The 71390-nt window shown below is 42.1% G+C and overlaps 1 protein-coding gene across 1 annotated transcript; it reads right to left on the bottom strand.

Annotated features, from left to right (window-relative positions):
* Positions 1-31478: 31478 nt before the first annotated feature.
* UPF3A (UPF3A regulator of nonsense mediated mRNA decay) lies at positions 31479-56562 on the bottom strand (the record flags this gene model as incomplete). Its single annotated transcript, XM_079903160.1, has 10 exons — positions 31479-32678; positions 41620-41914; positions 43629-43789; positions 48735-48893; positions 48983-49038; positions 52309-52419; positions 52536-52634; positions 53815-53921; positions 55551-55657; positions 56356-56562. 10 exons carry the CDS (start codon positions 56560-56562, stop codon positions 32526-32528), a joined length of 1455 nt encoding a protein of 484 aa, XP_079759286.1. The 3' UTR covers positions 31479-32525.
* Between the last annotated feature and the right edge of the window lie 14828 nt (positions 56563-71390).

Raw genomic sequence — 71390 nt, 5'->3', positions numbered from 1 at the left:
CAACCATGCCTGAGCATATGCAACAACATGCAACAGGTTCTTGGGACCTCACCTTCCGGTGCAGACTTCTCACAGAGTCCTTCCTATGCCTTTGCTCGAGGGGGCGCTAACTAGATCCTACGACTTGGCATCTCATGGTGGGTTTTTAATAATATTTTTATAAGATAGAGGATATTAACGCTAGGGTAAGCAGCGGTGATGCATGTGTAGTCTGGGCATTAAGGCCTTAATTTTAGACCAAAGCACGATGTTCTCGGCTCACCTCAGTTGTGGCTTCCCACTTTTTTCTCCTTTTACCTCTAAGGTCAAGGGTTAGTTAGCTGTGCCCTTAGTTTAGAACCTGTTTACGTTCTTTTTAATCGTTGGTAACTTTGCCTTCTATACAATAGCATCCCTCACTAATCAATATGACCCACTCTATCTTTTCATTTTCTTATTTACCTATGAAATTACAACCTTCTAATGACTCCCCAGTGATTTTACATAACATGAAAGGGAATAAAAATTACCGTACCATTTTTACACAACATTCATGGCCTTGATGCCGTTATGTTCTAGGGAGCCAATGTCGTTTTCATTAATTTGACTCTGAGTACGTGAATTGTAATGTGTCTGTGTGGCAGATGCTGGTTTTGTTTTTAATATTGGTGTAGATTCCATAGCTTTGTCTTGGATGAAGACAGACTGATGCTTAATCAGATCTGATCTGCAAGCATCACAAGATGAAGGGTGCCTCTTTAAGATGAATTACACCCTTAGATTAAAAAAAAAAACACAGAAATTGTCTCCTTTCTCAATCTAGCTCTTTCTGTTCACATGTAATTTTGATCATTCACTTCCTATTGCTGCTATACATTGCATGAAATTTTGTGGCTTGAAACAATGCAGATCTGTTAAAGTTACGAAGTTCACTGGGCTGAAGTCAAGGTGAGAGCAGGGCTGCATTCTTTCCCGGAGGCTCTAAAAGGGAATTCATCCCCTTCACTTCTCCAGCTTCTAGAGGCCACCTGCACTCTCCGCATGATTCCCTTCCTGCATCTGTGAGCTAGCACATGGCATCTCTGACCCTGCTTCTGTTATCACGTGTTTCTCTGACTCTTTCCCTCATACACTTAAAGACCATGTTATTACATTGGGCCCCTAGACAATCTAGGATGATCTGTATTTTAAAGTCAGCTAATTAGCAACCTTAAATCTCTGACATAAAGACTACCACACTCACAGATTCTGGCAATCTTGTACTTTGGGGGTCATTCTGCCTTCCACACCTGGGCTTGAAAATTGGGGTTTTGATTCCTCTGCTTAGCCTATAGCAAGCCAGGTTGGGTTTCTTTGGCAACATGTCTGTTGCTACCGCCTCACTGGTCTAGGCCCTCATCGTTGGTGCAGTAGACTGCCCCATGGCCGGGGGCCTCCAGTATCAACCCCAGCCCACCCTTTACACACCAAAATAAGGTCTCCACAATACTGATTGTATGTTGCATTCTTTATACAAAATTACCCCTTAAGGTACAGTTACTTAAGGCCTTCCATTGGCAAACCACACCTTACTCAATAACCTTCTCACCCCACCTCATAATACTTGGTCAGTCCTTCCTATTAAAGTCCTACCCTTACTAAGCCTGGCACGGTTCTCTCCACCTTCCAAGTCTACTATTGCAAGACTACTTTTTTCATTTTATGAATTGAGGAAAAAAAAACCCTATAGGACTGATTTGGACCTAATTTAGTGTTAATGCAACACGGGAATGCTATTTGTTATTACAAATACCCCACACTGGATGCTACATTCAACCCTAAAACTGAAAATGCTGTTGGAATAAAATATGACATTTCAACCCCTTTGATCCTGATCAACTACCAGCTTAGTTGGATTGAGCATACTTTCAATTAACTTTGCTTCTAACACCCACTGATCTCTTGTAAATGTTTGCCATGGGCCACACGGAGGATTAGATGAAGTGGATGGGAAGCCTACTAAATTCTTACTAGATTTGTATAAATGGAAGAGTTCTAGGTCAAGTGAACAAAATTCCAACTTGAATCATAAAAACAGTCATGGCCCCTCAGTCATTTCCCAGACTTGAGCCAGTTTACAGACCTTGAATGAAGGGGAGGCTGGGTCCCCTTGAGCAAGGATCCCAGTACACTGCCAAAAATGTATACTGTTAACCTTTTTCCCAGCCTTCCCCAAAGGTACAGATGGCCATTTACCAGGGTGGCTGCACTGGGCAAAAGGAACTAATCAGACCCTTCAGGAATGCCTGGACACTGGTTCTGAACTGACACTGATTCCAGGAGACACCAAGCATAACTGTGGCCCTCCAGTCAGAGTAGGGGCTTATGGAGGTCAGATAATCAATGGAGTTTCAGCTCAGGTTCATCTCACAGTGGGTCCAGTATCCTCAAACCATCCTGTGGTCATTTCTCCAGTCCTAGGATGCATAATTAACAGTAGACATACTCAGGAACTGGCGGTATCCCCACATTGGTTCCCTGACCTGTGAGGTGAGGGCTATTATTGTTGGAAAGGCCAGTAGGAAGCCTCTAAAATTGCCTCAACCTAGGAAGCATGTAAATCCAAAGCAATCGGGCAGAAAGGATTCTGGGAAGATGGTGGAGTAGGAAGCCCAAGGAATCTGTCTCCCCACCTAGACAGCAACTGTACTGGCAGAATTCATCTGACATAACTATTTTGGAACTCTGGAGTCTGTTGAAGGCTTGCAACTTCCAGGGGAAGGACTGGACAGTAAATTGTGGTTAACTTTGGTCAATTTTGGCTTTTCACAGAGTAGCAGCTACTTGTTCCCTACCCACAGCCATGCAAGCATCTTGCACACAACTTGCAGGATCTAGTGTGGGTAAGAAGATCCCTGTCTTGCAAATACCGAGCATCTGTGCTTTGATTTCTAGTTGCTGCTTTTGCTCACAGAGGTGCAGACAAAGAGGCAGGCAGCCATTCCTTCTGTAAATACTTCCACCTCTAGCTGAAGTGGCTTTCAGGTGATTTAAAGGGCCAGCACCCTCCCCAACCCCCACCCCCACCCCCTGCCCCTGACACACTTCATTTTTTGCTTTTCTCCTTTTGGGAGCCAGACGTTAAATACTACTGCATATACAGGGAAAATTAGAAAGTGACTGCACCTGCCCAAGGGAAGGCTCAGAAGAGACATAAAAAAAGACATTATTTGCACTTCAGGCTGATCCTTGGCACAGAGACAGCCTACAACAGTAAAACAAATAAGTACATAAATAATAAACATGGCAAACCCTGGGGAAGGGGAAGAATCTGATTTCCAGAGTTACACATTATTATATTCAAATGTCCAGTGTTCAACAACAACAACAAAATCACAAGGCATACAAAGAAAAAGGAAAGTATGGCCTGTTCAAAGGGAAAAAACTCAACAGACTGTACCTAAAAAAGATGTAATGGCAGACATACTAGACAAAGACTTTAAAACCACAGTCTTAAAGATGCTCAAAGAACTAAGGAAGATGGGGAGAAAGTCAAGAAACTGGTGTGTGAACAAAATGTGAATATCCATAAAGAGATAGAAAACCTAAAAAGGTACCAAAAAGAAATTATGGAGCTGAAAAGTACAACTGAAATAAAATTTCACTAGAGGGATTCAAGGCAGACTAGAGCAGGAGGAAGAAGGAATCAGTGAATTGAAGACAGATCAATGGAAGTTATTGAGGCTGAGGAACAGAATGAAAAATGATCGAAGAGAAGTGAGCAGAGCCTAAGGGACTTGTGGGACATGATCAAGTTGACCAACACAAGCATTGAGGGGGAAGAGAGAAAGGGCAGCAAGAATATCTGAAGAGATAATGGCTGAAAACTCCCCAAATTTGATGAAATACATGACCATAAACCTCCAAGAAGCTCAACAAACTCCAAATAAGATGAACTCAAAGAGAACCACACTGAGACATTATAATCAAACTTTCAAAGATAAAGAGCAAATCTTGGAAGCAGTAAAAGAGGAGAGATTCATCACCTGCAAGGGATCCTCAATAAGATTATCTGAAGATTTATTATCAGAAGTTTTGAAGGCCAGAAGACACTGGGTTGATATATTCTCTGTGCTAAAAGAAAACTACTGTCAACCAAGAATCCTGTATTCAGCAGAACTGTCCTTCAAATGTGAAGGAGAAATTAAGACATTCCCAGTTAAACAAAAGCTGAGGGAGTTTGTGGCCACTACACCTGCCCTGCAAGAAATGCTCAGGGAGTGTTGCAGGTGAAATGAAAGGACACTAGACAGCACCTTGAAGCCGTGTAGAGAAATAAAAATCTTAGTAAAGGTCAAATAGGGCAATTATGAGGCTAGTATTTTTATGACATTGGTTTGTAACTGTACTTTTTGTTTTCTGCATAATTTAAGAGACTAATACATTTAAAGAAAAAAGTATTAGTGTATAACTAGTATTAATGTATATTACTGTAACTTGGTAACTCCAAATTTTGTTTCCTGCATAATTTAGGAGACTAGTGCATTTAAAAGAATTATTAATGTTTGGGGCACACAATGTATAAAGATGTAATCTTGTGACATCAATAGCCTAAAGGGCTGGGGATAGAGCTGTAAAGGAGCAGAGTTTTTGTGTTATTGAAGTTAAGCTGCTGTAAATTCAAATTAGAGGAATAATTTCAGGATGTAAATCCTCATGGTACCACAAAGAAAATTGCTATAGAATATAAACAAAAGCAAATTAAGAACGAATTTAAACATTTCATTACAGAAAAAGTCAACTAAATTCAAAAGAAGACAGAAATGCAGGAAATGAGGAACAAAAATATAGACAAACATTGTATACGCTCTACGTGCTATAGGGCATACAGAAAACAAATAGCACAATGTCTCACCTAGTGAATGGGGCAGATGCTTTCCACGTCAGCAAGAAAGAACTGGATGGCCAATCATGAGTCCCCTTATAGGAGGGACCAGCAGGGTGAACCTGGGCCCCCAGAATCCTTTGCTCTTTCTCTGCTGCCAGGCAGAACTGGCTCTGCTGAATGACCATCTAAGGGTCACACAGCCAACCAGGGTGAGGCAGGTGAAACTGACAGGATCAACTGATTCCCCGGTGCCTGGCACATGGTAGGCACTTAATAAATACTAATTGAATAAATGAATGAATAGGTTTTTCACACACCTGCCGATGAAAGGTTACCAGGAACCTGACACTGGTCTGCTGAGTTCTTTTATGCATGGCCAACGAATCGTCACAGTGCGAAGCCAACCTCTTCCAAACGGTCTTCTTTGCACCAATGAAGGGAGTGGCAGAGGGTACTTTTTGATTCAAGCAGGCTGCCCCAAGTGTGAAGGTCACCTGCTCTTGCTGGTGAAAAAAAATAAATAAGGAGCAGCATAGAAACCGACCTGGCCTTGGACACTGTGCTTGTGGAGCTGCCGAAGGAGCCCATGACTTCTCTCCTGCCCAGCGTTCTGTATGAGGCTGGAAGCCGAGCTCCCACTCCAAGCAAGGACTTCCATCACCTGGCCATCGCCAACACTGAGGTAAGGCACCAGTAAAGCTAAGGAGCTGCCTTCCTGGGTGTTACAGCTTCAATGCTTGCCAAGCACACACTTCCTCTCCTGCTGGGAATAAAGGGCACACTCTTTGAGACCTTGAGCTATGAAGTCAGACAAACCTATGTTTGAACGTGCCTCCATCACTCTGTGTGTGTGTGTGTGTGTGTGTGTGTGTGTGTGTGTGTGAGAACTTGGGCGACCTAGTATCTTCACACGCACAATGGGGCAGAGTCTCGTAAGACCTGCCTCAAGGTGGTTTTGGCACAAGACAGAATGAATTGCACAGAGCGCTTGATAAATGTTAGATGCCATCGTTACTTACTGCTCTGACTGAATTATACTAACAAGGACTTGGCCACTGGCAGGGAAACTGAGTCAGGATTGAAAGCTAGGATTTTATGGCTTGCCTCGTCCTGGCAGTGAGTTAGGTCCTTTGGGGATTTCATTCTATCGAACATCTGAGTTATGCGTAGCCAACTCGTCACCACCCTGAAAATGTCTACAGTGGACCCCCATCTGGTCTGGGGCTCCAGTGATCAAGAAGTTGTTCCTGACTCCCTGTGCACCCTTCCTGCTGTCACCACAGAAGTGAGGCCTCAGGTCCTGATGAAAACAGCCCAGGCACCGCCTCCTCAGCTAAGAAGGCTTTCCTGCCACCCGGGCTGGGCAAGTCACGCCTTCTCTGACTCACAGACGCCTAGTCCTCTATTGTTACTGGCTTTTATCGGACTGTCTCCCCCACCCTGAGGGCCTTATTCCTGGAATATAGTACTTTCTCAAATAATTGTTGAAAGAGCAGAGGAGGGGGCATTCTTTGCTACCCAGCGTTTTCCCATAGATACAATATTACCTTCCCATTGATACAATATTACCTTCCCATAGATACAATATTACCTTCCCATAGATACAATATTACCTACCAGCTGTTTTCAAATCTGGCTGCACATTTGAATCACCTGCAGAGCTTTAAGAACGACTGGTTCCTGGGCCGCACCCAGACTACTGAAGTCTTTTGGGTGTGGAGCACAGGACTGGGTGTTTTGTAGAGTCTCACATGCTTCTAATACAACCAAGGTTGAGAACCACGGTTATGAGCCATGACTGTTAGGCCCACAGGCTTGCCCACGCTCTGAGAAACTACTTGTGTGGGAAGAAGAAGACCAGCCTCCAAGTAAGGGGGCAACTTACATCTTTCCACCTCGGGTTCTTTTGTCTTTAAGATGGTGATGTGACATCTACTGCATGGAGCAGTTAGGAAGAAAGTGACTGAGAGGAAGTGTCTGCTCGCATCGCGAGTCACATTTGTGATGAAGCAGGAACGTCCTAGCTCACACTGTGGTTTTAGTTATAAAATACAGTATCTAAACAAGCAGAGAAGATGCCAAAGGAGTTCAGCTCTTTAACTGTGGTCTGTCTACCTTCAGGGACGGAAGGGGGTTGAAACAAAGCCAGATTGAGCCACGTGGGTGCCCAATGTGGTTAATAGGTTGGTTCCCCTTCAAGCTGATTGTTTTAAAATATTTGCTCAACATTCATTCAGAGGAGGCTGAGGGCCAGGTGGGGAGAACACAGGTTCTCCCTGCTGCCCTGAGCAATTCGGCTCTAGCCTCAGAAAAGACCCTCAGAAGGCAGTTGAGGGCCCAATCACTGCTCCTTCAGGAAACCCATCCACAACGATCATTTCTCCTAAGTATTTCTTTCTGCCACATGGACTTCTCTCCCTGAGAGGAGTTCTGAGGAACAGAATTCTCACCATCTGGGTGCATCTCAAGTCCAGACTGTCCTTGTCTTCATCCAGCTCTGAAAAGGGGAGGCCTGGTCTCCCTGGGGGTTAAGTGGGGCTTGCACGTTAAAAGATCACATGACTGTTCCCAGCAGGGAAACTCGACGGCCCACATTTCACCTGTGGAGCTTCCCATCATCCGTGAATCCATGTTCCTTCACCGGAAGAGAAGCACCAAGGTGGGAGCAGGCCTGCCCAGGGCTCCTGGCTCGGTGGGAAGACAGCAGCGTCGCTCTCCTTCACCAGCTTCTTCCACTCCAGCGGTGGGATTCGCTCTGGACAGAGTTAAGGCAAGCAGAAAGGATCAGGAGACTACATGTCTATCCAAATGATGAATCGAGCTTTCCTGTTATGAAGTCTAAATTTTCCTGTATTATTCCTTTAAGTAGTAGGCTGGAGGAGGGATGGCATTTGAGGCTTTGGGATAAGTGAACAAATGGCAAAGAGAATCAGTGATTTGGTACAACAAGACCTGGGCTAAGACCCCGCTCACTCACGGGTCTGCTGATCTTTGGCACATTAAATGGTTTGTCGTTTAACACACCTGAGGTGATGATGCCTGCTTCGCAGGATGGGTTCCGGGACGTGATGGGATAAAAGAGTTGAAAATTTAGAAAAACTGGTAAGGGTGTGTGGGCTTGAGGTCCAAGTACGATTTCCAGAAAGTGACACCAGAATGAATACATTTCAGGGTTTAATCAGCTTGTGAGCTTGTGAGTGTGGAATGAGCGAATGAGCTAGTTCAGAGGAGAATTTAGGGAACAGCAGTTTAAATAGTAAAGGCAGGCTGAAATAAGCTTGCTAAGTTAGAGAAAACTGGTTAACGGGACGATGTCCAAAATACATTCCATAAAGTCTATGGGTAAAATTTTATGTGATTTCTTCCTGATAAGATGTGTAGTAATCATTAAGATAGTTTTAAGAAACTCTTTTGATCAAGTATATTTACCAATTACAATCATTCTTCATCCAATTAAATATTTTATCATTCATGCCTCCCATTGATTAAAAAGTGAATTTATATGCTAGTTGCCAGGCAGGGTAGCTTCTAGCAGTATATTTTACTGTTTTTTAAAATGGTATAAAACAAAATCAAAGGATTTATTTGTGAGTTTTAAAATAAATCTTATTTAAGTTTTCCCAAAAGCTCAATGCTAGAGTTTGATATATTCATGTACACATATTTACTGAAGAAATATAACTTCCATTATCACATTCTTTGCTTCATCAATAACCCATTGGTTTAGCTACACATTATTCTAAGTTAGCTAATAAGAAAGACTATTAACTCCATTTAATTTTAATCTTGACATTACTGCATTTACTTACAAGATGTTTCTAACTTTTGTATAAATAGGTCCTCATTTTGAGACATCAATTTCATGTTTATTTGAATTGAAAAATGAAGTTTTTCTGAATAAATAAGGCTGATTTGGCTGACTGGCTTGATAGTAAGAACTAACTGGCAAAGGTTATTACATGGTGACTATTTTCCATAAATTGGATTCATTACATTTGCAACCCAAGGCTTTAGAAAACTCTCTATGAAAATATACTGGCAACGATGTTCTGAAAGGACTGCCTTGATTATTTTTCCCCAAGCCTTTTTGAGTAGATCAGATTAAACTGTTCACTTCCAAGAATGAAAGACTAGGGACTTCCCCGGTGGTCCAGTGGTTAGGACTCCGCACGTCCACTGCAGGGGGTGTGTGTTCGATCCCTGGTCGGAGAACTAAGATCCCACATGCCGTGTGGTGCAGTCAAAAAATAAATAAATAAACCAAGAATGAAAGACTAGCAGGTACAATTAATAATTTTTTGAGATGTTGGAAAAGACTTTTGTATACTTCCCAGGAACCGAGAAACTGAACGACTCCAATCATTGAATTGCAAAGCCTTTCAAAAGTCAGATGATTTCTAATTCTTTGCTTTCAATTAAATTAGAAGAATTATCAAATGGTAGACATTAGAAGTAATTTTTGATTATAGATAACTATGAACAGTTGGTATATAACTTGAAAGAATTTTAAAGGGTTAAGTGGTATTTTATAACAAAACTCCTCTGCTCCATTCAGTGTCACCAAGGTTTCTCAGCAGTTAGATCAATAAAAATGGAAACCTGGAATAGAATTGTCCAACATTGTCTTATTCTACTAGCAAAAGGTATTCATTAAATTCATCTGTCAATATATGAACCCATTGGGGAAAATATCCCCATCTTTCTGAGAGGAATTTTCTTTTTAACACTTTATTGTTGACTATTTTAAACACGCACATAAGTAGAGAGAGTAGAGAGAGAAACTGGGCTCTCACCAGTTTCGAGAATTATAAACATCCTGCTGTTTTTAATTCAAGGAAGGTTATTTCTAGCCATCAGACTTTTACGTTTATGTCTCAGTTGGTTTGGACTGCTCTGGGAAACTGCCTTCGACTGGGTAGCTTATAAGCAGCAGAAATGTATTCCTCACAGTACTTGACACGGGACGTCCAAGGTCAAGGGGCTGGCAGATTCAGTGTTTGGGGAGAGCCTGCTTCCTTGTCCAGATGTGGCCATCTTCTCACTGTGTCCTCACATGGCAGAATGCGTGAGGGATGCTCTGGGGTCTCTTCTGTAAGACCCTAATCCCATTCCTGAGGGCTCCACCCTCATGATTTAATGACCTCCCAAAGGTCCCACATTCAAATGCCCTCACACTGGGGATTAGATTTCAACAGGTGAGTTTGGGGGGAGGGGCACAAACATTCAGGCTATAGCAGTTTATACCTCTATTTTAATATTTGTTTTGATTAGTTATGTACTATTGTAATAGAGATATTTCTTAGTACTTAAGACCTGTGATAGGAAGTCCAAAATTTTAATTAACATGCACATTTTTATTGCTGGGAATTTTGTCCTTCTCATTAAGATAAAAGTATGTGAAATTAAATTATGAAAATTCTTTTGGAAGGTACAGGAGCAAAAGTTTTGCGGACCACTTGTTAAGGAAACAATAGTAGGCTAAGTGTAAAGCTTTACTAGTTTCAAACTGGGCCAAGTCTTCCCCGGTTCCTCAGCACGTTTTGTGATTTTCTGGTGCACGCAAACCCGACACATTGTTTATCAGCCAGTCCCGTAGAGACTGGAGAAGGTGAAAAAGTCTGACATAGCTTGTAAGTACCGCTTGGGGGTTTAATAAATGCAGACTGTGATCCAGTGGGCCTGGAGAAGGGCCCAGCAGCTTTCCTTCATGGTACATCTCAATGAAAAGGTTTCAATGTAGATGACACATCCACATGCATGAGCCCTTCCCACACTGGAGCTTCAGGACCATGTCACGTCAACACTCACAGACCAGCCAAAGGAGTTGGCTAGCGGCTTCCCTGGTGGCGCGGTGGTTGACAGTCCGCCTGCTGATGCAGGGGACATGGGTTCGTGCCCCGGTCCGGGAAGATCCCGCGTGCCGCGGAGCGGCTGGGCCCGTGAGCCATGGCCGCTGAGCCTGCTCGTCAAAAAAAAAAAACAAAAAAAAAACAACAAAGGAGTTGGCTAGATCCTGTCTTTATTAAAAACGTTTAGGGGGATTGGTGGTGGTGGGATGAATTGGGAGATTGGGATTGACATATATACAGTAATATGCATAAAATAGATAACTAATAAGAACCTGCTGTATAAATAAATAATAAATAAATAAATAAATAAAATTTAGGAAGTAAAAAAAGAAATTACCCAGCCCATAAAAACTAACCACCCTGTACCCTGGGGCCTCTTGACCTCTGAGATGGCCCATACTCTGTCTGTGGAGTGTGTTTCTCTGTAAATAAATCCACTTCTTACTTTAAAAAAAAAAAAAAAAAGTTTATATTTTGCTATTCATAGATTCCTTAGCATTAATTTAGATTTTTAAAAATACCGCATGGAAATAGTATTTACATCAACTACTGAGTTTCTGTGCCAGTGCCTCACTCACCCTGCCCATATCCAGAATGCTTTGGGAGCTCTGCTCTCTGGCCTCCGTGGTGGGCAACTTCTGGGCCAGACTGTGTGTGTTTGGTTTTGGGGGCTGGTTATCTGGAAGTCGTGGATGTTTTCTCTCCACCTAGAAGAAACAACCCTCCCTAGAGCCGCGAGGGCGCCCCCTGCAGGCTTCCTGCTTAACGAGCAGCAGCACAGCAAGTACTGGGCTTTGGCGGGTGTGGCAGTTTCAAAGTGTCCCAGGCACCCGTGGCTGTCCCTTCCTCCCTCTTTAAAGAAAGCCTTTTGTTGCTGGCCCTAGAAGCCTGTCTGGGAGCTGTGAGGGAGCCCAGGGGCAGCCCCGCTCGGCTGAACTCCCACAGGGCATCCACGGTGTGCAGCAGCCCAGGGCAGAGCTGCAGTGCCGCCCGTGTCTAGTGGCTGCCAGGAGTCCTGCACGGGCCACATGGTCAGCTGCTCTTCTTATATTCCATCCAAGGAGTGGGGACATGCGTTAGACCAGCGAAGGGTGCATTGATTTATTCCCTTGGTGGGCGATTTTAGGTGCCTACTATGTCAGATGCGAAAAGGCTGAAGCAGCCCTGCTCCGAGACGGAGGGGCGGGGCCACAGGTAACCAGCGCTGTGAGGGGCAAGCGGACACTGTGCTGAGTCTAGGGGGAGAGTGAGCTTCCCAGCAAGGCCCAGGCATGTGGGAGCCTTGATTGGTCAGGAGGTCTGGGCGGGGCCTGAGATTCTGCACCTCAAGCAAGTTCCTGTGTGAGGAGGTGAGAGAGAGGCCTCCCAGCAGCTGTGGGGACGGCCAGATGAGGACGACACAAAGCCACAAAGACGTGGAGGTCGAGGCAGCATGGCATGTCGGACACAGGGATGCGCGGGGGCACCAGGAAGTACCAGCTGTCCCTGAGGCTCACCACGTCAGGGCACCCAGGTTTGCAGCAGTGCTGTCCCCAGGCTGGCCCCGTCGGGTGCACCCATGCTTGTCCCCTGCGTCCCCTACTTGAGACAGTCGACTCCACAGTTGCTCACAAGATGCCAGGAGCTGAGGTCCTGCTGGCATCCTTGCCCTGCATCTTTGTGGCAGAGGCCCTGCGAACAGAATGCAGTGTGAAGCTCGTGGATTTGGGTCAATCTAAGGTAAATGCCTATAGGAAGAAGAGTCACGTAAGTTCTCACAAGGCTCTTCAAACGTAGCCGTCTTTCCGAATAGTCGAAGGTCTCTGGGTCTGTGAACTGACTCTTATCTAGAAATTGGTTGAAGGGCCATGTCTCACTTTCATGGTGAATCAAGTCACACCTGCGCTCACAAGACCCAAAACGGGCTTTAGCTCTGCAGACCAAGCAGGAATCTAGTGGGTGGTTCGTCCATTTCAGCCCCAGAGCGACTGGGGGCGGGGCTATTCTGATTACCGTACAGGCCCTTCTGACTGTTAGGGTCACCTTCCTGACCTTGACTCTAAAACGCCTGTATTTTCCCTTTAAGTCAGGGAGCCTGTGAGTTTCCTACTGCTGCTGTAACAATTACCATGAGTTTTGTGGCTTCAAAGGACAGAATGTATTCTCTTACAGTTCTGGAGATCAGAGGTCTGAAATCAGTGTCAGCGGGGCCCCTCCCTCTGGAGGCTCTGGGGGAGAGTCTGTTCCCTGCCTCCTCCGGCTTCTGATGGCAACCCTAGGCTGGCGACAGCAGCTCCCCGGTCCCCAAGGCCACATCTTCCCATGTCTCTCCTGCTCGGCCTTCATGTCACCTTCTCTTCTGCATGTCTGCGAGGAAAATCTTTTCCTGATTCCCTCTTAAAAGGACACGATTGAATTTAGGGCTCACACGGACAATCCAGGAGAAGCTCCCCATCTCAAGACCCTTAACTTAGTTGCATCTGCAAAGATCCCCCCTTTCTCCCACATACGGCAATAGTCACAGGTTCCGGAGATGAGAATGTAGCTATCAGTCTACTACAGAGCCCACTTTAATTGCAGTCACTAAAGTCTTTTCAGAGATTCTGGTGTTTCCTCATCAGTGCATTCTCAATGTTTTGTAGAAAAGAGTATTATTGGCCCCTTGGGGGCCATAGTTCAGAGGAAGAGGGTGGGTTGCCCATAACCAGTTCATTCCAGCCTTACTATCCTGGGAAGTCTCTGAATTCTGATGGAAGTTTTTGGCATCTCGACTTTACTTGGCTGCCACTCAGTTTAGGCTGCTATTAATCAGCTGAGTAAACAACTAGAACTGATGTTTAAACCACCACACTGTCCATAAATTCAGTCCAACCTGTATTCTTTTCTTTCTTGTTCAGAACCCTACACTCGGAATCCATTCCTACATTTGTTCCCCTCACGTTTGCTGACGTGAAGTAATAAAGTGCTTGTTCTTTTGGTTGGAAGCTGCCTCCTCCAGACATTGACTTTGTTATTGGCTGCTTCAGATCTGGAAAAGGCTGTGGCATGGGGGGAGCTTAAGGAAGTCAGCTTCCTTGGTGGGGGGATGGCATGGAGAATCAGCTGGGTATCTGTGGGTCTGACGTATTCTGCGTCTGCTGAGGCCTGCGGCATACCTTCATTCTGAGGCATAGAGTCTCATTCTTTCCAGATTGTTGAACCAACTTTCACACAGACACTTTGTGGCTATTTCAACCCTCTGACTGTAAGGCACCCATTATTTTAGCATGTGCATAGCAAGTCCCAATTCTTACGTTTGACGACTTCAGACATTTTGTTTGCCATTTGACAATGTTCAGTGCTGTTAGGAATTGCTTCTCTTCCCTACAGTCTTGAATCCCTCTTACCTTTCACACTGTTCTGTGGCAGCACCAATGCAGTTTCCCCAAACCTGACCCATAATGAACAGTTTATTTCAGGGGACCACAGGTAATTGGCCATTTTCCACCATAGGACATAGGCTGCCAGATTCTCATTCCTCAATATTAGTGGGATTTTTTACTCAGGGCAGTGTAACTTATTTCCCCAAATTTCCTTTCTCCAAATGTCTTTACTGTTGCCTCTAACCATCTCCCTGTTTATCAGTTTTCTTTTGAAATTCTTGGTTTTAAGCAACAGAAACCAATCCTAGCTGACTTAAGCAGAAAGAGAACTTATTGGGAGCATCTCCAACAGCTCAGAGAATCAGCTGGAAGACTGGAGAATGGGATGGGGCTCAGAAGCCAGAGGCAGGGCAGCATATGCACGAGCACACGCCAGGCCCCTGTGGAGTCACTGCTGTCACCTGTTGGGCACCGCTAGCAACACCCCACACGCTGCTGTGAACGGCCCCAAGCCGTCACCTCACCTCTGCATCGCTCGTGAGGCAGGGTCATAGGCAGGCGCTCCTCACTGGTTGAGCTCTGGCCTCCTGTTGCCAGGGCAAGGGACCCCAAATTTTATTCCTCCCAAATAGATCAGTGTACTTGGGGAGAAGATGGTTGATAAATAAGAAGTATCCTATTTCCTGTCCACACCTTACTTCAGTGCACATCCCAGTGAATTATAATCACCCACTCACTTGTGTGGGTCCCTGCCAGCTGGAAAGACTGTTGTCAGCAAAGTCTTGTGCTTTGTGTCTTGAGGGTGTAGCAACAGTCCCTAGCACAAAGTTCACACTCAGACGAGCGTAGCTGAACTGAACGAATGACGAGCAGACCTTGGGTAGGGCTGTCCTTGGCAAGTGGGAGCTTGTGTCTGTGGTGTGCAGAGGTGGAGAAGCAGCTGTGCCCCTTATTCCTTAGAGGGTAGAACCTGTAATTTACCTCTTAGAAGCAGCACAAGAGGTTTATTGAAATGTGTATTAAATGGAAACGCTAGGCTCCAGGACACCTGGACGACTTAGAATTTTTCTGAATGCTTCTTGTTTAACTAGTCAAAGTTGCAGGACGAAGCTCAGCTTTATCGCAGTCTACCAGTCAGTTCTAGGTTAGAACCTTGAGCCTTTGGGGTGCTTCTCTGTGGTTATTTTGTAAGTGGAGGTTATGGCTGAAAGCTGGTGTGGCCTCCTGGTCTTACAAGGCAGCATGGTGGAGGGAAGGGGGTCCCTAGAATATCAGTAGTTCTGAGGCAGGGCTTGAGAAGAGCTGAGGCCTGAGCACCACAGCAGCAGGGTTTTCCGCCAAGTCAAAGCTTTCTCATACGTTCAACCCAAAGCAAAGCTGCCAGTTAAGATCAGATTTCACTAAAGTAACAGACACAGTCACTCACACTGCTTTAGTAACAAGACACGCCCCCGTCCCCCAACAAGCCCGCAGGAAGGTGGGCTCCAGGGTGAGCTGGTCCAGCAGCTCCAGCACTGCCGACAGGAGCCCACCATCTTCTCACCTCTGCTCTGAGTGCACACTTCAGCTCCATGGGAAGGTGGACTCCCCTTGGGCCTCCTTGGTCACATACAGAACGACAGGGTGAGTTTGCCCTGCCATCCCGTTGGACTCGCACGTCACTTGGCCAGCGCAGCCCCCAGGCACACGCTAGGAGAAGACCGGCCCGTGTCTGGGGGCTGCCCTGATCAGACTGGCCTGAGCCACGTGGGCCTGGGGAGGGGTGGGAGGGGTGGAGAGCTGCAGTGGGGGGAGGGGCAGGTTCTGTTCAGTATAAAGAAGGTGACAGTGATGACCCCCCAACTCTTCAGTGGAGAGAACATACTTATGAAGTGTCTGTTACTTTAGATGATAGTTTCTGCCTATAATATCGAATTGCTCCATTTTATGTTTGTGGCAAGAAGATTGTGAAAACAATTCAATGCTGGATTACTGACAGCCTACTGTATAAAAATTTTTACTTTTTAAAAGTTATTCCTTTGAGGATCTGATGAAAGCTTATATAGACCATTCTACAGAAAAATGTATGATATGCTTATTCATAACATGATACTAAGTTAGGGAACCTATGATGACCACAAGAGTGGCAATGTTACAAGAGCAGCCAACACGGATTTCGAGTTAAGAATTCCAGGGGCTGCCCTGGTGGCGCAGTGGTTGAGAATCTGCCTGCTAATGCAGGGGACACGGGTTCGAGCCCTGGTCTGGGAGGATCCCACATGCCACGGAGCAACTAGGCCCGTGAGCCACAGCTACTGAGCCTGCGCGTCTGGAGCCTGTGCTCCGCAACAAGAGAGGCCGCGACAGTGAGAGGCCCGCGCACCGCGATGAAGAGTGGCCCCCGCTCGCCACAACTAGAGAAAGCCCTCGCACAGAAACGAAGACCCAACACAACAAAAATAAATAAATTAATTAATTAATAAACTCCTACCCCCAACATCTTCTTTAAAAAAAAAAAAAAAAGAATTCCTGATTTAGGGGAACTGGTGAGCTTTTAGGGGGTTCCACCCCTTTCAAGTGAAAGGAAGGGTTTCGAGGCCTGTGAAGTCAGGAACTGGTCTGCTTTGCTCCCCACTGAATGCTTGACGCCTAGAAAAGTCCCTGCCACACAGAGGCACGCAGTGACCATTTGACGAATGAATGTGACAATCACTGTGTCTCCAAAGAGCTGTTGTCTCGATGTAAAGAACTTCATAAATGGGAGTATCTACTCCACTTAAGCTAGGACTGCTCAATGGTGACTGTCCCTTCAGTGGGACAGAACTTTATTCTAAAGACAGGTTCATCTGTGTTAAGAAGCACAGGTGCTTTTAAATTCAAGTGACTTTTTTGTGAGGGGGTGGGATTCAGCTGGCCTGTCATAATTTAGTCTGTCTCTCAGTTTCTCTTTCTCACTGATGTTTAGGGCAGATGGAGAAAGTGCTTGAGAAAGAAGTACTGGATTATCCTTTGAATGTGTGTCAGGGGCAGTCTGACTTGCTAGTTCGCAGGCCTGACAACATAATCCTTCAGATCTTCTCCTTTCCTGATTTGGATGACACTGGGCAGCTGTCAAAAACCTGCAAACAATTCCAAAAGGAAGACCTTAAGATAATTTTTACTGGTAAATATTACACAGAATTTCAAAGAGAAAGGGAATGATTTAGAAAATTTTAACTTCATATAATGACAAACATGGGGTTTGTGCAATAATAAAACTTTTTTTTTAAACCTATAACCTAAAAAACTGGCTAAGCGACTCTGCTCAAGAGGAAACAGTAGCACAGGAAGAGAGAATGATAAAGTGGTCACATCTGTGAAATGTGAGGGTCACAAACAAAGCAATTCTAGCAAGAAGAAATATATCACGCTGCATTCCAAGGTAAGTGACATTTTTAAAAAGACACACATTAGAGAGAATGTTGAAAATAGTACTAATATAGTTCCTACTCATGCATAAACTTAAGCAAATACCAAAAACAGGAAAAGAAATTGCATAGGAATTCCTAAGTGCAGACTTTGCCATTGTTCTTCCCTGGGAAACTCAGTAGCAGATTGGTAGAGATCCTTGGGGAAAGAATTAGTTTTCAAATTCCTCATTTCAAATTCAAATGCCTCATTTCAGGCATTTATATACATGTGGTAATTATAAGCTTTGAATCCATTTGGAAAGAGAAGTAAAGAAAATCTATTTTTTGTACATAATCATTGTTCAAAAATTAGAAAGAAAAGAACTAAAAATCATCTTAATCCTACCTTCAGTTGCTATTAAATTTTGGCATATTTCTTATCAGTATTTGTCCTAAAAGCTTGAGTACTTTTAAAGCTATTTCACTGTGAGGTTTAGGTGGTTTCTAGACCAAAATACATACATAAAAATATTCAGGTAGTCAGAAATTCTAGTCATAAAACAATTTGTTATTTGTAAGATAAATATTGGCTTAAAGATAAATTTTCTCATTTAAGAACGAGCAAGTTGCAATATAAGGTATTTTGTCTTTTTACTCATTTGAGCATTTATTCAATAAATACTGAGTTCCACCAATTTGGCATAAACAGTAGTAAACATCTCAGTCTCTGCCTCCATGGGCTTGTCATCCAGTGGGTGGGCCGTGGAGGAGTGACGGGGCCATGGGGTGGGGGGTGACGGAGTCTGCGGAGGTTTTACAAAGCAGGATTTAAAATGTGTATCAAAACATAAAAGCTCTACTTCCACAGTGTAGTCCCAATTCTTAGCCACTGTCAACATGTTAGCAATTGGCACACATCTTCCCAAACATTTTCTCTGCAAATGCAAACATCCCGTGAGTCTATAAAGGGTTTGAAGCGCATTCTGCACTTCGGACTTTACCCCACCCTGTGGAGAAGCTGGTGTTAGTGTTGCGCATTGTGGAGCTGTCACTTAGCCACGTCCCAGGAGGAACACCTGGGCTGTTCCAAAAAGAAGGGCATCTAACGGCTGGTGTGTCTATGCTTGGTAGCAGCAGTTCAATCTGTAGGGCGCAGTGTTAGGAGTTCCAATGCTGGGTGTAAGGATACTTCTATTTTATGTTTTGATAGATAAGGCAATTTAGCTTGAGGAATTTTTTAATAACATAAGAACTAACAAATCTCATTTGAAAGCTGACAGAAATGATCCAAAATAGGAAGACTTGGGGGTCCAGGAGAGAGGAGCCATTGCTGCAGGCCACCACCATTGGGTTCCTTCCCTTGCAGTCCTTGGGTTTCCTGGGACAGGCCTGTCTCAGCCTGATCAGGCTGCCATAACAAAATACCACAGAGTGGGCAGCATAAACGGAGACGTTTATTTCTCACAGTTCTGGAGGCTGGAAGTCTAAGATCGAGGTGCTAGCCTATTGGTGCTGGTGGGGGCCTTTCCAGATGGCAGACAGCGGCCTTCTGGCTCTGTGCTCATGTGGCAGAGAGAGCTAGTGAGTCTGGTGTCTTCTTTTATAAGGATACTACTCCTATCGGATCAGGGCCCCATCCTTATGACCTCATTTAGTTGCTTCTTTACTTCAATACGGCCACACTGGGGGCTAAGGGTTCAACAAGTGAATACTGGGGTGGAGGGGGACACAATTCAGCCCATAGCAAGGCCTGAATCCAAACGTCATGGGTTCTACCACCTATTAAGATATCCTAGAAATGCCAGCAGTTTGGTGTCCAAATAGCATCTCCTACACTGGCCCTCACACCCCAAACTGGCATAAGAATCCTCTGTCCAATCAACTGCTCCATTTTTTGATTCAGAAAAGTATGATCCTAGTGATGTAGGAAATGGCTACCCCATGAGCATGTGATGGAGGAACTGTATGTACCCTGTAGGCACACTGTGTGTACCCTGTAGGCACACTGCTCGCAACTCGGCACACTGATTTTTCTACCATGATAATAATTTAAATTATTTTACTGAAGAATACCATTCTTTCTATGGGGCAGGCTGCTTACGTTTAACTTGACTAAGACTTTTTTTAAAAAAATCTCTTTTGTGATATAAGGCTACTTCTGTATTTATTTTTCTTTTAGATGTGTAGCAATGAAGAATTCTGGGAGAGATTTAGAGCTTCACAGGATAAACATGCTTTTGATACCAAGAAGATAGGGATAACCATTTACAAGAAACTGCTAGCTTTCCACCAAAATGCAGCCTGGCAGAAATTCACACAAAGAAGACAGACAGCATTTTTCTAAACCTAACTGAAGTGACAAAATTAAAAAATAATGATTAAAACTGAATTTTCATGTAAAAATAACTACGAGTAGACCTTGCCTATAGCTAAGATTGGGTTGAAGCAATTATCTGGTAGATTTAAGTGGGAAAATCTGTTTTTTAAAAAACCTCTTGACTCTGAATAGTGTTCTGAAAATAAACTTCTCTTTTTTCTTTTTCTTTACTGCTATTAATCTATGAACAGATCAAGAGGATCAAATACCTACTTAATTCTCCTCTTTAACCTAATACATGTCCTTAATTTTAAAGATAGGAAGAACAGAATAGAAAGCAAATCTGCTTAAAGTATAGATGATTATCTGTCTTTTCATCAGAGTTAAGACAGACACAAAAATGAGAATTCAGTGGAAGAGATGAAAGTAAATGATCCTTTCTCATAGTGTGTTGTGAAAAAATTCGCGCCCTTGTCCGCGTGGATCTTCCCCATGGGCAGCATTCACTCACCCCACGAGGAATGCGGTTGGGGAAGAAACAGTGGGCTGCTGGGAAGTGGCTGGAGCAGCCACTCTCCTTCCTTGGATTTGCTGGATTTGCTGCAGAAACATCTGCAGGTGTTTCACTGCCTTGGGATTTATGAAATGGGAGACGATTACTCAGTAAGTACTACTATTATTTAGCAAGTAAAAACTTGTTTCCAAAGATGGTAAATGAGATCCTTCAAAGGGCCTATATTTCATGTCAGATTTGAGGAATTACTTCAGTTGGTGTCTATGATTTACTAGCAAAGGCTGAGAGCAATGAAAATCCCAATAGGCAGCCCCTCTCCTTTGTTATGTTCATGTTTAGAATATAATTATTAAAATCACTAAGTAGTTGAATAAAACCAAGGACTGAAATCCAAAATGAGAAACAACAGAAAACATTAAAAGAAAGTTTTGCAGAGGAATTACGAAGAAGTGAAACAGGAGGCCAACCCTCACTCGAGCCCTCAGTCACACGGAGAACTCGGTCCCTCCCCACGACTGTCAGCTGTAATTCCACGCGATGTGTCCACACGAACGGTAATTCTTTCCTTAACATTTTTGCCATTTCTTAGACATATGATAAACTCAAAGTTTTTCTGTAATTGGTAATAAAATCTTCACACATATGTGAACAGCTTTTGATCTTACCAGCCACAGGTTGCTAGACATCCCCAAACCTCAGACACTGTGCGTGCCCTGCCCAGCCAATCTGAAAGCCTACATTGGGAAGTGTGTACCAATATAAAGAGGTATTACTGTTTTAAAACAGTGGTCTCAAAATGAGTTCTGATAATCCCTGAAGAGGTATCTTAGGCACCTTTCAGAGGGTGTAACTATTCAATACTTTTGTATTTATATATTTTTCAGCTTTATTGATATATGATTGACAGATAAAAAATTGTGATATATTTAAAGTGTACAATGAGATGATTTGATGTATGTACAGTATGAAAGGATTCCCACTAAGTTAATCAATATTAACTCATTGCCTCACATATTTACTTTTTTTTTTTTTGATTAGAATACAAGTTCTACTCAGCAAATTTCAATTATAGAATACAGTGTTATCAACCACAGTCACCATATTATACATTAGATCCTCAGACCTTATTCATCTGATAACTCAACGTTTGTACCCTTTTACCAACCTCTCCCTACTTTCCCCATGCCCCAGTCCCTGGTAGCCACCAATCTACTCTGTTTCTATGAGTTCAACTTTTTTTTTTAGGTTCCAAATATAAGTGATACCATGTAGTCTTTGTCTTTCTCTGTCTGGCTTATTTCACTTAGCATAATGCTCTCCAGGTTCATCCATATGGTTGAAAATGGCAGGATTTTCTTCTTCTTTAAGGCTGAATAATATTTTGTTGCATATAGATAGATAGAGATATATCTATAGATATCTATATCTATGTAGCTATCTCACATTTTCTTTATTCAGTCATCCATCGATGGACACTTAGGTTGTTTCCATACCTTGGCTATTGTGAATAATACTGCAGCGAACATGGGGATGCAGATATCTCTTCAATATCGGGATTGTTTCCTTTGGATACACACCCAGAAGTGGGGCTGCAGGATCATACGGCAGTGCTATTTTTAATTTCTTGAGGAACCTCTGTACTGTTTTCCATAGTATGTATCCGTTTACATTCCTCCAACAGTGCACCAGGGCTCCCTTTTCTCCATACCCTCACCAACACTTATCTCTTGTCTTTTTGACAATAGCCATTCTGGCAGGCATGAGGTGATATCTCGTGGTTTTGATTTGTCTTTCCCTGGTAACTAGTGATATTGAAGAGCACCTTTTCATGTACCTGTTGGTCATCTGTATTTCTTCTTTGGCAGTATGTCTGTTCAGGTCCTTTGCCCATTTTTAAACTGGGTATAGCTCTTCCTTGACTTATGGTGGGGTTATATCCCAATTAAGCCATCATAAGTTGAAAATATCATTAAGTCAAAAATGCATTTAATACACCTAATCTACCAAACATTGCAGTTAGCTTAGCCTATCTTAAACATGCTCAGAACACTTACATTAACCTACGGTTGGGCAAAATCATCTAATAAAAAGCTATTTTTAATATGGTATTGAGTATCTCGTGTAATTTACTGAATACTGTACTAAAAGTCAAAGCCAGAATGGTCGTATGGGTACAGAATGGTTGTAAGTGTATAAATGGGTTGTTCAGCCTTGTGATTGCCTGGCTGACTGGGAGTTGCAGCTCACTGACACTGCCCAGCGTCATGAGAGAGTATTGTACTGCGTATTGATAGCTGGGAAAAGATCAAAATTCAAAGTTCCTACTGAATGTATATTGCTTTCACACCATTGTAAACTTAAAAAATCGCAAGTCAAACCATTTTAAGCTGGGGACAGTCTGTAAGTGGTTTGGTTTTTCTTTGCTGTTGTGTTGTATGGGTTACTTGTATATTTAGGGCACTAACCCCTTACCAGACATGTGGTTTGCAAACATTTTCTCCCATTCCATAGGTTGCTTTTTTTAACCTCTTCTATTGTAATTTATTTTTTATTATTTACTTATTTTTCTTAATTTTTTTCGCTGTGTCGGGTCTTATTTGTGGCACACGGGGTCCTCGTTGTGGTGTGCAGGCTTCTCTCTAGTTGTGGTGCATGGGGTCCAGAGCGCCGTGGGCTCTGTAGTTTGCCACATGCAGGCTCTCTCATTGAGGCACGCGGGCTCAGTAGTTGTGGCACGCAGGCTTAGTTGCCCCACGGCATGTGGGATCTCACTTCCCCAACCAGGGATCGACCCCACGTCCCCTGCATTGGAAGGCAGATTCTTTAACACTGGACAACAAGGGAAGTCCCTGTAATTTATTGTTAAACATCACTTCCTTCACAATTATTTGAAAAGGTGTTTAGTTCAGATATTTTTTTTCAAATTAATTGTTATTGGAGTATAGTTGCTTTACATTGTTGTGTTAGTTTCTGCAGTACAACAAAGTGAATCAGCTATATGTATATATATATCCCCTCTTTTTTGGATTTCCTTCCCATTTAGGTCACCACAGAGCATTTAGTAGAGTTCCCTGTTCTATACAGCAGGTTCTCATTAGTTATCTATTTTATATATATTAGTGTACATATGTCAATCCCAATCTCCCAATTCCTATTTTGTTGATGGTTTCCTTTGCTGTGAAGAAGCTTTTTAGTTCCATGTAGTAGCATTTGTTTATTTTTGCTTTTGTTGCCTTTGCTTTTTGTGTCAAATGCAAAAAATCTTGCCAAGACCAATGTCAAGGAGATTGCCCCCATGTTTTTTTCTAGGAGTTTTGTGGTTTCAGGTCTCATAGTCAAGTCTTTAACACATTTTCAGTTGCTTTTGTGTATGGTGTAAGAAATTGCTCCGTTTTCATTTGCATGTGGCTGTCCAGTTTTCCCAACACCATTTATTGAAGAGACTATCCTTTCCCAATTGTATTCTTGGCTCCTTTCTTGAACATTAATTGATCATATATGTATGGGTATATTTCAGAGCTCTCTATGCTGTTCCATTGCTCCATGTGTCTGTTTTTCTGCCAATACCATACTGTTTTGATTACTATAGCTTTGTAATATAATTTGAAATCAGGGAACATGATGCCTCCAGCTTTGTTCTACTTTCTCAAGATGGCTTTGGTTATTTGAAGTCCTTTTTGGTCTTCTTTTGGATTTTTTTTTTTTTTTTTTTTTTTTTTTGGATACACGGGCCTCTCACTGTGGTGGCCTCTCCTGTTGTGGAGCACAGGCTCCGGACACGCAGGCTCAGTGGCCATGGCTCACGGGCCCAGCCGCTCTGCGGCATGTGGGATCTTCCTGGACCGGGGCACGAACCTGTGTCCCCTGCATCGGCAGGCAGACTCTCAACCACTGTGCCACCAGGGAAGCCCTTTTGGACATTTCAACAATATTAATTCTTCCAACCTATGAACATGGAATGCCTTTCCACTTATTTGTGTTTAATTCTTTTATGAATTTTATAGTTTTCAGTGTATAATCTTTTACCTTCTTGGTTAAATTTATTCCTAAGTATTTAATTCTCTTTGACGCTATTTAAATGGGATTGTTTTCTTAATTTCTCTTTCTGATAGGTGCATTTCTATACACTAACAACAAACTGATTTCTGTATACAGATTTTGTATCCTGCAATTTTACTGTTTCCATTTATTATTTCTAACAGATTTTTTGTGGCATGTTTAGTGTTTTCTGTACATAGTATGTCATCTGCAAACAGAATATTTGACTTATTTTTAATTTGGATGCCTTTTATTTCTTTTTCTTGCCTATTTGCTCTGGCTAGGACTTCCAGTACTATGTTGAAAAAAGTTATGAGAGTGGGCATCCTTGCCTTGTTCCTGATCTTATGGAAAAAACTTGCAGCTTTTCACTGTTGAGTATGACGTTAGCTGTGTGTTTGCATATATGACCTTTAACATGTTTAGGGACCTTCCCTCTATACCCAGTTTCTCAAGAGTTTTTACCATGAAAGGACATTGAATTTTGTCAAATGCTTTCTCTGTATCTATTGAGATGATCATATGAGTTTTATCCATCATTATGTTAATGTGGTGTATCACACATTAACTGATTTGTGTATATTGAGCCATCCTGATATCCCTGGATAAACCACACTTGACATAGTGTATGATCCTCTTAATGTACTGGTCAAATCGGCTTGCTAATATTTTGTTGAGGATTTTTGCATCAATGTTCATCAGGGATATTGGCTTGTGATTTTCTTTTCTTGTAGTGTCTTTGCCTGGCTTTGGTATCAGAGTAATGCTGGTCTCATAAAATGAGTTTGGAAGCATCCTGATCTGTTCTACTTTTTAGAAGAATTTGAGAAGGACTGGTATTAATTCTTCATTAAATGTTTAGTAGATTTCACCAGTGAAGCCATCTGGTCCTGGACTTTTGTTTGTTGGGAAGTTTTTGACTACTGATTCAATCTCCTCCCTAGTAATTGTTTAGATTTTCTACTTCTTCATGATTCAATCTTGGCAGGTTATAGTTTCTAGGAATTTATCCACTTCTTCTAGATTATATAATTTGTCAGTGTATAACTGTCCATAGTTGTTTCTCATGAGCCTCAGTATCTATGTTATCAGTTGTAATGTCTCCTATTTTCATTTCTAATTTTATTTGTCTTGTTTTTTCCCCCTTAGTCTAGCTAAAAGTTTATCAATTTTCTTTATTAAAAAAACCACAAAAACCCAGTTCTCAGTTTTATTGATCTTTAAAAAAAATGATTTTTCTTTTTTAGTCTCTACTTCCTTTTTTTCTGGTCTGATCTTTGTGATTTCCTTCTTTCTACTAACTCTGGGCTTAGTTTGTTGTTCTTTCTCTGGTTCCTTGAAGTGTAAAGTTAGGTTGTTTATTTGAGGTCTTTCTTTTTTCTTGATGTAGGCATTTATCACTATAAACTTCCTTCGTAGAACTGCTTTTGCTGCATCTCATAAGTTTTGATGTGTCATGTTCCCATTTTCATTTGTCTCAGATATTTTTTGATTTATCTGACCCATTGGTTTTTCAGAAGCATGTTGTTTAATCTCCACACATTTTTGAATTTTCCAATCTTCTTCTTCTAATTGTTTCTAGTTTCATACCATTGTGGTTGGAAGAGATGCTTGATATGATTTCAATCTTCTTAAATTTATTAAGACTTGTCTTGTGATCTAATATTTGATCTATTTTGGAGAATGTGAATTCTCCTGCTGTTGGTTGACATGTTCTGTTAGGTCCATATGGTCTAATGTGTAGTTTAAGTCCAATGTTTCCTTATTGATTTTCTGTCTGGATGATCAGCCATTGTTGAAAGTGGGTCTTGAAGTCCCCACTATTATCTCATTGCTGTCTATTCCTCCCATCATATCTGTTAATATTTGCTTTATATATCTTAGGTGCTCCAATGTTGGGTGCATAAATATTTATAATTGTTAAATCCTCTTGATGAATTAGCTCCTTTATCATTGTATAATGACCTTCTTTGTCTCATTACAATTTTTGACTTCAAGTCTATTTTGTCTGATATAAGCATAGCTAAACCCACTTTCTTTTGGTTTGCATTTGCATGGAATATCTTATTCCATCCCTTCACTTTCAGTCTGTGTGTGCTCTTAAAGCTGAAATGAGTCTCTTTGAAGCAGCATAGAGTTGGATCTTTTTTTTTCCATCCATTCAGCCACTCCTTTTTTCTTTTTCTTTTTTTTAAAATTGATGTAGAGTTGATGTACAATATTACATAAGTTACAGGTGTGCAACATAGTGATTCACAATTTTTAAAGGTTAATATATTCCATTTATAGTTACTATAAAATACTGGTTATATTCCCTGTGTTGTACAATAATACATCCTTGTACGTAAATATTTTGTACATAATAGCTTGTACCTCTTAATCCCCTATTCCTATCTTGCCCTTCCTTCCTGCCCCTCCCCACTGGTAACCACTAATTTGTTCTCTATATCTGTCAGTCTTTCTTTTTTGTTTTATTCACTAGTTTTCTTTTTTAGATTCTACACATAAGTGATATCATACAGTATTTGTCTTTCTCTGTCTGACTTATTCCACTTAGCATAATGCCCTTGAAGTCCATCCGTGTTGCTGCAAATGGCAAAATTTCATTCTTTTTTATGGCTCAGCAGTATTCCAGTGTGCGTATGTATGTGTGTGTGTATATGTATATTCCTTCTTCTTTATCCATTCTTCTGTTGATGGACACAGGTTGCTTCTGTACATTGGCAATTGTAAATAGTGCTGCTATGAACACTGGGGTGCAAGCATCTTTTTGAATTAGTGTTTTTTTTTTTTCAGATATATACCCAGGAGTAGAATTGCTGGGTCAAACAGTTCTAGTTTTAGTTTTTTGAGGACCTCCATACTGTTTTACAGAGTGCCTACACCAATTTACATTCCCACCAACAATGTATGAATAGGGTTCCCTTTTCTCCACATCCTCGCCAACATTTGTTATTTGTGTTCTTTTTGGTGATAGCCATTCTGACAGGTGTGAGGTGGTATCTCATTGTGGTTTTGATTTGCATTTCCCTGATGATTAGCGATCTTGAGCATCTTTTCATGTTCCTGTTGGCCATCTGCATTTCCTCTTTGGAAAGATGTCTATTCAGTTCTTCTGCCCATTTTTTAATTGGGTTGTTTGTTTTCTTGATGTTGAGTTGTATGAGATGTTTATATATGTTGGATATTAACCCCTCATTGGTCATATCATTTGCAAATATTTTCTCCCATTCAGTAGATTGTCTTTTCACTTTGTTGATGGTTTCCTTTGCTGTGCAAAAGCTTTTAAGTGTAATTAGGTCCTATTTATTTATTTTTGCTTTTATTGCTCCTTGCTTTAGGAGACAGAGCCACAAAAAGATTGCTACAATTTATGTCAAAGAGTGTTCTGCCTATGTTTTCTTCTAGGAGTTTTATGGTTTCTGGGCTTACCTTTAAGTCTTTAATCCATTTTGAGTTTATTTTTGTATATGGTGTTAGAGAATGTTCTAATTTTACTGCTTTACATGTATCTTTCTGGTTTTGCCAGCATCACTTATTGAAGAGACTGTCTTTTTGCCATTGTATAATCTTGCCTCCTTTTTCGTAGATTAATTGACCATAAGGGCATGGGTTTATTTCTGGGCTCTCTATTCTGTTCCACGGATCTGTGTGTCTGGTTGTTGTGCTGGTACCATACTGTTTTAATTACTATAGCTTTGTAGTATAGTCTGAAGTCAGGGAGCATGATACATCCAGCTCTGTTCTTAAGATTCTTTTGGTTATTTGGGGTCTTTGGTGTTTCCACACAAATTTTAAAATTGTTTTAGTTCTGTGAAAAATGCTGTTGGTATTTTGATAGGGATTGTACTGAACCTGTAGATTGCCTTGGGTTGTATAATCATTTTAACAATATTAATTCTTCCAATCCATGAACACAGTATATCTTTCCATCTGTTTGTGTCATCCTCAATTTATGTGTCTTATAGTTTTCCAAGTACAAGTCTTTTACCTCCTTATATAGGTTTATTCCTAGGTATTTTATTCTTTTTGATGTCATGGTAAGTGGGATTGCTTCCTTAATTTCTCTGATAACTTGTTGTTAGTGTTTAGAAATGCACAGATTTCTGTGTATTAATTTGTATCCTGCAACTTTACTGAATTCATTCATGAACTCTAGTAGTTTTCCGGTGTCGTCCTTAGGGTTTTCTATATATAGTATCATGTCATCTGCAAACAGTGACAGTTTTACTTCTTCCTTTCCAATTTGGGTTCCTTTTATTTCTTTTTCTTGTCTGATTGCTGTGGCTAGGACCTCCAATACTACATTGACTAAAAGAACCACTCTGTCTTTAGACTGGAGAATTTAGTTCATTTACATTTAAAATAATTATTGATATGAACTTACAATTGCCATTTTGTTAATTGTTTTCTGGCTGTTTTGAAGTTCCTTTCTTCCTCTTTTGCTCTCATGCTTTCTGACTTGATGATTTTCTTTAAAGGTATGTTTTGATTCCTTCCTCTTTATGCCTTGTGTATCTACATCAGGTTTTTGCTTAGTGGTTACCATGAGGCTTACATAAAACATATTAAAACAGTTCACTTTTAGCTGATAACAACTTAACTTCGAAGGCATACAAAAGCTCTATATTTTTACTTCCCCATCCCACATTTTTTTCTTGGTGTCACAATTTGCATCTATTTATATTGTGTAGCCATTACCAAATTATTGTAGTTATAGTTATTTTAAGACTTTTGCCTTTTAACCTTTATACTAGTTATAAGTGATTTACCCACTACCATGACAATATTAGAACATTTTGAATTTAAGTATGTATTTACCTTTGCACCACTGAGTTGTATACTTTCATATGTTTTCCTGTTGGTAATCAGTGGCCTTTTGTTTCAGCTTGAAGAACTCCTATTAACATTTCTTGTAAGGCTAGTCTAGTGGTGATGAATTCCTTCAGCTTTGTCTGGAAAACTCCTTATTCTCCTTCAATTCTGAAGGACAACTTTGCCGGGTATTCTTGGTTGGTGTTTTCCCACCCTCCCCTCCAGTATGTTGAATATAACATCCCACACCCTTCTGACTTGCAAAGTTCCTGCTGAAAAATCCACTGACAGTCTTGTGACGGTTCCCTTGTGCATAACAAGTTGCTTTTCTCTTGCTGCTTTTAAGATTCTGTCTTCTTTAACTTTTGACAATATAATAATATGTCTCAGTGTGGGTCACTTTGAATCCATCTTATTTGGTATTCTTTAGGCTTCCTGTATCTGGGTGTTTCTTTCCACAGGTTATGGAAGTTTTCAGCCATTATTATTATTTTTTAAATAACGTTTCTACCCCTTTCCCTCCCTATTCTCCTTCTGGGACCCCCTATAATGCACATATTGGTCTTCTTGTGGTATCCTATAAGTCCCTTAAGCTATCTTTACTCTTTTTTTTTTTTCTTTTTGCCCCTCTGACTGGATGAATTCTACTGCCCTACCTTTGAGTTTACTGATCCTTCCCTCCACTCGATTTAGTCTGCTGTTGAACTCCTCTATTGAAATTTTCAGTTTAGTTATTATAAGATTCAGCTCTATGATTTCTGTTTGGTACTTTTTAATATTTTCTATATCTTTGTTGAAATTCACACAGTGCTCCTGCATTGCTCTCCTGACCTCAGTGAGTACCTTTGTGACCATTATTTTGAACTCTACTGGGTAAATCACATATCTCCATTAAGATCAGTTTCGAGATATTTACCTTGTTCTTTTGTTTCAAACATATTCCCCTATTTCTTATTTTCCTTGAGTCTCTGTGCTGGTTTCTGTGCATGAGATAAAACAGCCACCTCTCCCAGTCTGGACAGACTAGTCTCATGTAGGAGATACACCTTGTCCATCAGCTTGGCCAGAGCATGTGGTTGCCTCTCAAACCTTTATGATTGTCCATGCTCCTGTCTTTGTTCTTAGTGGCTTCCAGTAGCGGAAGGTGTGCCAAGACCCATCAATGTCTCAGTCCACTTCCACGCACGTGCAGGCTGATTAGAATCTGGGCTCTCAAGTAGCAACCAGAAGAGTACGCAGTCCACCCTTCCAGGGAGAATCTGGTAGATGAGCGTTTTTGCCTGCTCCTGTGCGGAGACCTGGGGGGATAGCTGCAGAGAGGGCTCTCATGCACGCCTGTCTTGTGGGTCTCATGGACAGAAGCCCCATTGGCTTTCAGAACCAGGTGATTTAAAGGTCCATCCCTCAGATGGGGAGCCTTAAAAGTCGGGGTGCTAGATGTGGCAGCCCTAGCTTTTCTTCAGGAAAAAGCTGGGAACTGGGGGTTCCCTTGCGATTGTATGGTGCTGTGCTGGGGTTTGGGCTTATGGTGAGAGGTTGTCTCCGACTTTCCCACCTGTTTCGATGTGGGTATTGACTCATTTGTCTGGTGTGTAGGAGTCGCTTGGCTAGTTTCTGGATTTTTCTCTGAGGGAACTTCTGTGTGTGTAGCTGTACATTTGGTGTGTCTATGGGAGGAGGGACGTTCAGGAGCCTCCAATGTCACCATCTTGGTCCCTCCCTTGGGTATAATTACTCATTAAGAGACTAAAAGACATTACTCGCCTTTTTACTGTGATCTTCTCACGGGTGTATAGTGGAGTTTTCCAGAGGCTAAAATGATGTGTATTGATGTTATTACTCTGACAGCTATAAAAAGAACATGTGTTTATGTATTCTTGTGCTTAAACATTTTTGCTTTAATGTTGAATACGTTAAACATCAATAGATATAATCTAGCTAATAAACAAAAGTCCTTTGGGGTTGTTAATAATTCTTAAGAACGTAAAGTGTTCCTGAGACCAAAAAGTATAACAACCATTGTTTTAAACCATGAATCTTGAACACTAACCAACTATGGCCCACAGGCCAAATATGGTGTGCTGCCTGTTTTTATATATTAAGTTTTATAGGAACACAGCCCTGCCCATTCATTTTCTATTGTAAATGTATTTTAAGGCTCACTATGATGGCAGAGTTTAATCGTTGTGACAGAGGCCGTATAGCCTATAAAGTCTAAAGTGTTTACTATCTAGCCCTTTTCAGCCAGAGCTGATGCTGCTGGATCACCTGGAACTCACTGAATCCACAGCAAGTTCTTCTCTCCCCTCCCCCACCTTCCGGAGCTCGTAAGTCAAGAACACGAGCACAGCAATGCTTGAAACTGACCTTATGTCTAACAGTCATAGAGGTTTTTTTAATAATAAATCTCAGTTTTTTATAAACATTTTATATTTTATAAGGAATAGATATAATAAGCGAAATATTCAGATGATTAAAGCTACGTTTTAAAAAGCAGTATTTTGTTATATATAATTCTATATAGGAAAAGTACCATAACTGGAGTTCAAATTCATAGCAACTAAAATTTTTATTTAATAAATGGTTCAAAGCACAGTGCCAAAAGCATTAACATTTAAAAATTTCACTAAAAGGAAAAAATACTGTAGAATGCACAGCTGCAGAAAACTACACTAAGTTATGAAAAAACTGCCTCAGACTGCAAAAAGAAAGACTCCAGATGCCATACCTAATTATTCCTCTCTAAAATAATGCCACTTATGTTATAAAACATGAGCACTCCATCAAAAGACTGGAACTCTTTTCGTCAATTCAGTGGTCATATTGTTAAAAGGGCAACAATTAAAGCTGTTGGGCTTTATACGGTGTTAAAGTTCCTATCAGAGGGAATGCAGCACGACAGGCTTCAGCTAATCCTTACGACTGAAGGTGCATGAACGACTGAATTACAATGGTTATGAGAAATGAGAGCTGCTCACTCTCCAGAAACTACAGCTCACAGAAAACCAACAAAAAGCACAATGAGATACAGACCATTGACTTGCAAATGTGTAAAACTGAAAGTCCAAGTTATTCCTACACTATGTTTGAAATGCTTCAGAATTCACACTGATACAATACTCGCTTTCTTCTGGTTTTGGTCATACTTTGCTACTTTCTGAAGGAGATTATTTTTCTTCTGCTTTGGCTAAATTACATATTCTAGTTTATATCAGAAATGGCCAAATCTATAACTCTGTTCAAAGTTTTAAAAGATCGCTTGAGAATGGTTTCTAGGTATTTCTATGCCACCTTCATAGTTCTAGTTTCTCTATAAGGAGTAGTTTCACCTTGTCGGTTTTATTCCAGGCTAATTTACATGCTTCCGGAAGGAATGCCCTCTCTAATCCACAGAGTGTGGGTGGGAGACCACCCACGTCACCAACATGCACATTGACTCACTCTGCCTCTTCGCTCTTCTCAGCTCCAGCCCCTGGTGAATCTTCCACCTCACCCCTCCTCCCGTCACGGCCCTCCTCAGGGGGTCTTCCATCACATTCACGGGCTCGGATGCCACCTCTGGGCTGGTACAGCTGCAAGCCTGGTCGGTCCTGCCAGGACAGAGGGCGTGTTACTCTTCCAAGGGCCAGCAATACAGGAGGGGGCAACAGGTCTATCTATTTCTAGGGCCTGATAATCCTAATTATCTAAAGAAAATCAAGCTAAAAATCAGACTTTTTCACAGCACTATCTCAGAAATCAGGCATTGAGATTAAAAAAAAAAAAGAGCCACGAAAAAGAAAGACAGTTAATAATAACTTGTAAGTAAAGTTAGTGTCTGGGAAACTGTTACTGCTCAAAGCCAGAAGACTCTGTGGAATTAATACAATCACGGCATTCCCTCCTATTTTGAGAGGTGAAAACTCAGACACACTCATCTCAGCCCCTCAAACTCGCCACGCAGGGTGGATGCGAAGTCTGGAACATAATGAGGCATGGTCTCTAGAGATGTGGCTTTTTAGAGCTATGACCTGAACAGTCACACACATTTGTAATTAGCAATTTCTGTGTAGCTTATTCCTCAACTGTGCCCTTTATGGAAAATGCTAACCAGCCGTCATACTAATCTCTTAGAGGTGGTGGGATAAAAACATTCCTGGATACAGTACCTAAAATGAAATGAAACTGCTTCAGGGAATGAGGAAAGCAAAGCCAGGGAAGGACAAAGCGATTCTGCAGGCCAGGACCAGCCTTGGGGAAGCCAGCCAGCTCTGCCGTGGACCCACCCGAGGGAGCCGTCTGCTCATGTGGGCGGAGCAGCAGCCGTAGCCTTCCACGGCCACCTAGGGGCCAGGCAGTGTGACTCGGGTGGGCACGTCCTATGCTGTTTCTCCAGGGCTCACCACTCACCTTTGCCCACTCCTGGGCTGTGTGTGGAGGCCCCACAGTTACCACCATGGGGTTTACCAGAATGTTCTTTTCCTTAATATCAGCCTGGCCAATGAGAAGGGTGGGAAAGGGCTTGGCAGGCCATACAGACCCGAATCCCATGTAGACAGAGAGACAGGCTTCACACACCACCTCTGCCCGGGGCCAAAAGCACGGCTCTGCTTTCGCAGGGTAATGTCTGTGTGTACAGACGGATTTTAGGAGGACATCGCAGCTCACCTCGTGAGAAAGGAGCTATGACATATAGCACCTTATCGCCACTACAGCACCACAGCTTTAACTGAGCGGAAGAGTCACCTCGGGTTCCCACTCCCAAAGCTGTGCCGATGCCCGTCACTCACTGCTGCTAAATGAAGAGGCAGGTGAGAAACCAGTGCTCGCGTGAACGAACCCAGCAGAAAGCTCTGAGGCTACAGTAACTGCAGAAACCTCTGAGTAGATGGACGGGGCTGGTCAAGGGTGAAGATGAGCAGACTCCCTCTGGCTGGGGCTGGCCTTGCCTTCACTGCAGACACTTTAAAAATCAACATAGCGGGACTTCCCTGGCGGCGCAGTGGTCAAGAATCCGCCTGCCAATGCAGGGGACACTGGTTCGAGCCCTGGTCCGGGAAGATCCCACATGCCGTGGAGCAACTAAGCCCGTGAGCCACAACCACTGAGCCTGCGCTCTAGAGCCCGCGAGCCACTACTGAGCCCGTGCGCCTAGAGCCCACGTTCCGCAACAAGAGAAGCCACAGCAAGGAGAAGCCCGCGCACCGCAACAGAGTAGCCCCCGCTCACCGCAACTACAGAAAGCCCGTGCGCAGCGACAAAGACCCAACGCAGCCAAAAATAAATAAATAGATTTATAAAAAATATAAATAAATAAATAAAAATCAACATCGCTGATACCCACCACCCCCTGGATGGATCTGTGGGGATTATGCTGAGTGAAAAAGCCAGCCTCAAAAGGTTCCATGCTGTGCTCCCATTTCTACAGCTTCCTGAAATGACAGAATCAGACACAGGACAGAGGGAGGCTGCCAGGGTCGGGGGTGGCGGGGCACGTGGATACCGCCTGCAGCCCAGGCCTCCGTGCCCTCGGCTCACCTGGACGCCAGGCTGTGAGGGCTGGCCAGCACCACGGGGCCGGGCCTGGCAGGGAGATGACCCGTTACAGTGCTCCTCTGCGACTCTGTGATCCCAATGCCATGCCGGTTGTGCAGAGCTGGCCTGGGTGTTTACGGCCACCTCATTACCCACTAATAATCAGAACGCTCTTGGAGGGGGATCATCTCCCCCCTCAAACACATCAGAAACACATCTACCTGTGGAATGGTTCTCACAGAAACTGGCAGAAGACCCTCTACACAGCCAAAGCTGCAAGAAAGAGCTCCACGTAACTGGCCTGGACAGAAGGAAAGGCACCGGGTCAGGACCTGTGCCCCGGGGAGATCTGTAAGGAGGAGAAAGTCCTCGTGGGTGGACTCTCACCCCGGGGAGCAGGCAGGCTGAGCAACACCCTGGGCATCCCAGTCCTAGGGTCCCGCACGGAGGAGACGGCCCCCCTGCCTGCTGGGAAATCCGCTGAGACAGACAGAGGTGCTGGAGAAGCTGGGACTCTACTCACAAGGAGGGCCTTTGTGCAGCGTGCTGACAATCAGGGTGGAGAGAGCTTTGCAGTCACAGCTGCCACTTCTCTGCACTCCAGACCTGAAGGGGTGAACACCCTGGCATGGCTCCCTGCACGCCACAGCCTGGCATGAGATCTGGGCAGAGACTCGGCCTAGCAGTGAAGAGACAGACCTGTGTCTCGGGTGGGGTCCAGGTGGGGTGGCAACAGCCATTGTCAGTGTGAGCCCCTGGCTCCGCCCAGTCCACATGGCAGCTTAGTGCTGGATCTGGGGCAGACAGGTCTCACACAGCAGTGCAGCCACCTCAATTCCTGTACCCACAACGTCCCAACCCCCAGCCCCAGCCTACTCCACACCACAGCCTTGCGTGAGATCTGGGATGAACACAACAGAGAAAGGGATGCGACCCCGGGCTGCTTCTGAGCAGAACTGTGGACACCTACACAGGTGACGCCTAGGTCCTCTGTGGCCTCAGCTGCTTCAGCACTCACCTCCTTTGGGGCAGACACTCAAGAGCAACGGAGCCTGATTGAACTCGACCCTCAGGGCTTCTACTCCAACAACTGGGGAGCAGAGCCCCCACCCCCGACAGGGCAGTGACAGCCACGGAGCAGAGAGGAGGCCCCACCTCACAGCCAGCCCAGGCTCTGGATAGTACAACACTGACCACACCCCTATCACGGGGCTTACGGACAGCACACCTGAGGAATGACGTGGCTGGTGGGCATACCAAAACCAGCCCTGGCACTAAAAACACTGAATACACACCGTCTGCACAGGGACAGTCCCACATAAAAACACACTTTCAAGACCTCAGTAGATAACTCTTTCTCCTAAATTCTTAGAGACAGAGAAAATTAAGTAGAGTGAAAAGGCAGAGGAACTCCCAATTAAAAGAACAAGAGAAATCTCCTGAAAGAACAAATAATGAAACAGAGCTCATCAGTCTACTGGACCCCAAGTTCAAAAAGGAGGTAATAAAGGTGCTACCTGAATTAAGAAAGATTATTGATAGAAATGTAGATCACTGTAACAAGGAACTAGAAACTATAAAGATGAAGCAACCAAAAATAGACAATTTCTGAGAGAAAAAACAATCAAGCAATGAACAGCAGACTAAGTGGCACAGAAGAATGTGTAAGTGATCTGGAAGATGGAATAATGGAAATCACCCAATCAGAGAAGAAGACAGAAAGACAAATTTTAAAAAAATGAAAACAAAATATGAGATCTATGGGATAATATCAAATGTGCCAACCTACACATAATAGGGATTCCAGAAGGAAAAGAGAGAAAGAAGGGGATTGAAAATGTATTTGAAGAAATTATGGCTGAAAACTTCCCAAACCTAAAGAAGGACACACATATCCAGGTATAGGAAGCACAGAGGGTCCCACACAAGATGAATCCAAACAGACCCACACCAAGACACAGAATTAAGATGACAAAAGTGAAAGATAAAGAGAGAATTCTAAAGGTAGCAAGAGAAAAACAAGGAGTTAGTTACAAGGGAACCCCCAGAAGGCTATGAGCTGATTTCTCTGCAGAAACTTTCAGGCCAGAAGGGAGTGGCATGATATACTCAAAGTCCTGAAAGGGAAAAATCTGCAGCTAGGATACTCTACACAGCAAGATTATCATTTAGAATAGAAGAAGAGATAAAGAATTTCTCAGACAAGCAAAAACTAAAAGAATTCAGCAATACTAAACCTACCCTTAAAGAAATATTGAAGGGTCTTCTCTAAATAGAAAGGAAGCAAGGATCTACAGGAAAGGCAAGTATATAAAATGATTGGAGATCACTTAAATAAGCCAGTAAATATGTTAAAAAACAATAAAAAAAACTGTAAAAGCAATTATAACTACAATTAACAGTAAAAGGATAAGCATGAACATGTAAAACAGGACATTACAAGTCACAAAATGTGGGGGAGGAGAGTTTTAAAATGTAAGTATTTTGGAATGTTTTTGAACTTGAATTACTATCAGTGTAAAGAAAATAGATATAGTGATGGGTTAACATACTCAAACTCCATGGTAACCACAAATAGAATATACAATAGATTCACAAAAACCAAAAAGAAAGAAACTCAAGCATACCACAAAAGAAAATCATCAAGCCACAGAAAGAAAAACAAAAAGAAGAAAAAGAAGAAATGAACAAAGAACTACAAAAAGCAACGGGAAAACAAGGATTAAAATGTCAGTAAGTACATATTTATTGATAATTACTTTAAATGTCAATGGTCTAAATGCTCCAATCAAAAGAGTGGTAGATTGGATAAAAAAACAAGAACCTACAATATACTGCCTACAAGAGACTCACTTCAGGGTGAAAGACACACACAGACAAAGTGAGGGGATGGGAAAAGATATTTCATGCAAATGGAAATGACAAGAAAGCGGGAGTAGCAATACTCATATCAGACAAATTAGACTTTAAAACAAAGGCCATAAAGAAAGACAACGAAGGGTATTATAAAATGATAAAGGGATCAATACAAGAAGAGGATATTATACTTGTTAACATACATGTACCCAACAGAGGAGCACCTAAATATGTAAAACAGATACTAACAGACATAAAGTGTGAAATTGACAATAATATAATAATAGCAGGAGACTGTAACACCCCACTGACATCAGATCCCTGGACCAATCATCCAGACAGAAAATCAAGCAACAGAAATCCTAAATGACACAATAGACCAGTTGGACTTAACTGATATCTACAGGACACTGCATCCAAAAAAACCCAGAATACACATCTTTTCAAGTGCGCATGTTACGTTCTCTAGGACAAACCATGTGTTAGCTGACAAAACAAGCCTAACAAATTTAAGAGGACAGAAATTACTTCAAGCATCTTTTGTGACTACAGTGGTATGAAACTAGAAGTCAACCACAGAAAGGACAATGGGAAAAGAATGAACCCATGGAGACTAAACAACATGCTACTAAAAAACCAATGGGTCAACGATAAAATCAAAGAAGATATCAGAAAATACCTTGAGTCAAAAATGAAGACACAACCTTACAAAAATCTACGGGATGCAGAAAAAGCAGTTCTAAGAGGCAAGTTCATAGCGATACAGGCCTTCTTCAAGAAACAAGAAAAATTTCAAATAAACAACCTAACCTACCACCTAAAAGAATTAGAAAAACAAGAACAAAAAAAACCCAAAGCTAGCAGAAGGAAGGAAATACTAAAGATCAGGGAGGAAATAAATGAAATAGAGATTAAAAAAACAACAGAAAAGATCAATAAAACCAAGAGCTGTTTTTTTTTTTTTTTGTATTTTTTTTTCAGTACGTGGGCCTCTCGCTGTTGTGGCCTCTCCCATTGCAGAGCACAGGCTCCGGACGCACAGGCTCAGCAGCCATGGCTCATGGGCCTAGCCGCTCCGCGGCATGTGGGATCTTCTTGGACCGGGGCACGAACCCGTGTCCCCTGCATCGGCAGGCGGACTCTCAACCACTTGCGCCACCAGGGAAGCCCAAGAGCTGTTTTTTTTAAAAGATCAATAAAATTGACAAGCCTCTAGCCAGGCTCACCAAGAAAAGAGCGAGGACCCAAATAAATAAAATAAGAAATGAAAGACATGAAAATAGAAACTAATACCACAGAAATACAAGTCATAAGAGAACACTATGAACAGTTATATGCCAACAAATTGGACAACCTAGAAGAAATGGACAAATTTCCAGAAATATACAGCCTAACAAAACTGAGTCAAGAAGAAACATATAATTTTAACAGACGAATCACTGGATGTGAAATAGAATCTGTAATAAAAAATAACTCCCTACAAACAGAAGTCCAGGACCAGACAGCTTCAGTGGGGAATTCTACCACACATACAAGAACTTATACCTATCCTTTTAAAACTATTCCAAAAAATTGAAGAGGAGGGAACACTCCCAAATTCATTCTATGCAGCCACCCTCACCTTGATACCAAAACCATACAAAGACACTACAAAAAAAGAAAATTACATGCCAATATCTTTGATGAATATAGATGTTAAAATCCTCAACAAAATATTAGCAAATCAAATCCAATAACACATAAAAAGAATCATTACACCATGATCAAGTTGGATTCATTCCAGGCTTGCAGGGATGGTTCAACATATACATATCCATCAATGTGATACACCACATTAACAAAAAGAAAGAGAAAAACCACAGGATCATCTCAGTAGACGCACAAAAAGCATCTGACAAAATTCAACATCCGGACTTCCCTGGTGGCGCAGTGGTTAAGAATCCGCCTGCCAATGCAGGGGACACGGGTTCGAGCCCTGGTCCAGGAAGATCCCACATGCCGCGGATCAACTAAAACCCGTGTGCCACAACTACTGAGCCTGTGCTATAGAGTCCGCGCGCCTAGACCTCGTGCTCCGCAATGAGAAGCCCGCACACCACAACGAAGTCTAGCCCCCGCTCTCTACAACTAGAGAAAGCCAGCATGCAGCAACGAAGACCCAATGCAGCCAAAAATAAATAATAAAGTAAATTAAAAAAAAAAAATTCAACATCCATTCATGATAAAAACTCTCACCAAAGTGGGTATAGAGGAAACATATCTCAACATAATAAAAGCAATTTATGGCAAACCCACAGCCAACATAATACTCAGTGGTGAAAACCTAAAAACCTTCTTGCTAAATTCAGGAACAAGACAAGGATGCCCACTCTCACCACTTCTATTCAACATAGTATTGGAAGTCCTAGCCACAGCAATCAGACAAGAAAAAGAAATAAAATGTATCCAAATTGGAAGGGAAGAAGTATACTGTCATTATTTGCAGATGGCATGATACTTTCTATACAGAAACCTAAAGTCTCCACACATAACTATTAGAACTAATAAATGAATTCAGCAAGGTAGCAGGATACAAAATTAATACACAGAAATCTGTTGTTTCTTTACACCAGCAATGAAATATCAGAAAGAGAAAGTAAAGAAAGAATCCCATTTAAAATCATGTCAAAAAATAAAATACCCAGGAATAAATTTAACCAAGGAGGTGAAAGATCTATATGCTGAAAACTATAAAACACTGATAAAAGAAATTGAAGATGATACAAAGATATAGAGGGCTTCCCTGGTGGCACAGTGGTTGAGAGTCCACCTGCCGATGCAGGGGACACGGGTTCGTGCCCCGGTCCGGGAAGCCCCCACATGCCGCGGAGCAGCTAGGCCCGTGAGCCATGGTCACTGAGCCTGCGCGTCCGGAGCCTGTGCTCCACAACGGGAGAGGCCACAACAGTGAGAGGCCCGCGTACCTCAAAAAAAAGAAAAAGAAATAGAAAGATTTCCCATGCTCTTGGATCAGAATAATTCATACTGTTAAAATGGCCACACTACCCAAAGCAATCTACAGATTTTATGCAATGCCTATCAAAATACCCATGACATTTGTCACAGAACTAGAACAAATAATCCTAAAATATATATAGAACCACAAAAGGCCCAGAAGTGCCAAAGCAATCCTGAGGTAAAAGAACTGTAGTCAAGATATGGAAGTAACCTCAATGCTCATCAACAGATGAATGGATAAAGAAGATGTGGTATATATACAATGGAATATTACTCAGTCATAAAAAAGAATGAAATTCTGCCATTTGCAGCAACATGGATCGACCTACAGATTGTCATACTAGGTGAAGTTAAGTCAGACAGAGAAAGACAAATGCTATATGATATCACTTATATATGGAATCTAAAAATAATACAAATGAATGTATATACAAAACAGAAACAGGCTCACAGACACATAAAACAAACTTATAATTACCAAAGGAGAGAGGGAAGGAGGGAGGGACAAATTAGGAGTATGGGATTAGCAGATAGACACTACTATACATAAAATAGATAAGCAACAAGGATTTGCTGTACAGCACAGGGAATTATATTCAATATCTTGTAATAACCTATATTGGGATATAATCTGGAAAAAATGTCTGAATCAGTTTGCTGTACACCTGAAACTAACACAATATTGTAAATCAACTAAACTTCAATTTAAAAAAATCGTAACTCTGTTAATGATGTAAAAGAAAGCACCATGACATGTCATTAATATTTTCCTTACTGTCTTAGGGGTAAAATGTATAATCTTTCCGTTACTTATTCTCAAGCAAATAGTGTGAATGTGCCAGTTTTATACTAAATAAAAGGTTCTTTTTCTTTCCTGGTTAAAAAAACAATTGATTCTCTGAGAAAAGATGATGCTGGTTTCATTTCAGCACTTGGTGCCTCTCACTGGACAAGAATAACTGCTCTGCAAATACAGACTCTCAGGGCAGTGAGCTCCCTAGGACGCTGTCAGAAGCTACGATCCTGCACCTCAAGACACCTCAAGACTCTTGGTTAGATAAAACATTTCTGTCTGGAAAAGCAGTTGTAAGCCTGCAGGATTACAGCTGATACTCTGAGTAGACGAAAATGAAGTGAAAGGTTATCCCCAGTGAATAAAAGAACCTTGCTTCCCGTGTCCTCCTTCTTGGGTGCCAGCTCATCTTCACTCTTCTCCCTTCCTGGTGTCTCTGCTGCCCCCACAGGGCCGCCCCCATCCTGGCTCCCCTTCTTCCCTCGGTCTGGGGTGAATCTTTTCCCCCTTTTCAGCTCTTCTTTGCTTCTTCCTGAAAACTTATCCAACTCATAGTGAGCTCTATGTTTTCTGCTGTCATCCAAGTGGTATCTTTGTGCTTCAAGTTCTTTTTCTCGGAATCTTCTCTCCACGTCCCTTTGCTCTTTATCACTGTCATTTTCTGACCTGTGATTCAACACAAATTATCAATAACCTTCCATAAACTGCTTGTCAATTACCCGTCTTCCCCTCCAGACTACAAGTTCAAAAGCAGACAGGGGATGTGTAAGTCTGCTCATCACTGCAGTGCCAAGTTTGCACATGACGGGCACACGACAGGCATTCAATAAGAAACTTTTGAAAACATGAATAAACAATAGTAGTAACAATATTTACTGTTACACTTGAGTCACACATATGTAATAGGCACTATGCTAAGGTACCATATACACATATTTTTATAGTTCTTAGTAAATATAATCCTCCCTTTTTTTACAGATAAAGTAAATGAGACTAAAAGTACTCAAGGGACTTTCCTAGCAGCCCAGGTGCACATCCGTCGTGACACAGAGCTGGTATTTACAGCTGAGTTTCTGTTCCAAGCAGAGCTAAAATTAACTAAAAAAATTAATGCATGCATATATCAAACTGAATTAAAGGAACAGTAAGTAAATAAGTTGCTGCTTAGCTCATCTGGTTCTTAAAGTCCTTCTCTCCACGAGCCTCATATACGTACGTCTGTGGCTCCCCGCACGCAATGGCAGCAGGGCTGATGGGAACAAAAAGAGCTACAAGCACAAATCTGTGCCAGAAACATGCCAAAGGCACTGCTGTATCATAAGCAATAATAAGAGATATGCCCGTAACATAAACCAGAATGATCACAGATTTGACAGTCATGCACAAATTAATCTTATAAACAAACCAATTAACCAGAATCCCTATAAAGAAGAAAGGAAACCTTTATCACAACCGTGCAAGAAAGGTAGTAGGAAGTCATTCCGAGTACTGTGATTCTGGGCGAAAAGCAGCCTCATCCCACGACCTTGCCATTTCCCCTCCAAACTCACCCCTAGCCACCCCTCTGAGCAGAGTGGTCCTGGGCTCCAGGAAGCTCTGCAGGCACCCACGTGCAGGACATGGGGAGGAGCCCTGGGTCAGGGGAACAAGAATCCCAGCTGCACACGGCCCCCTGACTGTAGACCCAGGAGGGAGGGGCTCCCTGCTCAGAGGCTGCCGTGCATCCCGTCCCCAGAGCACTCTGCTCAAACTCCTCTCATGAGCCGCTGTGCGTGAGCAGGCGGGGGACACCCCCGCCACGTAGAGGCGGGGCCCGTGGACACCAGCATCCACGGCTGCTGGGCAGATCCTGGCGGGACCAGAGGACTGACCACTCCAACAGAGAAAGGGCAGCACTTGGGACTCTATTTCTGTATCACAGAAGATCTCCAGCACCTAAAAGGCTGGGCTCTCCAATTTACAATTCTGCAGCTACACTGAAGGAGGTCTGGAAGATCAAAAGGGCAAGATATCTCAAAAGACAGAGGAAAATTACAAACTGATAAAATCACCAAGTAAAGAGAGTGGGAAGGAGATCTTGAAGATGGAAGTGCAGAGGCAGGAATCCAAGAGAATAACCAGGAGAGGAGATATGGAGGAAACAATACCAGGACACTTCCCTGTTTGAAGACAGCCTCGAGGATGCAGACTGAGCAGTCCACCATCAGCGTGACTGCTGGCCAAGGAGAGACAAAGGTGTGGGCAAGAGCAGCCCAGCAAACTCCTGAATTCCAGGTAGATTATGAAATACAAGCACTCATACTGACAAAGGATGTACAACCACAACTCGATGACAACCTCGGGTGCTTAACGTGGTCAGAGAAACAAAAGCACGGCTCACTTTTCCCTGAGCTCCTGCAGCGAGCTCTCCAAGGGCCTGGGCTTCACGACTACACAGCTGGGACCGAGTTCCTGTTTCCCACCTCTGGTGTCAATTTCCTCTCCTCTTTCTTTTGGCTTCTCAGTGCTTGACTCCTCTCCCTTTTCTGATTTCTTGAGAAGCTGAGAAATTATAATGATAGTAAAATATCACTTTAGGAATATATTATAAAAGAAGGTATTTAATAAATAATTTAAAATATACACCAATATTGAGCCCAAACGTTTGAATAGCAAAAAACATAAGCTAAAGGTCCAATGAACAGGTTTTTGGTTAAATACACAGGGGAACATTCTTTCAATGAAATACTTTCTAGTTATGAAAAACAATTTAGGATAATGTGATAAAAAAGATATTACATTAACGAAGAAGAGAATGTTACAAAGTGGAATGATCCAATTTCTATTTGCATGTTCATTCACACACATAGAAAAACCTCTAAAAGGCTTGCAACACTGTGTTAAGAGTTATTATTTTTAGTTGGCAGAAATGAAATTATTTTTTCCTTTCATCTACAGGTTCCAGTTTTTCTAAAATGAACATGTATTACTTCAGTAATAAGGATAAAAATTTTTTTAAAGGATGGCTTTATATTAATGACTGAGAATAGTTTTAAAAACACCTATTACTCTCTTTCTTGAAACAGATTTATAAGGTTCCTATGATACGTTCGTTTAGGTATGAAATTAGGCCTCTTCCTCCCTGTTCCTGCTCTTTGAACTTTAAGTACCACAGGTACAGTCAGTTTGTAGAACATGAACCGAAGTCTACTTGTGAGAATTTTGTTCTCACTTATAAAAGTGAACTTATGTAAGTTGCGGGAGACAAAAACTACACACAGATACACCTAGACTAAACGAGTCCATTTAAGGATGAAACATAGACCGTCAGGCAAACGCTGCCAGCTGCTTCTCATCAGTGGACTATGTTCCCTGCCTGTGGGGGATCCTTTCAGACAACAGTGTATCTTTTTTTAATTAAAAAATTAATATATGCAAACCACAGGGCAGTGCAACAGTATAAGTCTCCATCCATCCAACAAATAATTTTGTGCACCTATGAACTGTTTTTACAATATTTCTGAAGCCAAAGCTTTTTCCAACACCACCTCCCCAGCTGTCCAGCACAGGCTGGGTGTCCCATGACTCAACCCAGTTCTGACACTATCCACCTGGAATTAATGTCAGATCCCACAGGACTGTCCCCACTTCAGAGGCCAGTTGCAAGTCCCAGGTTGTCACCAGTACTTCTGACTGGCCGGCTATAAATTCAGGGAGCTCTTGAATGAGACTGACTCATGGAACTTAGGGAAGTGCTTTACTTACTATTACTGGTTTATTATAAAGGATACAAATCAGGCACAGCCCGATGGGAGAGATGCACAGGGCTCTCTCGGCTCCACCCCCGTGGCAGTGGGATACGTGTGTTCACCAGCTGGGATGCTCTTCAAACCCCACGCTTCAGGGACTTTTATGGAGACGCCGTTACACAGGCATCATTGATTAAACCTCTGGCCATGGGTGACTGAACTCAATCTCCAACCCTTTCCCTCTTTAGAGGTGGGGATGGGGCTGGAGGTTCCAATGCTATAATCACGCCTGGTCTTTCTGATGAGCAGCTCCCATCCTGAAGCTCTCCAGGGTCCCAGCCACCTGTCAGCTCATTAGCATACAGAGGACACTCCTGTCACTCCAGAGATTACACGGGTTTTAGCAGCTGTGTGCCATGAACTGGGGTAAAGTCCCTGGGCTCAGGGCTAGGAATGCAGTTGTGGGTAAGAGACAAGTGCCCACAATTAAGGACTCACACTTGATAGTCTTGCCAAGGCGGTGGTGGCCATGGGGGTGGGAGGACGGTATACACAGTGACAAAAATAGAAAACCGTGAACCAGATAATCTCAGGTGGTATGAAACGCTACAAACACATGATAAACAGACTAAAAGGACAATGAGGTGTGGGGCAGGGGAGGAGGGGGAATGGTTTCTCAAGGGGGTCAGGGAAGGCAGGGACCAGACAGTGGGGGGGGGCTACTCATGAGAGGGCGTGAGTCTGGTGGGGGGGAAGCTCCCTGCGAGGGGAGCCGGGGGGGGGGGGCGGTCAGGCCAAGTGTCCCCGTGCAGCCCACATCTATGCTTGTTCTACATGCGTGTAACCTATCTCACACACACATCTGTTTCTAAAGAGCTTTGTGGAAAGGATCGCACAACTCTTTCAGATACAGTATTTATAGCCTACAATTTATATACAGTATTCGGGAATTTTACTTGTGACTTTGGTAACCTGACTTCCTACTTCAACTTGAGCTCACTGCTTAGTTCTCAAGTCTCAGAGGAAAATAAACCACTGGGTGGCTCTCCTTGAATCATATTCTTCTTTACTGTTAACAACAGCCACGAGGACCTCTCTCTGCCTCTTTACTTTTAGGGTATTAATACAAATTCTTTTGGGTTTTTTTTTACAGGTTTTATTTTTTAGGTTTTCTTTTTTTTTTTTTTAATTTGAATTCTCTAGATGAATCTTAGGTCAGAGATCCCCAAATTGAGCACAGACGCTCACTAAAGGCCACCCTGGGAGTCAAATATGTACTGTCAGGTCAGAACACCAGACACTCGAAGGACAGAGCTGTGGGCGGCCCACGTCACTGGGGTCTAACCTGCCACCAGGATTCTGTTTTACCAGATTCAGTAAGACTAAGCCTTTCTCTTGCTGTGCCTGTGTTGGTTTCTTTGTTTCTGTATGAAGAGCCCCACAGTTACTTGGTTTCTTTGTTTCTGTATGAAGAGCCCCACAGTTTGTGTTGGTTTCTTTGTTTCTGTATGAAGAGTCCCACAGTTACTTTTTGACATCATTTGCTTTTATGTCTTTGGTTTATTTTGGATTCTAATTCCATATTCAAACGTGTAAAAATAAAATGCTATATTCCAAATACTGTAAGTCTTACTTAAAACTATAGGCAAAATTGTAGGCTACACGTTTTAATGATTCTTCTTGAAAAACTCTCAAAGCTATTGACAAAAATGCTTTTCAGAATATAAAGCATTAGGTGCTATTATTCTTTGCTGAGAAAGGTAAAGGAAAAGGTTAGACAATATTTGCATACCTGTAGATGGATACCTACTTGCCCCCTGGTCATGACAGAGCTGTCTTTCCAAGATGACAAAGGCCTTCCCATAATATTAAGGTTTCATTTTATTATCTTTCAAGGGCTGTTAGTTTATACTGTTGAGACTACATATGATTGTTATAGGAAGTATATCTGCTACACTTTTGTTATGAAGAACTGTGTTCATACTTAAACCACATGGACAAACAGAGAACAGTCTCAGAGTTATTTCCAGAGGGACACCCTGGCTACGCCCATTATTAGGTCCATGTCCTGGCAGAGGTGGGATGGACGATCTTCATTTAATAATCTTGACTGGGCTCCTCAATTTCATCAATGTTACTAACAGATTATGAGATTTTAAAACTACATGGATCTGTAACAATTGTCATCAAAGCCAAAATGAAGGAAACCACTCTGGCTGATTTCTTGCGGGTCAAACGGCTACCTACTCATCTTGCCCACTGAGGTTTTATCTTTGCAGTAAATGTGCTGCAGCAGCATGACCTGGCCCACACCTTCCATCAGGTTGAGTTTTTCAGCAAATCCTTGAACTTAAAAAGAGCCACTTCAAGCAACAGTCTTCAGAGGTTATGTTATTCATTAGTGCTGTTCATCAGCTGTTCCAGGTTTTCCTCCAGGCACTTGCAATGTCCCTCAGCTTGAGAGTAGGTGGGGACGTGCACCGCGTTTTGGCCAGTGGAATGTGGGCACATGGGACCTGTCCCTTCTGTGTGGAAGGTTTAAGAACCAGTGTGCAACCTGCTGTGTTACACACCTCCTTCCACTTCATAACGACTGCGGAAGCAAATGCAAGATGGAGCCTCGTCAGCTTGGCTCACTGAATGGCTATGATGAGCAATGCACAATGGACACGTAATGTGAACAAGAAGAGAACCTTAGCTGCACGAAACCAATGAGACCTTGAGACTATTTTTACTGCAGCATAGCCCAGTCAGTTCTGATCGATACAGATGGCTGTGTGTGTCACAGGAATATGGTTAAGAAATCCCCCCCATTGCTAGTGAACCCCACAGGACCACCTACGGGAGACATTATTTTAGAAGCAAAGGCCTAGAAAAAGCTTTGCTTTCCTTGAAGAAATGACATGTTTTCTCCTCATGGATAGTGAAAACTACATTTCTGATCAACTTTTCTGTTTTTGACTGCCGAGCACATCAGAAACGAATCTAGGGCTCAACTACGGCAACTGTGGTCTCTTCCCTATCCTTTCCTTTCTGCCTCTGTTCCCTCAAGTCCTGACCTTCCATTTTTTTCCTTTATATTATACAATGTTAACGAATCCCTAAAAGGCACCTTAAACCCTTTGTGGAAGAGGTAAGATTCACATGCGGTTGAAATCTAGGCTTAAAGTCATCTGAGCAGAATACTAAGAAGGTAGGGGCTGACCCCAGTTTAGGCAATAAATTTTACATAGAGGATAATTCCCTCTGTGGGAATTAAACCACCCTATAAATGAATGCATCAGTCAAAGGGAAAATGGGCAAGAGATGTAGAAACCATTGCTGCTACCACAAAAGAAATGATACAACCCAGTTCTCTGAGTCCGTCGGCACGAAGAAAGGCCAGTAGACACGAAGCCAGCGGGTTTCAAATGTGTCGTGTTTTAGTTAGGAAATTTCTCTTGAAAGGCAAATATAAGCAGAAGCCCAGCCTACGACATTTAAATGTGGGCTCCTCTGGGTGAAGTGCTTCTGTCACACCCAGGAGCCTGGTCCTCGCCCACTCTTCCACCCATGTGGTCCCCCAAACACAGCAAGCTCAAGAAAGCCTGGGGCTCAGGGAACACCATCTGAGAACCACTGTCATAGAACAGAGAAAAAGAACTATAATAGTGAAAGACTACACTAATGAAAATGTTCTGCAAGTTCTGAAGAGCTAAAATACCAAAAAGGTTGAACCATTTTTGGAAAAAAGAAATGAAATGTCTCCTCAAAATTACCTTCCTCCTTACTTCTTTCTCAGCAGTTTTCTGCTGTTTTTCCGCTGCTCTCCTCTTACATCTCTCCTCTTCCCTTCTCCTTCTTATCTCTTCTTCCCGTAAGCGCTTCCTTTCCAACTCCCTCCTCCTCCGTTCTTCTCGCTTTTCTTCTCGAATTCTCTAAAGATGTGGAAAGTATGTGTATAAACTGTCTGCACAGACATTATGGGAACAAGAAGGCTATTCACTGGGTAAAAGGCCAGACCTACCTGCTTTTCTAATTTTCTACTTTTAATATACTCCAAAAGAGGTGTGGTTCTTCTAGCTAAAATACAAAAATTGCAATGTAGTGTTTAACTCTAAAATAAGATTTCTTTATTTTAAATACTTGCTTTCAATTTAATCTTTAAAATAATTAAGGGAAGACTGTATCATTTTAAAACTTTCCTACTCTATCACTATAAAGTCAAGTAATTTGGAGGCACTGACAGACTTATACACACTAGGCATTTAATTCCTGAGTCTTAAGGGAGTCCCATACATTACTCACAAAAATGTATAAAGCAAAATGAAAACAATACATTAAACTTCCCAAACGTTATAACGTATTTATATACAGACGGCCCTCCGTATCCACTGGTTCCACATCCGCAGATTCAACCAATTGTGGATCAAAAATATATGGGAAAAAAAATTCCAGAAAGTTCTAAAAAGCAAAACTTTGACTTTGCAACTCAGTGGCAACTATTTCCATAGCATTCACAGTGTATCAGGTATTACAAGTAATCTGGACATGACTTACCGTACACAGTAGGATGTGGGTCAGCTGCGTGCAAATATAATGCCATTTTACAGAGGGGACTTAAGCACCCACAGATGTTGGCACCCATGGGTCAAGGCGGGGCTGGAGAGGAGTGAGGACTCTGCCCTGTACGGCGGTGGTTCTGGGCTTGTCAACTAGGGCAGAGCTGAGACCTACCCGGGTGGGGCTGGGGAGCCGATGCTGAGGCTCCACCCGCCTTCCCTCCTTCCTTACAAACACCCGCCTTGCTCCCCCAAAGGACTGATGTGGTGGGTAAATAGGACCCTGTATAAGAAAGTGCTTTACAAGCCATAAAAGTGTATCATTTACTAAATACAAGATGCACAACCACGCAGTACAACACTGATTTAACCAACAGTAGAACCGTTCTCGCTTACTAGGCTTGGCGACAACCACGTATGAGGAAGCCGGTCCCACGGCTGCTAAGTCTCAGAGCTGGGACCTGAGCCCAGGTCTGTCCGCGCTCTGAAGACCCTGATATGCCTGCACTAATCTGCAACTTCAGAGTGAACTAACATTTGCATTTAACCCACACTGCTCAGCCTTGACCATAAGAATCCACTAAAGGTCAAAATCTAAGAAAAGAAAAAGGCATTTGGCACGAATTGCCTGATTAAGACTAAATTTAAATAGGCAGAAAGAGGAGTCACAGTTCTACAGGCTCGTCCTGGGCTAGTGGATTCTAAGTCACATTCATTCATTCAGTAAACAATTACGGTGCACCTACTGTGCACCAAGCACTGGGCGAGATGCTGGGAACGGGAGAGGACAGGCTCGTCCCTCCTCTTCAGGAGGGTGGTTGGACTCTGGTGGGGGATGTGTGTGTGATCAGCAAGCGGATATCTAACAACTGCCCAGAAGTGGAAGATCTTGCTACTTCCCTGCAGCGGCCCTGTACAAGGGCATTTAAGAAGAAGCAGTAAAGAAACAGGACGAGGAGGGTGAGTTCTGTAAATAATTTCTAATTTGCTGCTTCGTTTAACTCTTCTGAAATTTATCATGTTCTACAGTGAAATCACGATTTGCCCTCAATACTGTTTCCTCCCCACGTCAGTCCTGGTGCCATAACCCACTGATCTGCTCAAGTCAGGCTCCTGGAGGCTTTGATCCTTTCTGCTTTCTTACCCTCACACCCAATCCTCAGCCGGTCTGGTCAGTTCAACCTCCAGAACACATGCTGACTCTGCCGCCCTCGTTCAAGCAGCCTTCTCTGACGACAGCGAGGGCCTCCTAACCAGAGCCCAGCTTCTCCATCTTATGGAGCAACCAGAGTGACGGGGAAAAAAAATCAATCAGACCACATCACTCCCTCGGTCCCCAGCTGTCCCTCAAATAAAATCCAGCCCATCATGCTGTGGTCCCACCTCTCCAGCTACTCTGCTCCTTGCCCACCATGTGCCAAGCACACAGGCGTGCGCCCCGCTCCTGCAGGCCCAGAGCTCCAGCCTCCAGCCCTTGTGTTTGCAGTTCCCCCTTCTTCCATCTCTTGGCCCAGCTGGTCTCGGCTCAAATACAGTCTCAGAGGGCCTCTCTCTCTATCCCATTATTCTATTCCATTACGTCTGTGGCACTTATCACTAGTGGAAATACTCTGGCTTGAGCATTTCTGCATGTGCTTGCTGCAGTCACCCCAGTAGGAGGGCAGCTGCACGAGGGCAGAAGCCTGTGTGTCCTGTTCCAGTGCTGTCCCTGTGCCCAGGCTCAGAGTCGGTACCCAGTCCACATGTGCTAAGCACATCTCCATAAATACTTCAGTGATTAAAGATCCTTCGAGCCTCACATTGAATCGCCTCTTATAAAATACAGAACTTCACTATTAGACTAACGAAGAACGCTTCACTAATGTTAACCTTGTTTTATTCATTTACTCAAATACCTAAACTTGTTCAAGCAATTACATGCTAAGACTACAAAGACAAAAATACAGTTCTCTTGGGGGGTGGAGAGACAAAGTGAGAGGAGAGTTAATGCAGAGAGAGACAGACAAATAAGAAGATAAATTATCAACAGCGTAACCGTTCTGTCCTGTAAGTCTTGGTGGGTGAGCAGGAGGTAGGCATGGGGAAGGGAGGGCAGAACAGGTGGGAGGGGCACCGGGCTGCACGGTGAGGCCCCAGCCCCGGCAGAGGCAGGAAGGGAGACACTTACAAGCATGTTTGGGAGAGACAAACAGGTTGCCTGATAGAGAAAGGAGTTTCACGTCTACTCTTGAGTTCTGGAGGAATGCTGCTAGGAGAGAGCCGTTTCCAAAATATTCCACTTGGGGCTAGAGGGTTGAAGGCCTGATTCAAACCAGATTCTGTGCTCTGGCTGGGCTTATCCACTCATCTGCTTCACTCGCTCAGGGGCCTTGATAGTTTTTTGAACAACAGCAAGATGACCTCATACTTAAGCAAAGCATCTCCTTTCTATGACTGCTCTTTGCAAAGATGACTGACTTCAACTTTGAGACATAAGCTTACCTGATGCAGCCCGGCACACAGCACTCCAATGTCTTCTCTACTGCTCATTCAGAAGCGTCATAACTTTGAAACAAAGTGACTGTAACTGAAAACTCAGGTGTTCTCCCTCCATCAACAGATGCTCAGAAATATTTTCCCAAGTTACCATCCTGCTACCCTTTTCCTTTTGTCAAAACTGGGAAATACGCTGTATTTCTGCCAAGCCTGTCACATGTGTCAATTTTCTATAATAATCATGAAAAAGGAAACACAAATATATACTCTATAAATACATATCTCAATAAAGAGGAAAAAAATGAGCAAAACAGACCAATAAGTCCTCTTGTCTTTGCCTCTATGTCCCCCAGAAGAGCTTCAGCATTGGCATTAGTTTTCTCCTCCTCCACACAGTAAGTTTCTAAAAACTTCTTATATTCTGGATCTGTATATTAAGATAGAAAGAAAATCAATATATTCTTCCCCATATAGGGAGAGAAATTATATTTGACCAATGTGTTTAATGCAGTTTCACAATCCAGCATTTGAAAAAGGACTCACCGTCTTCAATGCTTCCAGCTTGGGTGTCGTTTTTCTTTAGCTTCTTTTTGGCTGTCTTCTGGAATGGAGCAAATTCTACCACTGCAGGATATTCTAGGCCTTTAACAGGAAACAAATTACAAAAGCCATTCTGAAATTCTGTATTCATTTTAAAACAATAGTCTAGCTTACTTAAGCACTGAGCATAGCATTGACAATATTACTGTTTAAAATATAATTATACTTTCAAGTAACAGTAATCTTAGCACATCAAACTCCAGATTTAAACAAAGGATGAGCACTTATTTACTAAATATCACAATTCCTCATATTGTAGTTGTGGTTACATGACTGAACACATTCAAAATTCTTTAAACTGTATACCTTAAAGTGGTTTTTTTTACCATATGTAATTTCTACCTCAATAAACCTTATCGCTCTCCCACCAAAGAGTTTATTTTGGAATACCTTTCAATAGGTGTCCTAGTAACATCTTACAGTTTTTAATTTTACAAGGTTAATTTAATTATCAATCTGGTGTATGAGTTCAAGGAAATGACTCTGTTTACAAGAGACACTCAGCTAAAAGAGAGGGTTTCAAAGGGTGTTCATGATATCCAGGTAAGATTTGCTTCATATAGAAAAATCTAGAATGAAAGTCACTTGAAGCTGACTCTGTTGTTATGTAGGGGTGGCGGGGAACAGACACACAGAAACGCTCGCGGACAGCATCTGCCTCACGGAGAGAGGGAACACTTCCACCCTGCTGCCAAACCCGCTGAGTGATCACTTTCACATTTGCCAGAGGGCTATGATACTTTAACTCTCATGTATCTGGAAGACACTTTTGAGTATTTATTTTATCCTCAACTACTCAGAATAAAGTCAAGAACCAGGAGGAGAGCAGGGCTTCAGACAGACAGGGACAATGTCTGCTGCATTTTCAGTGCTGCATCCATGATGCCTAGTACATAGTACCAGGATAAAATAATTTACTTTGGGAACGTAAAAGAGTAAAAAGTTCACTTTTCCAGAAAACTCATTTATGTGAAAAACTTCATTCTCTGATCATGATACCTAACTAGGTTGTCACTACTACACAAAATTGCTATTAATTCTTTGGTTTATATGTAATTTTAATTTTTAACATAAACCCATAATCACAATAACATACTCAAAATTTATGAATTTATTTTAGATTAGCATCTAAGGACTCAATTAAAATTCACAAGCATCCAGCAAAACTTAATTAAAGTACTTAGATATTACAATAAAGAGTTTAAAAAGCCAATGACCCAACCTTTACTGTCAATGAAGATATATCCATCAAAACGATCTCTAAAAAGCAGGATGTCATCAGGATTTCTAAAATTAATGTATGCTCTTGAATAGAGATGAGGATAAAGACTGAAAGAAGAGATAACAATGAAAACAGTAAAAAACTTAAGACTTCTTTTAATTTTGTCTTTTTTTTTTTTTCTTCTTTTCTGGATACAACAAACTACTTCAGATAAAACCTTTACGCCAAAGAACCATTCGTCAGTTAATTACAGCAATCTGGATATTCTTTAGCAAATAAACCAAAAACGAACAAAATATTAACCGAGATCTTTTTAATGATTTGGGAGAGACACTTTAGGTTGGTTTTTCTACTGCACAGAGCCAGGGTTAAAATACTGGTGCTCAGAGGTAGAAAATCAAAGGCAAGGTTATTCAAAGATCATCCCTAATCACATATCATGACTGCAATACAACCTAGTCACGATTCATTCAGAGAAGGAAATGTTGTATTGTAAATGAGCTCCTTTACTGATTTAGAGAACACATTTAGGTATCTTAAAAGGGTATTTATTGTAGCACATGGCATAGGATCTACAGAAGAACTAAGCCTTTCCCCTCTAGCTCACAGCTACCAATGTCCTTCATAGGTGGGAACTTTCAACCCCATTTCACAGATGAGAACACTGAGGCTCAGAGAAATTAGGTGCTCACAGAGGGAGCAGTTAGTAAAATGGTGGGACTGGGATTCCAATCTGAGTCACTCTGAGTCCAGTGCCTGACCTCCTGTAACTGTACTAGTTTTCCTAAACTTTAGTCATTTCAAAAAATCATGTTTATGTTGTGTTTTTTTTAACCAAATCTACATTTACCTGTGATATTTTTCTTTGACCGAACTGACATTTTTTTACTTAAATGTATTTATTCAAAAGGAAAGTTTATAATGGCTACCATAAATGAGAACTCATGATATTGAAGAGAAAAAGAATAATAAAGATAACAAGAAATCACATAGTGAAAATCACCAAATTCTAGCTGAACTGTCATCTGTTGGGCTAACTTGAGGTCTGCTCTCTTTTTTAATAAAAAGGAGATTTTGAAGTGTTAAATTATTGTCAGAAACATCTTCCTACCAAGCTGTAAAAGGTAACTGAAAAAGATATAACTTAGTGGGCGTGGGTTGAGGGTGGGGATGTCAGTGATAGAAGGGAACACTAGGGGCTGCTGGGGTCTGGAATATTCTGCCTCTTTATCTGGTCTTAGTTACATGGGTGTGTTCACTTGTAAAAATTCATTAGGTTATACATCTATTATTTATTCACTTTTCTTTCTTATATCTTAATACAATTTACTTTAAAAGGTTATATGAAGTAAGGTTTAGTGATATCCAAAATAAAAAAATTAATACGTTGTTAGACTGCTTTCCTTTTTAGGCTATGGTGGTGGTACGGAGATCTTCAAATCTATTTTAGGTAAATTTAATTATCTGCCTACTTAGAAATAACGTGCAGAAATAAAGGCCTGCACTGATTTCCGCATATATGTGGGAACGAAGATGGAAACAGAGATGGCTTCTATTATCTACATTCCTTTACCATCAACTGATAAAACCTCTCAGCCTTTTTTTTTTTGGCCATGCCGCACAGCTGGTGAGACCTTAGTTCCCCGACCAGGGGTTGAACCCGGGCTCCGAGTCCTAACCATTAGGCCACCAGGGAATTCCCTCTCAGCCTCTTAACGTTGGTAAAATCTTCTCACCTGAGATCAGCAGTAAAGAGCCCGAAGTAATCGTGTGCAGGAAGGGGGTGAAGCTGCTGTTCCAGCTGCTCCTTGGTGAGGCTGGGAGGAAGCCGCCGGATGACCACCTGGGGAGAAACGCTGGCTGGGTTTCCTTTCGCTAGTACTGTATTAAGCTTACCTGAAAGCTTGGTCACCTGTGTTTATGCTCAGAGTAAAATCTAACTCAGGAGTCCAGCAGAAACACGCATTTTAGTAAAGATTAAGGAACATATGCATGGAGAACATGGCTGTCAAAAGAATAACAAGGGCTGAATAATGTAAAAGGGATCGGTGAGGTCAGAAAAGGCTGGGCATAGCAGCCGTTTTTCATAAAATCTTTTCATTAAAACCAGATAACTGTTGGTATGTGCCCGCCTCCACGCTCCCTACCAGGAGGTAAGGTACATGCAGGGCAACATCCACAGCAGCACCTTCCGCCTCCCGCCCGCAGGGTCCACCCGCGTCCACTCCAGCGCCACGGGCTCTGCTCTCCCGGCTGCGCCGTCTCCCCTGGACCGGACCGGACCCTCGGCAACGTGGAAGGCTACTGCCCGGCACTGGTAAGCCCAGCGTCCCAGCCTCGACGGGAAACACCTACAGGCTGAAGTGACTTTTCTTCCTCCAAAGCCAGAAAAGATCGCGTCAAGGGCGCCCTAGCAGCCCAGACGCCGCGGGGGCAGCGCGGCCCGGCCGCTGTCCGCGGTGCTGAAGCGCCCGCGGCTCCGCCCCGGAGCGCAGGGATACCGCACCTTCGGCCCCGCCCCTCACATCGCCCCGCCCCCACCTTGCTGAGGACCGTCCTCTTTTCCTCGCGAGGTTCGACTGCACCGCCTACACAGCCGGAGGACCAGGCTACTGGCGCTTCAGGCTCCCGCCGCTGAGACTCCCGGCGGAAGTGGCTTTCTGTGGGCGACGGCTTCTCCTTCCCGCTCGGACCCCGCGTAGTAACGGGCAACCCTGGGCCCCCCTCTCCCTCCTTCTGCGAGCGCATCCCAGACCCGCCGCCGAGCCGCTTCAGCCTCTCGTCAGGGCCGAAATCTCGCGAGGACTGGGCCGCCCCACCCAGTCCCCACTGTTCAGAGGCCGCACGCCCCCTCCCCCGTCCCTGGCTGCAGTTCCGCATCCCTCTCCCGTACTCCGACTTCCGTTGCCGCGCCCGTCCGGGGCCCGGGGACGCGCGTGGGGAGGGACGTTCGGCTCCTGGACGAGGGGGCGGGGGTGGGGGGGCGTATGCGGGGCCAGGACCTGCAGCTGGAGCTGGGCTGCCGAGGGCGGGCCCTGGCCCTGCGGGGGCGGCCCCGAGAGCAGCGGTCAGCTCGGGGCCGATGCCCTGGTCTCCTTGCAGCCCGACTTAGAAGGGTCTGGGGGTGGACGGGGGCTTGGCGGCCTCGCCCAGGAGCGGGTCAGCGGGAAATTCGGGACCTGAGGACTTGGCTCAAGCGGGAGCCTTGAATTGGGCTGTGCAGGGCTGGATCTCTTTCCCACCGAGAAGAGCTGGCCGTTTGGCTAAACATCCCAGAGAATGACATACACATGCTTAACAAAGTGTTTACAGCTATTTAGTCTTTTCCAAGGAAATCTGAACGTTTCATCAGAGAGTAGCAATTACATTCAGGAAAAAGCAAGCGATTGACAAACAGCACAAATCAGTACATGGCTTTCCTCTGCGGAGTAGAATAAATGCCCCAGAGTTGAGAGAAGAAATTGGCCGCAGAGAAAGAAGGCTCACTTCGACGGTCCCTAGGACTCAGGTGGCAAGGACTGGAGTAGCTCAGACTCACGGCACTCAAAATAGGGCCTTATCTCCACACATTCTCCAGCATTTATGGCATGGACATATATACACTACCAAACATAAAACAGATAGCTAGTGGGAAGCAGCCGCATAGCGCAGGGAGATCAGCTCGGTGCTTTAGTGACCACCTAGAGGGGTGGGATAGGGAGGGTGGGAGGGAGACGCAAGAGGGAAGAGATAGGGAAACATATGTATATGTATAACTGATTCACTTTGTTATAAGCAGAAACTAACACATCATTGTAAATCAATTATACTCCAATAAAGATGTAAAAGAAAAAAACAGGGCCTTAATGTTTTCCAATATAATTTTCGCTCAACTTTTTGAGGCGCTCAATGGGACAGCAGCCATGTTTTTCTTTTACAAACATTCAGGCAGAAACACTTTTGGTTAGAATAATTCATATAGAGGTTAATTTTTAAATGCCACGTTTTTTCGTATTTTCAACTTATTCGTGTTGGCTATGTTTTTCATTCGTAGCACCTTTCTTCCCAGAACTTTAAGTACCAACAAACAAAGAAACTGGAGAATAGAGTAACTGAGGCATTAAGAGATTAAGGGAATCGCTGGCAGCCGCTGGGAGTAAATCCAGGTTTAACTCAAGCCAGTCCTTTATCCCTGAACCACTCACTACCTATGAACACAATTGAAATGTGTCATTTTAAATGGGCTGAAAGACTCAAAAGAGCAGTTCCAAACCTGAGTTCTCTAAAACCCCACAAAGGAGGCCAGGAGCAGTTTTCATTATTTCAAATCAAGTCTAAAGGAATCCTATAGGAACAAACTATGCTGAAGTTGCACACACACTAGATCCAGTTTCCTTTCCTGCCTCCAATCAACTCGGTATCGAAAGCCTAGTTCTGCTGATCAAAAGCTCTTATTGTGACAAAGAAAAGGAAAATGTGGTTGTCGGAGAAGATGGTTTATTATATCCCGAGGGTGGGAGGGAGGGGCACAAGGGGCTGATGGTGAGAAATGGCAGAACTTCAGAATTCGCGGCGGATGGAATTATTCTTTAAATACAATTTTATAATACCAATTTCAAGACAGTGAATGACATACACTTGTTAAATCGCTCATGATTTTATATGAAAGAAAAGTACAGCGTAAAGAATATCTACCTTCCTACACATTACCCAGCATGTTTTGTTTAAAATACACATAGAACTACATCCAAAACAAAGCCGTATTAACTAATCTCCACATGTCAGTGAACCTAACCCTAACTGAACACTCCACCTCCTGGTCATAGGAAGGGTTACATTTTGCTCCAGAGCACGGGTCTAATTGATGGATGACCATGACCTAAAGCAACTGGTGACCGTTACACTCTGTTTTTCTTCAAAGATGACAGCACAGTCACTTTAAAGGTGGCAAGAAGGCTGACTTCTTAGGAAACTAGGCATTATTATGAGATACTAGAGTCATATCAGAAAAATACTTGGCACTACAATTACACACTACCCTCCCTTTTTTTTGACACTTTCTGAAGACTAAACATTGATATTAAACTTGTTAATGTGAAAAACAGCTTAGTCAAATGTCTTGAAGTTCTTGTTCTTTTATGTCTTAAAGCACTGTCAACAAGGTCATGGGTTAATTATCAGGCGTTCACTTTTCCAGAACATTAAAAAAATCACACCACGTGATCGATGAAAAAACTAAATGAAGCAATGTTATTGTCTGGTGGGTAAAATAAGTGTGGAAGAGTATTAATACCTTCATTTTAATTTATTTTAAAAGTGATTATTTTCCGTTCCATAATTTGATTTTCTAGCCCAGCTAAAGAGAGGAGAGGCATAAAAATAGGCACATGTGATGCTTGACAGAGAAGAGACAGAGAAGCCATTTGCCTGACAGAGAAGAGACAGAGAAGCCATTTTAAAAGAAAAATGAAAACTCAGGAACACACTATTTGAGTCTAAATAGCAGTAGGCTATCAGGGACTCTAAGCGCCTCACTGCACACAGCCGATGTGTAGTGTGAGGGGCTGAGACAGGAAATGGGGCCTGTGCGCTGCCTTGGATGCATCGCTAGCTGGGCTCAGATTCCTCATCTGTACAGGTCTTACTCCAAAGACTTACGGGAGTTATTAGCACATGGGGACCTCAAGAAATGACAGCTATTATTGTTCTACCTTATAAATCGTATTTTTCTGCCTTAGCTATTATATTTCTAACCCTTAAAAAGGTACAAATATATAAGATACATTTTAGGCTAAGATAAAAAGTTTTAGTGTTTAAGAGAGAATATTAGGTGCTTGGAAAATTCATTTCTATACAATACCTTATTTGTTAATGATGCTGTAAATAAATGCCTTGGAATAAAACATTTTTCTATGAAAAAATAGGATAATGTGTCTAATATGAGGATAAGAGCTTGAAAGAAAAGATTTGAACAAATGAAGGACCTAATCCCATCTTTTTATTAGAATGACTAAGAGTTGTTTTTTTTTTTTTTTTTTTTTTTTTTTTGCGGTACGCGGGCCTCTCACTGCTGTGGCCTCTCCCGTTGCGGAGCACAGGCTCCGGACGCGCAGGCTTAGCGGCCATGGCTCACGGGCCCAGCCGCTCCGCGGCATGTGGGACCTTCCCAGACCGGGGCACAAACCCGCGTCCCCTGCATCGGCAGGCGGACCCCCAACCACTGCGCCACCAGGGAAGCCCCGAGTTGTTCTTTTTTTATTATAAATTAATTTATTTATTTTTGGCTGCGTTGGGTGTTTGTTGCTGCGCTAGCTTTTCTCTAGTTGCCGTGAGTGGGGGCTTCTCATCGCGATGGCTTCTCTTGTTGCGGAGTAAGGGCTCTAGAGCGCAGGCTCAGTAGTTGTGGCGCACGGTCTTAGTTGCTCCGCGGCACATGGGATCTTCCCGGACCAGGGATCAAACCCGTGTTCCCTGTGTTGGCAGGCAGATTCTTAACCGCTGCACCACCAGGGAAGCCCTGTATAAACTTTTTAAAGACAATTTTAACATGTCTTTCATGGAATAAATCACCTGCCAATGGGTGAAACTATAAGAAATTTTCTTTCTTGCCCCCCAAAAATGTGCTACATCATTTCAGTAAGTTCTGCCACAACTGATCCAGATGCTTGGACAATTCCCTAAGCTATGACATATTAAAAATGACATATTATGGGAGAAAAGCAGCTCCAAAACTAAGACTCCCTAATCAGCTCAGGCTCCAGCCCAGAGGACTGGGCGTGGCTGTATTTACCTGCCTGGGAAATGGCTCTGGAAGGATGCTGGCTCAGCATTACAAAACTCCTGGATTGGCCAAGATGGTGGAGCAGAAAGCGCCTGAGCTCACCTCCTCTTACGAGCACACCAAAATCACAACTATTGGCAGAACAACCATCCGTGAAGAAGGCTGGAACTTTCCAGAAAAGATCTTCCACAATTGACGACAAAGAAGGAACCACGAGATAGGTTGGAGGGACAAACTTGCGATATAGTCAAGTCCCATACCTCCAGGGCCCAAAAACTTGAGAATAATTACATTGCAGAGGTTCTCTCAAAGGAGGGAGGGGTTTGAGCCCCATGTCAGGCTCCCCAGCCCAGGGGTCCTGAACTGGGAAGACAAGCCCCCAGAGCACTTGGCTTGGAAGGCCACAAGGACTTACTTTTGGGGGGGCCAGAGGGCTGAGGGAAATAGACTTCATGCTTAAAGGGCACACACAGAACCTTACACGCTCCAGGACCCAGGGCAGGGGCAGTAATTTGACAGGAGCCCGGGTCAGACTGGCCTGCTGATCTTGGAGAGGCAAGAAGCCACTGCAGCTCACCCTGGGGACACGGGCGCTGGCGGCAGCCATTCTTGGAAGCTCGCTCCTTCTACTACATGGACACTGGTGCTGGGAAGGGCCACTGTGGAACCCTTCCTCTAGCTTATTAGCCCCAGGACACAGCCCTGCCCTGGCCCAATAGCTTGTAGGCACCACTGCTGAGACGCCTCAAGCAACTAACTGAGTGGGGACACAGGCCCACCCATCAGCAGAGAGGCTGCCTTGAGACCTCCCGAGCCCAGAGCCACCCCTGGATAAGGCCCTCCCACCAGAGTGCCCAGGAACCAGCTCAGCCACCAGTCGGCAGGCACCAGCCCCAGAATCCCCTGGGCCTCAACCCTGCCCTTCAGGAAGCCGGCTCTAGCATCCAGACCAGCCTCATCCACCAGGGGGCAAACGCCAGACGCAAGAGAACCACAGCTCCACAGCCTGCAAACCCAGCCTCCCGCAGCCAGCCAGACCTACCCTGGGACCAGCTGGGCCCCAGCCCTGGCCACTAGAAGGCCAACACAAGCTTCAGGACACCCTGGACCCTGGACCCAACTGTGTCAGAACTAGTCCCCCCAACCAGAGATCCAACACCAGCTCTGGGACCCCTGGGCTCTGCAACCAGACCCCAGCACCTGGCTCTGCCCACCAGTAGGCTGGCACTAACCCCAAGACCTGGGTTCACCCACCAGTGGGCAGGCAATAGCCCCGAACTCTTCTGGACCGTGACTCCACCCACCAGTGAGCCAGCACTAGCCCTGGAGCCCCTGGGGATTCTGCAGCTAGCTGCCTCCTGACCAGGCCCCACCAAGCAGCAGCTAGCAGCCTCCACTCAAGGCAGAGCTTGGCAACCACCCCAACCAGGTGCCAACCAAGCCCACCAGACTGCCCACATAGTCAGCCTGCCACAACAGAAGGACCCACACAGTCCTCACAGGGGGAACACCTAGAGCATACAGCTTGGGAGACGAGAGGGGAGTGCACTGCTGCAGAGGACGTCTCCTACAGAGGGCCACTTTTCTAAGGTTGTGAAGCATAACCAACCTACCAGATACCTAAAATTACAAACCGCAGCTTAAGGGAAATGAGGCAACAGAGGAACGTGTTCCAGACGAAGGTACAAAATAAAACCCCAGAAGAGCTAAGTGAAGTGGAGATAGGCTCCCCACCCAAGAAAGAGTTCAGGGCAGTGACTGTAAAGAGGACCCAGGAACTCAGGAGAAGAATGGATGCACAGAGCAGGAAATTAGAAATATTTAACAGAGAACTAGAAAATATAAAGAACAACAAAACAGAGATGAAGAATACAATAACTGAAATGAAAAATACACTAGAAGGAATCAACCATGGACTAAATGATATAGAGGAACAGATCAGTGAACTGCAAAACAGAGTAGTGGAAATCACTGATGCTGAAAAAAAGAAAAATGAAAAGAAATGACCGTTTAAGAGACCACTGAGACCACATCAAGTGCACTAATATTCACATTATAAGGGTCCCAGAAAGAGAAGAGAAAGAGAAAGGGGCTGAGAACATATTTGAAGACATAATAGCTAAAAACTTCCCTAACCTGGGAAAGTAAACAGTCACCCAAGTCCAGGAAGCACAGAGTCCCATACAGGACAAACCCAAAGAGATACACACCAAGACACACAGTAATTAAAATGGCAAAAGTTGAAGATGAAGAGAGAACATTAAAAGCCGCAAATAACATACAAGGTAACTCCCATAAGGCTATCAGCTGACATTTCGGCAGAAACCCTACAAGCCAGAAGGAAGTGACACGATATATTTAAAGTGATGAAAGGGAAAACCTACAACCAAGAATATTCTCCCTGGCAGGGCTCTTATTTAGATTTGATGGAGATCAAAAGCTTTATAGACAATAAAAACCTAAAAGAGTACAGCACCACCAAATCAGCTTTACAAGAAATGTAAAGCTTCTCTAAGCGAAAAAGAAAAGGCCACACCTAGAAACATGAAAATTACGAAAGGAAAAAGCTAATCAGTAAAGGCAAACATAAAGGAGAGGTAGGAAACCATCTAAAGCACAAAGCTAGTAGGAAGGTTAAACGATAAGAGAAGTGAAAATCATCTATATCCACAATAAGCAGTTACGGGATACGGAAGACAATCAGATGCAAAATATGATATCAAACATAGTAATCGTGAGAGGAGGAGTGTCCAAAGCAGGGATGTTAAAATGCATTTGAAATTAAAAGATCAGCAACTTAATTCAATCACGTATACGTACAGATTGCTATATAAAAACCTGATGGTAACCACAAACCAAAAATTTGTAATAGATACACACAAAAAAGAAAAAGGAATCCAATATAACACTACAGGTAGTCATCAAATCAAAGCAGAAGAGAACAGAAGAAGAAAGGAATGTAACAGACCTACAAACAAACACAAAACAATTAACAAGATGGTAATAAGAACATAATATCAATAAATACTTTAAATGTAAATGGCCTAAATGCTACAATCAAAAGACACAGAGCGGCTGAAATCAACACGAAAACAAGACCCATATATATGCTGCCTACAAGAGACTCACTTCAGATCTAAAGACACACACAGACTGAAAGTGAGGGGATGGGTTCGTGCCCCGGTCCGGGAGGATCCCACATGCCGCGGAGCAGCTGGGTCCATGAGCCATGGCCGCTGAGCCTGCGCGTCCGGAGCCTGTGCTCCGCAGCAGGATAGGCCACAGCAGTGAGAGGCCTGCGTACCGCAAAAACAACAACAACAACAACAACAAAAAGATATTCCATGCAAATGGAAATCAAGGGACAGCTGGGGTAGCAATACTTATATCAGAAAAAATAGACTTTAAAATAAAGACTGTTACAAGAGACAAAGAAGGACACTACATAATGATCAAGGGATCAATCCAAGAATACATAACAATTGTAGATACACGCACCCATCATAGGAGCACCTAAATACATAGAGCAAATATTAGCAGACATAAAGGGAGAAAAAGACAGTAACGCAATAACAGCAGGGGACTTTAACACTCCACCTACATCAATGGACAGATCACCCAAGCAGAAAATCAATAAGGAAACACTGGCCTTAAATGACACATTAGACCAAATGGATTTAATAGATATATAAAGAACATTCCATCAAAAAGCAGCAGAATGACACATTCTTTTCAAGTACACATGAAACAGTCTCCAGGATAAGTCATATGCTAGGTCACAGAACAAGCCTTGGTAAATTTAAGAAAATTGAAATCATACTAAGTATCTGTTCTGACCACAATGCTATGAGACTAGAAATCAATTACAAGAAAAAAGGTGCAATAAATACAAACACTTGGAGGCTAAACAACATGCTACTAAACAACCAATGGGTCACTGAAGAAATCAAAGAGGAAATAAAAAAATACTTCAAGACTAATGAAAATGAAAACACAACCACCCAAAATCTAGGGGACACAGCAAACACAGGCCTGAAAGGGAAGCTTCTAGAGGTACAAACTTATCTCAGGAAACAATAAAAATCTCAAGTGAATAACCTAACCTTACACCTAAAGGAAATGAAAAAAGAACAAACAATATCCAAAATTAGTAGAAGGAAAGAAATCATAAAGATCAGAGCAGAAATAAATGAAAGAGAATTAAAAAAAATAGAAAAGATAAATAAAAGCAAGAGCTAGTTCTTTGAAAAGATAAACAAAATTGATAAACCTTTAGCCAGACTCATCAAGAAAAAAAGAGGGCCCAAATGAATAAAATCAGAAATGAAAAAGGAGAATTTACAACCAACACCACAGAGATACAAAAGATCATAAGAGACTATTAAAAACAACTAAATGCCCATAAATGGATAACCTAGAAGAAATGGACAAATTCTTAGAAATGTACAATCTCCAAAGGTTGAACCAGGAGGAACAGAAAATATGAACAGACCAATTACCAGCAATGAAACTGAATCAGTAATTTTAACGCTCAAGAAACAAAAGTCCAGAACCAGATGGCTTCACAGGTGAATTCTACCAAACATTTAGAGATGAGTTAACACCTATTCTTCTCAAACTATTCCAAAAAACTGCAGAGGAAGGAACGCTTCTGAACTCATTCTATGAGGCCAGTATCACCCTGATACCCAAACCAGACAAAGACATCCCCCCAAGAAGAAAATAGGCTCAATGATGAGCATAGATGCAAAAATCCTCAACAAAATATTAGCAAATTGAATCCAACAATACATTAAAAGGATCATATACCATGATCAAGTGGGATTTATCCCAGGGATGCAAGGATTTTTCAATATCCCCAAACTGATCGATGTGATATATACCACATTAACAAGGTGAAGAACTGAAATCATATGATCATCTCAAAAGATGCAGAAAAAGCTTTTCACAAAATTCAACATCCATTTATGATATGTTTTCCAGAAAGTGGCATAGAGGGAACATAACTCAACATAATAAAGGCCATATATGACAAACCCATACCTAACATCATACAAAATGGTGAAAAGCTAAAAGCATTTCTTCTAAGATCAGTAACAAGACAAGGATGCCCGCTCTCACCACTTTTATTCAACACAGTATTGGAAGTCCTAGCCACAGCAATCGGACAAGAAAATAAATAAATAAATAAATACATGGAATCCAAATTGGAAAGGAAGAAGTAAAACTGTCACTGCTTGCAGATGACATGACACTACACATAGAAAATCCTAAAGACGCCACCAAAAAACTACTAGAGCTCATCAATGAATTCAATAAAGTTTCAGGATACAAAATTAATATACAGAAATCTGTGCATTTCTATACACTAACTTCAAGTTATCAGAAAGGGCAATTAAGGAATTAATCCCATCTACGATCACATTAAAAAAGTACCTAGGAAGAAACCTACCTAAGGAGGTAAAACACCTGTACTTGGAAAATTAAAAGATACTGATGAAGGAAACTGAAGGTGAAACAGATGGAAAGATACACTATGTTCATGGATGGAAGAATTGATATTGATAAAGTGACCATACTACCCAAAGCAATCTACAAATTCAATGCAATCCCATCAACATACCAAGGGCATTTTTCACAGAACTAAAATAAATAATCCTAAAATTTGTATGGAAACACAGAAGACCCCAAATAGCCAAAGCAATCTTAAGAACAGATCTGGAGGAATCATGCTCCCTAACTTCAGACTACACTACAAAGCTATGGTAATCAAAAAACATCATACTGGCAAAAAAACAAGACACACAGATCAATGGAACAGAATAGAAAGCCCAGAAATAAATCCACACACTTATAGTCAATTAATCTGTGACAAAGGAGGCAAGAATATACAATGGCAAAAAGACAATCTCTTCAATAAGTGGTGCTTGGCAAACTGGACAGACACATATAAAACAATAAAATTAGAACATTCTCTGATACTATATTAAAAAAAAAACTCAAAATGGATTAAAGACCTAAATGTTAAGACCAGAAACCCCAAAATTCCTAGATAAAAACATAATTAGAACACTCTTTGACATAAATCGTAGCAATATTTTTGGATGTCTCCTAAAGCAAAGGAAATAAAAACAAAAATAAACAAATGGGACCTAATTAAACTTAAAAGCTTTTGCACAGCAAAGGAAACCATCATCAAAATAGAAAGACAACCTGCTGAATGGGAGAAAATACTTGCAAATGATGACTGATAAGGGGTTAATATCAAAATATATACACAGCTCACACAACTTAATATCTAAAAAACAAACCCAAGTAAAAAATGGATAGAAGACCTGAACAGGCATTTTTCCAAAGAAGACTGCAGACAGTCAACAGGCACATGAAAAGATGTTCAACATTATTAATCATCAGAGAAATGCAAATTAAAACCACAATGAGATATCACCTCCCACTGGTCAGAATGGCTATCATCAAAAAGAACACAAATAACAAACATTGGTGAGGATATGGAGAAAAGGGAACCCTTGTACACTGTTGATGGGAATGTAAATTGATGCAGCCACTATTGAAAACAGTATGGAAGTTCCTCAAAAAACTAAAAATAGAACTACCATATGACCCAGCAATCCCACTCCTGAGTATATATCCAAAAAAACCCCAACATTAATTCAAAAAGATACGCACACCCCAACATTCATAGCATCATTATTTACAATTGTCAAGATATGGAAGCAACCTGTCTGTCAACAGAAGAATGGATAAAGAAGTGGTATATATATAGATAGACAGATAGATAGATAGATATACACACACAATGGAGTACTACTCAGCCATAAAAAAGAATGAAATTTTGCCATGTACAACAACATGGACAAACTTCAAGCATATTATGGCTAAGTGAAATAAATTAGAGGAAGACAAATACTGTATGATACCATTTATATGTGGAATCTAAAAAATACAACCAAATAGTGAATGCAACAAAAAAGAAACAGACTCACATATATAGAGAACAAACCAGTGGTTACCAGTGGGGAGAGGGAAGGAGGAGGTGCAAGATAGGACTAAGGGAGTATAAGGTAAAAACTATTATGTACAAAATAAATAAGCTACAAGGATGTATTGTGCACACAGGGAATATAGCCAGAATTTTAACTATAAATGGAATGTAACCTTTAAAAATTTTGACTATGTTGTACACCTGTGACGTATGTAATATTGTACATAAGCTATACTTTTATAAAAAAAATTTTAAAAAGACATATTAATGATCACCTGCTTATTTCATATGAATTCAGAAGCTGTAACAGGTATAAATATATATGCATCTGATAGGAGTCCCAAATATATGAAGCAAAAATGAACAGAATTGAAGGGAGAAATAGACAGTTCTACAGTAATATTTGGAGACTTCTAACAGCCCACTTTTAATAAAAGAACAACGAGGCAGAAGATCAACAAGGAAATAGAAGACTTGAACAACACCATAAACCAATTAGACCTAACACACATATACAGAACACGCCACCCAACAAAAGCAGAACATACAATCTTCTCAAGTGAACAGGGTACATTCTCCAGAGGGACCATAAATTAGGCCACAAGAAGAGTCTTAATACACTTAGACTAAAATCACACAAAATATCCTTCTAATAAGCACAATGGAATGAAACTAGAAATCAATAACAGAAGGGAAACTGGAAAACTCACACACATGTGGAAATTAAACACATTCTTAAACAACCAATGGGTCAAAAAAGAAATCACATGGAAAACTAGAAAGTACCTTAAGACAGAAACAAAAACAGGAAAAGTTATGGGATCAGCAAAAATGGTGCTCAGAGGGAAATTTATAGCTATAAATGCCTACATTCAAAAAAAAGTGCCAATTCAATGGTCTGTACACTTTAAGGAACCAGAAAAAGAAGAGCAACCTAAAACCACAGCTAGCAGAAATAAGGAAACAATACATTAGAGTGGAAATAAGATATACTTGAGAAGAACAACAGAGAATGTAACAGCTAGCAGAAATACGGAAACAATACATTAGAGTGGAAATAAGACATACTTGAGAAAAACAACAAGAGAATGTAACAGCTAGCAGAAATAAGGAAACAATACATTAGAGTGGAAATAAGACATACTTGAGAAAAACAACAGAGAATGTAACAGCTAGCAGAAATAAGGAAACAATACATTAGAGTGGAAATAAGATACACTTGAGAAAAACAACAGAGAATGTAACAGCTAGCAGAAATAAGGAAACAATACATTAGAGTGGAAATAAGATATACTTGAGAAAAATAACAGAGAATGTAAACAAAATTCAAAGTTAGTTTTTTGAAAAGCCATAAAAAATTGACAAATCTTTACCAGATTTACAAAGAAAAAAAAGAGAAGACTCAAATTTCTAAATCATAAAACGGAAGAGAGGAAATTATTACTCACTTTACAAAAATAAAAAGGATTATAACAGGATACTATGAACAACTGTACACCAACAAACTGAATAACCCAGATAAAAAAAATTCCTAGAAACATACAAAGTATGAAAACTGACTCAAGAAACAGCTATAACAAGTAAGGAGACTGAATCAGTAATCAAAAACCCTCCAACACAGAAAGGCCCAGGACCAGAGGGCTTCACTAAAGAATTCTACCAAACATTTAAAGAATTAACATCTATTCTCAAACATTTCAAAAAAATTGAAGACTTATCTCAGGACTGCAAGGGTGGTACAGTATATGAAAATCAATAGAAATGAAGGGAAAGAAACCTAAAAGATGTTGCACAAATGAGTCAAATAGGCCCCTGCATATTGATCCTCATGTTGTTTACTTCTTCACAGCAGGCTAGGATGGTTAGCTTAAGTCCACCAGAGCCAAATCAAAATTTTCACATGCACCTGTTTATATGTAGCCCAGACAAGCATATCTTCAGCCATTCAGAGCCTGCCTGTTTTGCATACTCATCAAAACTACACCCAGTGTCTGGTAGCTGTAAATAAGACAAAAAAGACCCCAAGGTGCCGCTGCACTTTGTACTTCTGTAACCCAGAGACCCCCTGCATGCTGCTACTCCATCATGGAGACATGTGAGCCCCTCTGGAACTTCCCTCTGCCCCAGGAGTTCCATTGCCCTCTTCCCCTTCTGGGTGGTGACCTCATGCTGCTGTCTCTGGAAGGGGCTATCCCCTCTTGCAACCTGTCAAAACAGGGCTCAAATAAAGCTACCCCAAATAAAGCGTGCGACTGCCATTTATGGTTGTGTCTTTTCCTTGAACAGTTCCAAAATCCTAGAACTCATTAAACCTGAACATCTCAACTGATCCAAAGAAAGCATTTGACAAAATCAGCACCCGTTCCTGATTAAACAAAACATTCAATAAACCAGGAATAGAAGAGAACCTCTCCAACACTAAAAAGGACATCTATGAAAGACTAAAAGCTTTTCTTTTAAGATCAGGAATGCCTACTTTTGCCACTTCTTTTCAATAAAATACTGCAATTCTAACCAAAGCAGTTATGTAAGGAAAAGAAATAAAAGGAATCTAAATTGGGAAAGAAAAAGTAAAACTATCTCAACTTGCAGATGACATGATCCTATTGCACAGAAAATTCTGAAGAACGAACACACACACACAAATTGTTACAGCTAATGAACACGTTCAGGATACAAAGTCAACAAACAAAAATCAGTTGTATTTCTATACACTAGGAATGAGACAATCCAAAAAGGAAACTAAGAAAACAATTCCATTCACAATAGTATCATAAAGAATAAAACACTTAGGAATGAATTTAATCAAGGAGGTGAAAGACTTGTACAACGAAAACTGGAAAACATTGCTGAAACACATTAAAGACATATAAATGAAAAGACATCCTATGTTTATGGATTAGACATATACTAAGAAGACATACATATTCAACTAAATCCCTATCAAAATCCCAGTGGCTTTATTTTCAGAAATGGAAAAAAAAATCTAAAATTCATATGGAAATTCAAGGGACTACAGTAGGCAAAACAATCCTGAAAAAGAACAAAGTTGGAGGACTCACACATCCCAATTTCAAAACTTACTACAAAGCTACAGTTGACAAAACAGTGTGGTACTAGCATAAGCATATACATATGGACCAATGGAATAGACCTCAGAGCCCATAAATAAACCCTCATATTTATCATCAATTCAACATGGATGCCAAGACTATTCAATGGGAAAAGAACAGTTTCTTCAAGAAATGGTGCTAGGAAAACTGAATATCCACATGCAAAACAATGAAGTTAGACCCTTAACTTACAATATTTAAAAAAATTAAAATGGATCAAAGACCTAAATTTAAGAGCTAAAACAATAAAAATCTCAGAATATCAGAAGTGAAACTCTGCATAACCTTGGATTTAGCAATAGTTTCTTAAATGACACCAAAAATACAGTCTACAAAAGTCAGAAACAAAAGAAAAATAGATAAATTGGATTTCATTAAATTAGAACTTTTGCATATTGAAGGACACTATCAAGGGAGTGAAAGGACACCCCAAAGAATGGGAGAAAGTGTGTGCAAATCATGTATCTGATAAGGGTTTAATATCAAAAATCTATAAAGAAATCCAACAACTCAACAACAATAAGATAAACAACCCAATTTTAAAGTAAGCAAACGATTTGAATAGACATTTCTCCAAAGAAGATATACAGATGGCCAATAAGCGCAGGATAAGATGCTCAACATCACTAGTGATTAGGGAAAGGCAAATCAACCAAAATGAGATACCAGTTCCACCTACTATAATGGTTACAGTAAAAAA

This window comes from Stenella coeruleoalba (assembly GCF_951394435.1).
Source record: "Stenella coeruleoalba genome assembly, chromosome: 18".
Classification (NCBI taxonomy): Eukaryota; Metazoa; Chordata; class Mammalia; order Artiodactyla; family Delphinidae; genus Stenella; species Stenella coeruleoalba.
Note: the sequence above shows the minus strand (reverse complement) of the source record. Positions and strands in the feature narration are given on the sequence as shown.